Raw genomic sequence first — 72,089 nt, 5'->3', positions numbered from 1 at the left:
AATGCTGAGTGTGTACAGTCTCTTATCATGTAAAGTCTTATACTGAGGATTTGTAGCCTTTAGCATATACACAGAGTCTATCTGCATCTGCAGCATACCCTTCAGGTGCTTGAGCTCCTCCATCCTCCTCACCAGAGCAGGGATCTCCTCCGCCAGCTGTAGCTCTGGTGCCCGGGCGGTCTCTTTGCCCTGCTGGTGGGGTTTGGGCAGTCTCTGAGGCTCCTTGAATGTATCAGACCCATGAGCAGCTGTATCAAGGTCTCTGGCCTGGGATCTGGTGCGGCCTGAGCGGGTCATGCTGGAGACCACATCTTGTTTCTGCAGGTTCTCTTGCAGTGTTTGTCTCTCCTGAGATGTCCTCCTGTGCCTCTGTGCTGGAGAGTGGAGCTGCACACCTGCTGCATATGATCCACTCTGCCCCAGCTCCTGTGCACCATCATGGCCTGGAATAGCAGACTCTGGGTCTCTTACAGAGGTTTCTTTCTTGGAGTCTCTTGGTTGTTCACCAAGCTGAGAGCCTTGGCCGGCTGACTGTATAATATCACACTCACATACACTTGCTGCTTCTTTCTTTACTTTACTCACATCCATGTCTGTACTTGCTTTCTTTGCACTGGCAGTGCTTCCATGCTGAGGACTTCTTTGTGGAAAATCCACTTTAGGATTTACCTCCATATCAGAAAGCGCATTGGAGTTTTCATCCAGTGTAGGCCGAGAAGCCTGGGCCTTGCTTGGGGAGCTTCCCCGCCCAGGGTGGCCCCGCCCTGGGCTTGCTCCAGACATCAGGAGAACCACAGACACACAACCTCACAGCTAGGAGGTAGTATTATAGTAGTTATATTCTTGTATATAGGAGCAGTATTATAGTAGTTATATTCTTGTATATAGGAGCAGTATTATAGTAGTTATATTCTTGTATATAGGAGCAGTATTATAGTAGTTATATTCTTGTATATAGGGGGCAGTATTATAGTAGTTATATTCTTGTACATAGGAGGCAGTATTATAGTAGTTATATTCTTGTACATAGAAGCAGTATTATAGCAGTTATATTCTTGTAAATAGGAGCAGTATTATAGTAGTTATATTCTTGTATATAGGAGCAGTATTTTAGTAGTTATATTCTTGTATATAGGGGGCAATATTATAGTAGTTATATTCTTGTATATAGGGAGCAGTATTATTGTAGATATATTCTTGTATATAGGAGACAGTATTATAGCAGTTATAGTCTTATACATAGGAGGCAGTATTACAGTAGTGTATTCATGTACATAGGTACTGCATTATGGTAGTTATATTACTATTCATAGTTGGAAGTATTTTAGTAGTTATTTTCTTGAACATGGGACATTATTATAGAAGTTATATTCTTGCTACATAGGTGGCAGTATCATAGTAGTTATATTCTTGTATATAGGGGCAGTATAATAGGAGTTATATTCTTGCACATGGGACACTAATATAATAGTTGTATTCTTGTACATAGGAAACTGTATTATAGTAGTTATATTCTTGTATATAGGAGACAGTATTATACTAGTTACATTCTTGTACACGAGGATAGTAGTAAAGTAGGTATATTTTTGTACCTGGGGCAGTATTTATAGTAGTTATTCACAAGACTTCACAACAGAAATTGAAGTGCTGGCACTGCTCTCCCTCTATATATATTCTCCCTTAAACAGTCTGTGTGCGTACTCTAGCAGCGTATCTTCATGTGGTGGTGCTCATGTACTGCCATAGTGGTAGGATGAATGCAAATCCAAATGATCAAGAAGAAAGTACAGGCAACTCACCACGTTGTAGTAACTTCGTGTTTATTACTGGGACATGCAGGTAAAGCGGCTCCACGCCACACCGGGATGCCGAACACTGGTGCGTTAACCGATGACAGCTGTTTCTTTCCTTTCAGGAACTTCAACAGATCCTGTTGAAGTTCCTGAAAGGAAAGAAACAGCTGTCATCGGTTAACGCACCAGTGTTCGGCATCCCGGTGTGGCGTGGAGCCGCTTTACCTGCATGTCCCAGTAATAAACACGAAGTTACTACAACGTGGTGAGTTGCCTGTACTTTCTTCTTGATCATTTGGATTTATAGTAGTTATATTCTTATACATGGGGCAGTATTATAGTAGTTATATTCTTTTATATAGGATCAGTATTATAGTAGCTATATTCTTGTACATAGGAGCAGTATTATAGTAGTTATATTCTTGTAGATAGGGGGTAGTATAATAGTAGTTATATTCTTGTACATAGAGAACATTATTATAGTAGTTATATTCTTGTACATAGAAGGCAGTATTATAGTAGTTATATTCTTGTACATAGAAGGCAGTATTATAGTAGTTATATTCTTGTATATAGGAGCAGTATTATAGTGATTATATTCTTGTATATAGGAGCAGTATTATAGTAGTTATATTCTTGTACATAGAAGGCAGTATTATAGTAGTTATATTCTTGTATATAGGAGCAGTATTATAGTGATTATATTCTTGTATATAGGAGCAGTATTATAGTAGTTATATTCTTGTACATAGAAGGCAGTATTATAGTAGTTATATTCTTGTATACAGGAGCAGTATTATAGTAGTTATATTCTTGTATACAGGAGCAGTATTATAGTAGTTATATTCTTGTACATAGGGGGTAATATTATAGTAGCTATATTCTACAGTAGCTATTATCCAGTATATTCTATAGTAGCTATTATCTATCTATATACACCTTTCACTGAAATGCTCCCCGCAGTAAACAGTGTCTGTATTTTCTCCTTCTAGACTGCCACATCTTAGGCGTTCCTATATTACTGTCTCATTCTGTAACAAAGGAAAGTCTTAGCATCTGTCTCTCAAATCCTGAGTACTTATTTCAAAGGCTACAGACAAGAACTTTCTTACACACACTTACACAGAAAGCCTTAGGCTGCTCTATGTCTAAATACTGGATTTCACTAAGAAAAGATACAAGGATCATTAAGAAATAATTCCATCCAGGATGTGTGCGCTAATGTCAAATAAAAAATATGAAACTTGAAACAGCTCGTTAATGCAGTTGTGTTTTATGGCCGACATCTCGCTTTAATCCCACTTATTAGCATTACTTAAAGGGATACTTACATTGTAACATGATTATCGTGAAGCTTGTTTGTTCTGGCCTCTTGTACAAAGAGAAGAGATTTTCAAGAGATTTTTATTTTACATTAATTATTCGTCAACACTTTTTCTCTGAATTTATTAACTAATTATATTTCGGCTCCTGTCCTCCCAGTCACAGCTTCCTTCACTCATTGTGGTTACAATGTTTGCCCCAGACCCATCAGAGACACATGGTAAATCCAGCTGAACAACTGGCGGTCTCTGTTGCATGAACACAACTTTCACACCTCCTGGGGTCATACAGACATTATAAGCATCCAAACCACCATAAACACGAATGTAAGCATCAATGTAAACATCCCTAAAACTTCAATTACATTGCATTTTATAACTGAGGGATTGATGCCAAGCTCTGTTGCATTACTTAAAGGGGAACTCCAGTACATAACATCTTATCTCCTCCTGACCTCTGGGACCCCAGCAATCTCCTGCCATTTCTATGCTCCGTGCAAGGAGACTGTCGACCACCGCACAAAGAGGGGGTCAACACGCCCTTCCATTGATCTCTATGAAAGAGCCAGAGATACACGAGCGCTGTCTCTGTGACTCTCCCATAGAGATGCATGGAGAGAAGAGCCAATGTATTGAACACAAAAGCGCCGGGCAGGAAATTACGTGGGGTTTCAGTGGTTGGATCGGAAGATGTTATGTACCGGAGTTCCCCTTTAATGATGGAGTTGTGGTGTCTGGGGTGTTGCAACGGTGTAGCATGGTCTGGTGGTATTAACCCTGTGGGGTAAGGTGTTATTAACCCCTGATTTGTCGTGACGCCAGGATGTGGTTGTTTTCTGTATAAGGCCCTGCCGACAACAAACCCAGAAACGGCAGGCAATAAAGGAATTTCCACAGCAGGAATTGTACGATAACTGAAACGTTTACTTAAACTTCTTATGAAACAGTCTTTACAGTTATGCAGTTTCTCTAGAGGCAACCGGGATGCAGGATACCTCGCAGGCTTGCTGGGACTTGTAGTATTGAGATTTATGCAGGCCACTGTGCTACTAATTGTATGCTTGAGTTGAGTAGTAGTCACTAGAATTGTAGATAGAGCTTGATAACTCACATTTTGAAGTGGCTGCAGGTTCCTTAGGCTTTGGCCTAGATGAGATGAATTTAGTTAGTATATGCTGAGATTGTGCTTGCTTTGTAGCCAGGAACTAAGAGAGAGAGTTTAGAGATTACAGCCCCTTATATACTAGGGGGGCTGGACTAAAGCCCATTGGTTGCAAAGCCTGTGTTTCCTGTGCCCATGGCACTCTGGGTACATCACATGACAGTAGATCACATGACCCAGGAAGGTCCTATACATTTGTACAACTTTATTTACACTGAACAATATGCACAATACATTTACAATGCATTTATATGAAGCAGTAACTGATGAGTAAGGGGGGGAAGCACTGCAGGAGAGCCCTATGGACTGCAGGGACTCTTCCTGTGGGGACTTAGGAAGGGTACAGGACCATGTCCTGTATCGGGACACCACAGAGTTCTCCACTATTGACCATTTTATATAGGACCCTTTACAATAAGCTGCTTGCGAGGTGTTCATCTCATGAGACCTCTGGCGATCAGCTGTAAGTGTTTACTTTCTCTTCAGAACCACCACAGGGCAAACTAAGCATTACATGGTGTATCTGGAAATCGATGGGCTGTCTGTGTAAAGCCAGACAGGACAGGTCTTCCAGACCAAGGGATGCTCTTTGTAGCCACTCTTCCCTCTTCATATAGTAGAATTAAAAGTACCTGTGGTGTCTCGGTACAGGACCTAGTCCTGTCCCTTTGTCTAAAGTCCCCTCAGTCAGAGTCCCTCCATGTCAATAGGGCTCCCCTGTAGGACTAACCCTTAGTCACCTCATATAAATGGTATTTAATGTAGTTATATATATATATATATATATTTATATATATATATATATATTTATTTAATATGCTTTATAGGAATACCTCTATATAGGACCTTTGAGGTCACGTGCCTTTAATTAAATTGTACTATGGTTTAAGGACCTTTAGGTAATGTGATACCCAGAGTTCACTGGTTCAGTGTTACGCCGAGCGCTCTGGGTTCCCGCTTCTCCCCGGAGCGCTCGCAGCGTTTTCCTGTTCGCAGCGCCCTGGTCAGACCTGCTGACCGGGAGCGCTGCGATAATGTCCCTAGCCGTGATGCGATCCGCGATGCGGGACGCGCCTGCTCGCGATTCGCATCCCGGCCCGCTTACCAGACTCGTTCCCCTTCTGTGCTGTCCCGGCGCGCGCGGCCCCGCTCCCTAGGGCGCGCGCGCGCCGGCTCTTTAGGATTTAAAGGGCCAGTGCACCAATGATTGGTGTCTGGCCCAATCTGTCTGAGTAGCCTCCACCTGCTTCCTGTCCATATAACCTCACTTCCCTTTCCTTTCCTTGCCGGATCTTGTTGCCATTGTGCCTTGAGAAAGTGTCCCTTGTGTATCCTAACCAGTGTTCCAGACCTCTTGCCGTTGCCCCTGACTACGATCCTTGCTGCCTGCCCTGACCTTCTGCTACGTCCGACCTTGCTCTTGCCTAATCCCTTGTACCGCGCCTATCTCAGCAGTCAGAGAGGTTGAGCCGTTGCCGGTGGATACGACCTGGTTGCTACCGCCGCTGCAAGACCATCCCACTTTGCGGCGGGCTCTGGTGAAAACCAGTAGCAACTTAGAACCGGTCCACCGACACGGTCCACGCCAATCCCTCTCTGGCACAGAGGATCCACCTCCAGCCTGCCGAATCCTGACAGTCAGGATTTACAGGTCTGATGACCAATGAGCCTTGTCCCACCCCCTTAATATATAAGGGGCTGCAGCCACTAAATTCTCTCTCTCTTGAGACCTGTACATGAAAGCAAGCACATCTCATCATCTCATCAGCATCAATTCGAATTAAGCTAGGCCTCAAGTCTAAAGTCCAGCAGCCACAAAACCGTGAGTTATCCAAGCTCAATCCTACAAATTCTGTGTGACTACTAAAAACTCAAATCTCCTAAAAATAGTAGCACAGTGGCTAGCACCAAAGCTCATTGATCCCAGAATCCCAGCAAATCTGTGAGGAACCTGTACCGCGGTTCTCTCTCGCAAAGACTGTTTTGTTCCATGCCGTTGCATAAAATATGCAGTAAAGTAACTTCAAGTTTATTTCATAAAATCTGCTGTGGACATTCCGTTATTTCTCCCTGCCGTTTGTGGGACGGTTGGCGGTAGGATTATTACATTGAGGAAACCTCCCCCTGGCGTCACGACAATTGAGGGTTAATGCCAATATACCCTACACTATCACCGCAACACCCCAGACACCATTACTCTCCCGGGTACCACATACCCTTTGAACCTGGGGCTGCTGAAGAATGGTGCCATCTAAGTGCTGTTATCCTCTATATGTGTTGAGGTGGATACTACATTGGGTATGCCCTCACTGATGCACCTGTAAAATAAAGAAGCCAAGAACCTGACCAACTAAAAGTGAGTGCCCCCTGTTATTTCTTTAGTTACTGTTGGATGGACTGCTTGTAATGTATGGGGATAGAGCACCACAGTGATCGGGAACAGTGCTCCCATGTATGTCTAGTTACCTGATCTGAGAGTGCTGCAATATAAGTGTCCGTGCCAACGTCTGTCTCTTATGTGATGACCACTTTGGGTATGCCCTCACTGAGGATCACTGAGATGTTTCTACACCTTGATTGGAGTCACCTGTGCTAAACTCAGCTGATTGAACATTATTTGGAAGGATAAAGTCCTGTCTATATAAGGTCTCACAGCTGACAATGTATATGAGAGCAAACCATTAGGGGAAAACAACTGCCTGTAGAGCTTAGAGACAGACCTGGAGACATTTGGAGATCTGTTGCATTAAAGTTCCCAGAGCACAGTGGCCTCCATAATTCTTAAATGGAAGAAGTATTGAACAACCAGGACACTTTGTTCAGCTGGCTGCCCCACCAAACTAGTTAATCAGCGTACAAGGGCCTTGGTAAGAGAGGTGACCAAGAACACAATGGTTGCTCTGGCTGAGCCCCAAAGATCCTTTGAGCAGATGGGAGAAACTTCCAGAAGGTCACCATCACTGCAGCACTACACTAATCTGGGCTGTCTTGGAGTGGCCAGAGAGAAGCCACTCATGTTCTTGAGTGGCCCAGCCAAAGCCCTGACTTAAACCCAATGGAACCCTAAAAATGGCTTCCATCGACAGTCCCCATCCAACCTGACTGAGCTTGAGAGGTTCTGCAGAGAGGAATGGCAGAAAATCCTCAAATCCAGGTGTAAAAACCTTGTGACCTCATCCCCAAGAAGACTGGAGGCTGTAATCTTTGCCAAAGGGGCTTCACCTAAGTCCTGAGTAAGGGTATAAATACTTATGTCCATGCACGATTTTAGTATTTGTATTATTCTGTTTACACTTTGCTTTTATGGGATATTGAGTGAAGAATGATGTCAAGATAAAAAAGTTTGAATGCATAAGAAAATGTCTGTAAAGTGTTCTGCAGCCATTTATACACCAATGGGGCTGACAATATATAAAAAAAGAGACGACTTCTACCTATCACCACCCATGCATCAAGAAGTCAAAAATAAAGGGTTCATAATATGGGGGTGCATCACAGGATGGTCATGGTGAAAGATAATGTCTCTCAGATTCCCTCCTAAAATATTCAGCAATAGATATATGACTACTAGGGTCAAAAGGGGGGGGGGGGGAGTCACTAGGAGCAATTCAGGGGATCTCACTATATACTGTATAAGAATGTCCAGCGTATACTTACACCCCTGGTTAGTGAATCAGGTCATCTTGCAGATAATGGCCTACTGCGTAATCTCCTCCATCTCCAGTGTCCGCTAATCTCTCCCACCTAATCTTTCCTGTGCACTCAAACACCACAGATCCCTCAAAGCACTTTAGCTAAGAACATCCTATTAATCTTCCTACTCCTCCTAAAAAATATCTACCACTGGAAACACCATTCCTAAGAAGACCTTATCTATCTCCCGCTAACGCTTCTCCTACCCAATGTTGGGAAACTATCCCTTCATTCTCCACCAGCAATAGACTTTGTGTTAAAGTAGCTAAATTTTTGACCCAATTTGGGTATGGAACTGAGAGGATGTGGTGTTAACCATCAGATGTGCCTATTAACCAAATCATGCTAAACAATGGCATAAACTAATTGCCAGCCAAAATTTGTTCAGCTGTGAGTTATATGATCACTTGTCCCCATTAGTGTTGAGCACGAATATTCGTAATGCAAATTTTTATCGCGAATATTGTCACTTCGCGATTCACAAATATTTAGAATATAGTGCTATATATTGGTAATGACGAATAGTTTTTTTTTTTTTTTTTCACATGTGATTTTTTAATGCAAATTTTATGCAAATTTTTCAGGCGAATTTTCGCATGGATAAAGGTGAGGGAACATAGCGAATATGTGAATTTCACGAACATGGGTCGAATAATCGTCAATATATTTGCGAAATATCTCGAATTCGAATATGGCCCCTCCCGCTCATCACAAACCACAATCCTTCGAGCACGCATGTATTCTGGGGGAAAAGAGCTGTTGCCAGACACCTCTGGTGGAAGCTCATCTCCCCAGGAAACAAAGGATCGGGTATAATTCTTCTTTCCCACAACCAAACCAATACAAGCAGGCATTGTTTTATATATATATATATATATATATATATATATATATATATATATATAGAAACACATATACATTGATCCCTCAACATACGATGGTAATTCGCTCCAAATCAACCATCGTTAGTTGAAACCATCGTATGTTGAGGGATCCGTGCAATGATAAGTGAAGGAAGTTACACTCACCTGTCCCCGCCGCTCCGGACCATCACTGCTGCGGGGATCGTCGCTCTTCATCGCCGTCATCACGTCGCTGTGCACGCCGCTCCTATTGGATGACGGGATTCGCGGCGACGTGATGACAACGAAGGAGAGCGGCGGCCATGCAGGGGATCCTGAAGAGGACGGTCCGCAGCGTCGGGGACAAGTGAGTGATTATCACCAGCTGAAGCAGTCTGCGCTGCCGGATAGCCGTTTTTGCGATGGCCCGACATACAAAAGCATCGTATATTGATGCTGCCTTCAACATGCGATGGCCTCTAAGAGGCCATCGTATGTTGAAATTATCGTATGTTGGGGGCCATCGTAGGTCGGGGGATCACTGTATATATATATATATATATATATATATATATATATATATGGATTTTCCACTGATTAAAAAACCCCAATAAATGAAAAAACACAAAACAAAAAACAAATTATTAGTCCATAGGAATAGCATCCCTCCCTCCTAATAATACCATCACTCACTGCAGTCGATCGTCCACCCCCTGTAGGTTTTATTATAATTATTAATTATTATTAATATACATTATATTAATATAAATTATTATTATCATCACTAATAATAATAATAATAATAGATTTATTTTTATTATTATTAATATTATTATCATTTACATTATTTATTTGTCACATTAAGAGAGTAGATTAAAAGAAGCAAAGAATGTCACATAATCTGTGTCCGAAACCAGGAAACCAGATAAATCATGTGAAATGCAAGTCATTTAAAAAACGACAGTGGCCCATGCCTATACAAGCTTAGCTGTATTGAAGTCTCAAATCCACATCCCGTCTCATTAATCACATTTTTTTCCCCCACCTTGATCTGTTCTGTAGCTCGGCTTCTTCAGACTGGCTTCTGTGCATAAGCTTAAGCCCACCACAAACTCATCAGGGAGCCAGTACAGACCCCATAAGTCAGTGTTTCTCAACCAGAGCGATCCAGCTGTTGCAAAACTACATCTCCCAGCATACCCGGACAGCCAAAAGATTGCCCTGGCATGCTGGGAGTTGCAGTTTTGCAAGTTTTGTAGTTTTACAACAGTTGGAGGCACCCTGGTTGGGAAACACTGCTACAGAGTACAGTGACCCCTCGACCTACGATGGCCCCGACATACGATAATTTCAGCATGCGATGGCCTCTCAGAGTCCATGACATGTTGAATGCTTTTTTATGTCAGGGCCATCGCATAAACGGCTATCCGGCAGCACAGACTGCTTCAGCTACCACCGGATAGTCATTTACGGTGCCCCGTGCCCTGTGCTGACGATCACTTACCTGTCCTCTGGGCTCCGGCGCGTCCTCCTCGGGATCCTCTTCATTGTCGGCGCTCTCCATCGACATCATCACGTCGCTGCGCACGCCGTCCCGTCATCCAATAGGAGCGGCGTGCGTAGCGACGTGATGGCGGCGACGGAGAGCGCGGATGCCGGGGAAGCAGAGACCTTGCCGGAGCGTCGGGGACGGGCGACAGCGATGGACGGCGACATCCCGGGCAGCGGTGACGGTCCGGAGCGGCGGGGACACGTGAGTACAACTTCCTCTAACAGTGGTCTACAACCTGCGGACCTCCAGATGTTGCAAAACTACAACACACAGCATGCTGGGTGTTGTAGTTTTGCAACATCTGGAGGTCCGCAGGTTGTAGACCACTGTCCAATACTCTACATTGCACGGATCCCTCAACATGCGATGGTTTCAACAAACGATGGTCCGCTTGGAACGGATTACCATCGTATGTTGAGGGACCACTGTATAAGGCTCGTTTCACACTAGCAAATTACTGAGTTTAGCTAGTTCTGTCCTAAAATCAGCTGTCACAGGCAGTAACCAAATCCTATACGTCCGTTAGAAAATGTATCCATTATAGTCTATGGGATTTTTCTAATATCCGTTTTAATCCATTATAGTTCCTTATTGATAACGGACATCATTTTCTGATGGAAGATAGTACAGAAGAAAATAGTTTCTTCCGTACTATCTTCCGTCACAAAATAATGTCCGTTATCAATAACGGACTATAATGGATTAAAACGGATATTAGAAAAATCCCATAGACTATAATGGGATTTTCTAACGGATGTATAGGATTTGGTTACTGCCGGTGACAGCTGATTTTAGGACCGAACTAGCGACGGAACTTGCTAAACGGAGTAATTTGCTAGTGTGAAAGGGGCCTAAAAGATAAAATTACAGTGCAAAACTACAACTCCCAGCATGCTGATCAATGTGCCTTCAGCTGTTACAAAACTACAACTCCCGGCATGCTGATCAATGTGCCTTCAGCTGTTACAAAACTACAACTCCCGGCATGCTGATCAATGTGCCTTCAGCTGTTACAAAACTACAACTCCCAGCATGCTGATCAATGTGCATCCAGCTGTTACAAAACTACAACTCCCGTCATGCTGATCAATGTGCCTTCAGCTGTTACAAAACTACAACTTCCGGCATGCTGATCAATGTGCCTTCAGCTGTAACAAAACTACAACTCCCGGCATGCTGATCAATGTGCCTTCAGCTGTTACAAAACTACAACTCCCGGCATGCTGATCAATGTGCCTTCAGCTGTTACAAAACTACAACTCCCGGCATGCTGATCAATGTGCCTTCAGCTGTTACAAAACTACAACTCCCAGCATGCTGATCAATGTGCCTTCAGCTGTTATAAAACTACAACTCCCGGCATGCCCGGACAGCCTCCGGCTGTCCGGGCATGCTGGGACTTGTAGTTTTGCAACAGCTGTAGGCACCCTCGTTGCGAAACATTACCATAGATAATAAGATTACAGTGCAAAACTGTAACTCCCAACATATCCGGACAGCCAAAGGCTGTCTGAGCATGCTGGGAGTTGTGGTTTTGCAACAGCTGAAGGCACACCGATTGAGAAACACCTATCTATAGATCATAACATTACAGCGTATCCTAGCAGTATGCCATATGATGAAGCTCGGTAAGATGAATTCTGGATCTGCAGTAACTACAATATATATTTTTCCCATAGTTTAGCCCGTTAATAGGGTGGTCCGGGATTAGAAATAAATCCTAATCCTTATGTAATCTAATTCAGCAATGTGTCCCGTTTGCGTTACATTTGTCTCTATTGAGCTAATCCGAATGAAATGAACTGCGACAATGTACATGCATGAATCAACACATACACATATTTACAATAAAAATAACAATAATTATAGTAAAATCAATAATATTAATCATAATATCAATCATAAAGCTTCTGATAGATTCATAATATTCAAATATAAAAGAATAATCACTGAATATTTAGTCATAAATATTTGTTATCATTACAGAACGAATAGTGAGAAAATACTAGATAAAGGAGACCTCCAACCCAAGGAGCCCTGCAATGTTATATCACTGTTTTTTGGGGGAATAGTTAATGTTTTAGGTATCTTCTAATGTTCCATTTGCGTTCACATGGCGTTATTGCTATGCGTTTTATAGGAAGAAAACGTGTCGGTTAATGGACGCTAAAAATGGATAGTGCTGTATACAGCACAGGGTAATCTGTTTCCCATTGACTTACATTATAAGAAAATAAAGCGTATACTTTTTTGTTGTGTGTACAAAATAGCATAGGTGACCACATTTTCCATACAGCAAAGTATAAACAAACTGCAACAGAAAGTGAAAGTGAAACCAAAATGCAGTGTGAGCGTAACCTAACTTTATAAATTAATGGACATAACACTAGATCGCTAATAAAAATTATAGACGGGCGCTCTTGGTGTATATTATTTGGTGCAATGGGATCAGGTAAATGTTCATAGCAGCAATAGACTTATAGATAGATTCATGTCTATGGAAAAAAAGTGTACAAAATGTATAATCTCTATTTAGATGGATATGATATGGATAGGTGTGAGATAGATAGATAGATAGATAGAAGGAGAGCAGCACCCTAGGCAAACAAGAATCGGTGCACGCAGAGTCCAGACCCGGGTCAGGGATCCATATGTAAGCAAAAAATGGAAATATCCGCAGCACACTGAGTAGTAAAATCCATAAAAGTTTTATTCCATCCCAGTGAGGGTGTCCAGAACAACGTTTCAACCAGCTCCCTGGTCTTTTTCAAGCTTGGAGCTTGAAAAAGACCAGGGAGCTGGTTGAAACGTTGTTCTGGACACCCTCACTGGGATGGAATAAAACTTTTTGGGATTTTACTACTCAGTGTGCTGCGGATATTTCCATTTTTTTTTTTTTTTAGATAGATAGATAGATAGATATGAGATAGATAGATAGTTAGATAGGAGATAGATAGATAGATATGGGATAGATAGATATGATATAGATAGATATTAGATAGATATGAGATAGATATGAGATAGATAGATAGATAGATAGATAGATAGATAGATAGATAGGAGATAGATAGATAGATAGATATGAGATAGATAGATATGAGATAGATAGATAGATAGTTAGATAGGAGATAGATAGATAGATAGATAGATATGAGATAGATAGATATGAGATAGATAGATATGAGATAGATAGGTATTAGATAGATATGAGATAGATATGAGATAGATAGATAGATAGATAGATAGGAGATAGATATGAGATAGTTAGATAGATATGAGATAGATAGATATGAGATAGATAGATAGATATGAGATAGATAGATAAATATAGATAGATATGAGATAGATAGATAAATGGATATAGATATGAGATAGATATGACATAAGATTAACATAGAGAGATAGATATGAGATAGATAAATATGAGATAGATAGATATGAGAGATAGCAAGATAGATAGAAGTTAGATAGATATAAGATAGATAGATAAATGTGAGATAGATAAATACATAGATATAAGATACATATAGAAATAGATTATATACAATAGATATTATAAATAGATAGTTAGATAGATAGATACTGAAGATAGTATGTTATAGATAAATAGATATATAAATAGATAGATATGAGATAGATAGATAGATATATAGGAGATAGATAGATAGATAGGAGATAGACAGATATGAGATAGATAAATAGATATAGATATGAGATAGATATGACATAAGATTTACATAGATAGATAGATATGAGATAGATAGATATGATAGATAGATAGTAAGATAGATAGAAGTTAGATAGATATAAGATAGATAGATAAATATGATATAGATAAATACATAGATATAAGATACATATAGAGATAGATTATGTACAATAGATATTATAAATAGATAGATAGATACTGTAGAAGGTATGTTATAGATAAATAGATACATAAATAGATAAACAAGATCCATTCAAACCATAATTTTGTTACATGATTTATTGCAAAACTCATACAAACAGTCTCTTGGGTAATATATAAAAATATGAAACTTGTTATAAATAAAAGCAGTAAAAAATATGCGCCCCTCCCCTCCCCCCCCCCCCCCCGTTCAGATTTATACACTGTGTGATGTCTACACAACTATTTACACGGTAGTTATCTGTGTGCTGTCATTTGTGGTTAGCACTTTAGAATAAACTTCTACAGATTAAAAAAAGGAAAAACAGCAGCGGTCTATTGCGACTACGAATTGTGTCACATTATGAAGATGTCCTGTTCATTTTTAAGTCTGTGTTTCGCATTTCTTAAAAAGTTTGCGCAATTGACAAAAAAAAAAAAAAAGAGTATCTGCCAACAGCGGCCGCCATAATATATGTCCCGGGATTACACTTCGCTGCCTTCCCTGGAGTAGATGAGGCTGTTGACGCTGAAATTGTTATAAAAATGGCTGTTGAATTGGCTGTTTTGATTGGAGCCGCTGAAAGAGTTGTAGTAGGGGCCTCTGTTTAGGTGCAAACTGTCCTGCAGGTCTGCAGATGGTTCTACCGCAGGGCCTGAGGTGAAACTGCTTAATCCAGTGATGTTCCTCTGAGAGAGTTCATTGACCAGCCCCAGAGACATCTGTCTGTTCACTGAGCTGGAGTCCAAGGAGGAGGTCATACTGCTAAAAAAGTTATTCAAACAAGGGGTAGAGGTGATTCCGGGGGGAGATGTGCTCTTCCGATCATCTGAGGAGGCTTCCATCTCTGGGGATGAAGGGGTCATCATAGATGGGCTATCACCCCCTTTCCTCCCTAGGGCCGTGCGACCTTCTTCACCTTTAGCTGTGACAGCGTCAGTGTTGTTGGGTTCTGTTCTGCGCTTTCTTTTCCGGCGAAAGTTTCCATTGTCAAACATCTTCTCACAGTTGGGATCCAGGGTCCAGTAATTGCCCTTGCCTAAACATTGAGAAAGAAATACAATGTAAATAAAATAGAACTATAAAAAAAAAAAAAAAAAAAAACAATAGCGTAGCAAACTTTTTGATGATAAATAAGTATGTAAAATAGTAAAAACTAAACAGAAACTAAACACTCAAAAAGACAAAACAGAAAAAAACTAAATCTAACAAAGTGCCCACAAATGTTAACATTAAAAAATTCCAAGTAGTACATTCTATTTTTAACCCTTTTTTTGAGTCAGAAGAATTCTATTTCCGATCATTCTGAAAGTTCACGCACTCTTTATGTTTTTTTTTTCTCTTTGCTACTTATAATAAAAAATATGCTTTCAATTACTTAAATGTTTCAACTTGTCATTTATCCCTTTTTATAACATTTCCTGGATCCATTACCTCTTAGACTACTTTTTACAAATTTCTTCTGACATACAATTTGTTATGCTTCGTTACACCCGGGCTATTTGAGGGTAAGAACTTCATCAGTAGAATTATACAGATTGGAAGGCACAAGGGTTAAAAGCATTCGTTATTTGACATGATTTTTTTGTTCTTTTTTTTTTGGAAATTACGACATAAAAATAAAAAATACAATACAAAAAGAAAAGTTGATGGAAAATAGAAAAAAATCATAATAACAATAAAGAATGATTTCAATGGTTTTAAGTAGGATAGTACCTGGGTCATCCTCATCTCTTGGCACTTTCTTGAAGCAGTCGTTCAAGGATAAATTGTGCCGGATAGAATTTTGCCATCCTGCTTTACTCTTCTTATAGAAGGGAAAGTTGTCCGCCACGTACTGGTATATCTGGCTCAGGGTTAGCTTCTTCTCCGGAGTGTTTTGTATGGCCATGGCAATGAGAGCTGAGTAAGAATATGGAGGCCTCACCAGCTTCAAAAGTTCCTCCTGAGAAGCTATGGACAACCAGCCAAGATCTGTCCCACTGAAACCTGACGAATTTGGCAGAAACTGTCTCTGAGATCCATAAGAAGGTGGCATATAGGAGTTTGGGTTATTTCCATGAAGGTAACTGGGCGTATTGTTGACTCCGGGCCCACCAAGCCATAAGTAAGGGTTAGTGGAAGGTGGATAGTCTCCAATTCCATAGTTGGCTGCTCTTTGAGATGAATGTAAGTTCTGCTGGTGGTACATACTGAAGTTGTCACAGTACACCGCCATCTCTGTGGCTTCCTGGGCACTTTTCGGATGAGTCTGATGAAGGTTTGTAGATCTCTGATGGGCTGCGAGATGAATTGAGTTCATACTCTTCTTCAGCACCTTCACACATTAAGGTGCTTCTGGCAACAGGTGCCTAATGGATTTGGAGTGCTGTCTTTATACCTCTCCGCAGAGTAGTGATCCTCCCCGCCTGGGGCCAGTGATGGGTGTGCTTTCACATGTTAGTCTTTTCTCAACAGCCAGTTGGATGCCTCAGTTGAAAGACAGGGGTGTGCAAAGTGAAGGACTGATCACCGAAGAGGCACCACGGAGAACAATCTGTCTTTTTTCTTCCCCCCCATTCATTGTTCTACTGATCTGTCTGCAACTGCAATTCAAGATTTCTTTTTTGCTGACTTGGATGTAATTTGGGAAATTTCATAAAAGAAAAAAAAAAAACAACAATCAGACTCAAAAAGGCAAGTTCACCGAAATGATGGATGAGAATCTCCCCAAAAAGTTTTATTACCTTTATTTACGTTCATTAGATTGTAAAATATTCTTATCTGTTAAACCGGTATTTAATTTTGCAGCTAATCTTTTAGGAATGATTAATAAAAACTGTAACTATTAAAGTATAATACAATTATAATAGTAATTGTAATAATTTAATACAACTAGGAGTAATAATAACAAATAATCGGAAAAAAATAACCACAGCAAATCATGATCATAATAAGTTGTCTCTAAAACAGGAGTTTATTAAGGTGATATAATTATGTGTATATATAATAATAATAATAATAATAATAATAATAATAATTTTTCCATTACAGTTATATCTTAAATGATGTTAAATGATAATTAAAATTATTATTATTATTATTATTATTATTAATAATAAAAAAATATATATTAGTTGTATGTAGTTTTGCTTGGTTCATGTATCATATGCCCATGTTTCAATGTTTTGTCAGTTTTAGAAACCATAATATGACTTGTTTAACAGTTTTAGTAAAAAAAAAAAAAAAAAAAGATTAACAAAAAAGTTTTCCTGTTTTCTTTTCTTTTTTGGTAAACAATTCGTTGAAGATATTACCGTAAATATGTTTTTGTTTTGTTCTTGCTATGTACATTAGTTGATTGAGAATTAATAATTATAGTCTTATGGTTTTTTATTGTTTTTTTTCTTTGTTGTTTGATTGTGATACACTGGTGGAAAAGATGTGTATGTCCATTATAATAGATAGGTAGATAGATAGAGAAATAAATAGATATAAGATAAATAGATAGATAGATATGAGATAGATAGATAAATAAATAAATAAATAAATAGATATAAGATAAATAAATAGATAGATATGAGATAGATAGATATGAGATAGATAGATAGATATGAGATAGATAGATAGATAGATATGAGATAGATAGATATGAGATAGATAGATAGATAAATAGATAGAAAGATATGAGATAGATAGATATTAGATAGATAGATAGATAAATAGATAGAAAGATATGAGATAGATAGATAAATAGAGATAGATATGAGATAGATAGATATATATGAGATAGATAGATAGATATGAGATAGATAGATATGAGATAGATAGATATGAGATAGATAGATAGATATGAGATAGATAGATATGAGATAGATGGATATGAGTAGATAGATAGATAGATAGATAGATATGAGATAGATAGATAGATAGATATGAGATAGATAGATAGATAGATAGATAGATATGAGATAGATAGATATGAGATAGATAGATATGAGATAGATAGATATGAGATAGATAGATAGATAGATATGAGATAGATAGATATGAGATAGATAGATATGAGATAGATATGTGATAGATAGATAGATAGATAGATAGATAGATATGAGATAGATAGATAGATAGATATGAGATAGATATGTGATAGATAGATATGAGATAGATATGTGATAGATAGATAGATAGATATGAGATAGATAGATAGATAGATATGAGATAGATATGTGATAGATAGATATGAGAAAGATAGATATGAGATAGATATGAGATAGATAGATAAGAGATAGATAGATATGAGATAGATATGAGATAGATAGAAAAATTTGATAAATAGATAGTTTTGGTCTTACATAATTTTTTAGCAGTGTAACATTTCGTGATATATTGATTTAGTCATAATATAAGGTACCTGCATAATGCTAATCGTAAACTGTTTATAGAAGATAGGTAGATACTCTAGATAGATAATTTATGGTCAAAAATAACTTTTGTACAGTGCAATAGTTGTGTTATAAAATGTACATACATTTTTACCAAATAATAATAATAAAATGTATAATCTGGTGTCATATAGGAAATAAACTATTCCCCCTAATATTTTATTAATGTACTGTACATTGTGTTCCTACCATTTCTCTCTCCTGCCTGTGTTACATTAATTCAATGATAAATCTTTACTTTAGTGATGGAATACTTGTCCTGTACAATACAATGTCAGTGAGATAATAGGGAGATTACAAGAAGAACGTTACTATTTGTACTTGTGACCACTAGAAATATAAATAATACTTCTGGCATTAGATACCATCAAAGAACCAGAGAACATTCCGGGAATCCAATCAGCCTCTTATCCAGGGATATCTAATGCTCATTTAATGAGGCCGGTCATTTGTAACTTTGTGGGGTTTTTGAGCATTTTTGGTTTCTTATAACATAAGTTGAAGTCAACGGATCTTATGAATATTACATGAGGGGACGTTGAAGACATTTGTGGTGATGACAGCTTCTGCCTGTGATATGAATAGTGTATGGAGATTATTTATGAATATTACATGACTATGAGAGGCTGCAATATTATAGGGATTTTTAGGGACTATATGAACCACCTGCTTAATGCTAGGAGTAGAATGATAAATAGATAAATAGGTCAATCAGATAGAAAAATATGAGATAGATAATTGGATATAAAATAGATACATTGGTAGAATAGATAGAAATATCTGAGATAGATAATAGATAGGTAGATATATGTATGTATGTATATATATATATATATATATATATATATATATAATAGATAAATGGGTAGAGCAGATAGATAGATAGGTAGATAGATAGATAGGAGGTAGGTAGGTAGGTAGGTAGATAGATATGAAGTAGATAGATTAATAATAAAAATAATAATAATTTGAATGGAGTGGACGCAGATAGATATTAGATAGATAGACGAATAGATACATATGAGATACATAGATAGATATGATGTAGATAGATAGATAGATATGAGATAGATAGATAGATAGATATGGGATAGATAGATATGATACAGAGATAGATAGATAGATAGATAGATAGATAGATAGATAGATGGATAGATAGGAGATAAATAGATAGATAGATAGATATGAGATAGATATGAGATAGATAGGTATGAGATAGATATGAGATAGATAGATAGATATAGATAGATAGATAGATAGATAGGAGATAGATATGAGATAGATAGATATGAGATAGATAGATAAATATGAATAGATAGATAGATATGAGATAGAGAGATAGATAATAGTGATGAGCGGCAGGGGCCATATTCGAATTATTGATATTTTGTGTATATATGCTTACGAAATTCGCATATTTTCTATGTTCGTTCACTTCTTTTTTTCCATGTGAAAATCGTTCACTATTTTTTACACAGTACACATCATTGTTGTGATGTATACTGTGAAGAAAAAATAAAAACAAATATTCGCCATTACGAATATATAGCGCTATATCAAAATTGCAAAGTGCCGATAATCGCGGTAAAAATTTGCATTTCCAATATTCACGCTCAACAATAGATAGATAGGAGATAGATATGAGATAGATAGATAGATAGATATGAGATAGATAGATATGAGATAGATAGATATGAGATAGATAGATAGATAGATATGAGATAGATAGATATGAGATAGATAGATATGAGATAGATATATAGATATGAGAAAGATTGATATGAGATAGATAGATAGATATGAGATAGATATATATGAGATAGATAGATAGATAGGAGAGAGATAGATAGATATGAGATAGATAGATATGAGATAGATAGATATGAGATAGATAGATAGATAGACATGATATAGATAGATAGATAGATATGAGATAGATAGATATGAGATAGATAGATATGAGATAGATAGATAGATAGATATGAGATAGATAGATATGAGATAGATAGATATGAGATAGATAGATAGATAGACATGATATAGATAGATAGATAGATATGAGATAGATAGATATGAGATAGATAGATATGAGATAGATAGATAGATATGAGATAGATAGATATGAGATAGATAGATATGATATAGATAGATAGATAGATAGATAGATAGATAGATAGACATGATATAGATAGATAGATAGATATGAGATAGATAGATATGAGATAGATAGATATGAGATAGATAGATAGATAGATATGAGATAGATAGATATGAGATAGATAGATATGAGATAGATAGATATGAGATAGATAGATAGATAGATAGATATGAGATAGATAGATAGATATGAGATAGATAGATAGATATGAGATAGATATGAGATAGATAGATATGAGATAGATAGATATGAGATAGATAGATATGAGATAGATAGATAGATAGATAGATAGATATGAGATAGATAGATATGAAATAGATCCAGTGGGCACTGTTAGGCTGGGTTCACACTACAGAATTTCCACCCGGAATTCCACTGCAGTCTGTGGCTGTTTTCGCCATGACATAGTGTTGGAAATTTATTAAAACCTGTGCAGAGGAAAAGTTGACCAGTGCCTCATAGTAACCAATCAGATCACTGCTTTCATTTTCCAGAGGCCAAAAAATGAAAGAAGCGATCTGATTGGTTGCTATGGGCAACTGGTCAACTTTTCCACTGCACAGGTTTTGATAAATCCCCCCCAGTGTACCTGAGCTTTGGCTCTCTTGTAGTAATGTCATGTGAAATCTGGAAATGGTGCATTATGGGAACCAAAATAAAACAAACAGGATTTAGGCATTTCTATTTTAGAGATATTGGGGGAGATTCATCAAAACATGTGCTAAGAAAAAGTTGAGCAGTTGCCCATAGCAACCAATCATATCATGCCACCCAACCTTTTCCAAAAAACTGGAATATGGTTGCTTTGCCAGCCAGATATTTTCTTCAGGAGACTAGGAAAGCTGGGTGACAGTGCAGAGCTCAGAGTACTTCACCAATAGAGTGTTTTCAAAACCTGTGCAGAAGAAGATGCTTAGATTGCTTATTTTATTCTTCAGAAGTCTTGTTAAAAATGAAAGAAGCGATCTGATTGGTTGCTATGGGCAACTGGTCAACTTTTCCTCTACACAGGTTTTGATAAATCCCCCCCCCCCCCCATAGTCTGGGTTTTAGGATCATGTGTGGTCATGTATGGTTATATAAGTTTAGCTGTAACTTCATGCGAGATGTTATTATAATCTCTGCAGCAGGGTCATTATAGCCACACACATTGTCAGTAGGTGGCGCTCACACGTCACTCCACTCAATGTCACATCAGACGAGTAGATTTCTACAAGTCACTTCTAGTAATGTCTAGGTGAGCATATGGAGCCATCTAGGGGTGAACTGGGGAACTACAGGAAGATTTCAGTTAGAAAGTGATGGCTGCCTGGACACAGGAAGGAATAATCAATAGTAAAGATTTGTTCTTGGAAACATCCATGTTTCATTATCCATGACTGACGGTATCATTTATCTTACCTTCTACATATACAGACTCATCATTAGCAAGATTGTAATAGTAAAGAGCGATTAAAGTTCAATCATCCCGCACTGATGTTCATTCATCTTTCTTAATCACTTGTCCTGTAATGTCCCTGGGACTGTGGGTACAGGAATCTCTATGCAAGTTTGTATAGTGTGGTGGCCCAGTACGGGATGGTGTTTCCTCGTACCTTTCCTGCCCTGTCAGGCAGTGTCCCTCAGTGTCCCCAGGGCCCCCTGCAGTTGTTTCCCCCATGTAAATATGTTGCGTATTATATTACGTGTTGTATCTTTAATAAATGTACCATGTAATTGTTACCCAGGAGGTACTAGTAACCAGCTGACTCCAAAGGTGACCCCAAAGTCTCCCCCATATAAACCCTCGGTAGAGCTAGCTTCCCTCTCTTGTTCCTGAGGTCCACTGCAGTCATGTTGTCTTAGTGTGTGTGTCCAGAATATTGGAGGCCTTAAGTCAAGTCCTGCAGCCACAAGCCAAGTGCAAAGTAAGCTAAAGTTACAGTCCTGTCAGTCAAGTCAAGTCTTCTGTCTATCCAGTGTGGCCTGCACTAAATTCTCCTGTCTACTACAAGTCCCAGCAAACCTGTGAGGTCTCTGTGTCACTGGTCACCTCCTTGGGCCCTAGCTGTACTGCATAGACTGTACCTTCTGTCTACCCTCAGTAAAGCTACCATTGTCTGTAACTTGGCGTTGGTGTCATCATTGCCCCTGTGCCTAGCCCAGGATCCAGCGGTATACCTTTGGGTGGTTAAGCCTAAACCATGCCCTGGCTTCATGAACACAAGGGGTTAAAACGATCTGCCCCTAGGGCAACAAAATCTGCCCTGCACCACACACCCCGCCATTATCACAACTTTTGGCGTCACAAACAGGATACGGTTGTGTGCCTTCTTCCACAAGTCCTCCCCCCCAGTCTGAACTGTGTCCAATATTGTCAACAAGAAAATTGCATGCCGATGCATCAGAAAGTGTACGGGACTTTGTTTATGAAAAGTGTTTTACTCGTGGCGCTTGTAAAATAGAGGGGGAGGTGAAGAAAAGACTGTCACTGAAGTAATGTTATGTCCCAAGATGTCTGCCACCATACCTGAAAGGGTTAATCTGTTGGAAGAAAAGAGCGTGAATGGATCCTGCCATGGCTAGCGTCCTGCCCCCGAGCGTGGAAGCCAAGTCGTAGTTCCTAGTCCCAAGTGGAACTTGAAAGGTTCGCCCCTTGTTGCCAGGGGGGCTGAAGAAGAGGACGCACCGCTGAGTCACTTTGGGTCCCGGGCCCTGCTGATGAAGAAGTTCTGTCCGGTGGCCATTTTGCTGGAGACCGATATAAGAAGCGGAGTTCAACCTCTTCAATCTTGCGGAAGTTCCACTATATGTCTCCTCATGCTGCTGCCACCTCTACGCTGGGGCATTCAGCCACTATATTGTCTCCTCATGCTGCCGCCAACTCCAGGCTGTGTCATTCAGCCACTATACATTCTCCTCATGCTGCCGCCACTTCCACGCTGTGTCATTCAGCCACTATATGGTCTCTTCATGATGCCGTCACCTCCACGCTGTGACATTCATCACTATATGGTGTCCTCATACTGATGCCACCTCCACGCTCTGTCATTGTGCCGCTCTCCACGGCAGTGATTCTAAAAGCGATGCCGGTAATCTGCATGTTATTCTGAATAATTCTGAATAACAGTATTATTTCACTACCCCAGCATACTCCATATGCATCTTAGAACACAGCAAAGTGTTCTATACCCCTATTGAAGCTCTCTGTAGGCCAGAAATAGCTGTTTTTAGTACTGTTTTGCCGCAAATAAATTCGGACCAAACAATTTTTGGGGGAAAAGTCAGCAAATCGGCCGAATCAAATTTTTGCAAAAAAATTTGCTCATCTTTAATTAAAACCCACATTTTTTTTTTTCATTTTTTTAAATGCATCTAAGGAGTGTAAAATAACAGGACATTTTTTTGGTGGTGTGAAAACATAAGGCCACGTTTACACTGCTTAAAATGTGCTGAATGTCTGCCCGTAAAACACGTGGACATTCTGTAAGTTAGAATAATCTGGCTGCACTAGAACCGCTCAGGAATGCACCGTCTCATAGACGTCAATGCATTTCCGGGCAAAATCAGCAAAAAATAAAATAGACAAGTCTTTTCTTTTTGTGGACGCCGGAATTGGGATTTCCTGTGAAGAGTGCAGCAGAATCTTATTGACAACAATGGGATTCTGCTGCAGCGGAATGTCCGTGGAGAATATTGAGACAGAATTCTGCACGTACATTCCTCTGTGTGAACATACCCTAAAAGGGGAATTTGTGCATAGGTGTGCCTAATTGATTTGTTGGGGAGGGGGATGTGTATGCATAATTAACAAATTTAAAAAAAATGCAAAAAAAATGCTTGCTTTAAATTCAAAGCAATAGAGGAAAAGTAACATGAGCCAAATTCACTAAGAGAAATTAAAATTGCCCAGGCAAAACTAATGCCAGGAATGGACTGTTACTTCTTGTGAACCTTTGTTTCAATCAGGATGGGCGAAGTCCGTTTGCAATGGGCCCTTGTATTTGCATTTTTTACTTCCTTTGTTTATTTAGGTTTACAAAATGTAGAACAATCGAATATTTACAAAAGAAAGAGATCCACCTGAACGACGTGCGAAAGAGAGGAGCGTGAAAAATCTTATTGGACTTAAAGGGGTATTCCAGGCAAAACCTTTTTTTTATATATATCAACTGGCTACGGAAAGTTAAACAGATTTGTAAATTACTTCTATTAAAAAATCTTAATCCTTTCAATAGTTATTAGCTTCTGAAGTTTTCTGTCTAACTGCTCAATGATGATGTCACGTCCCGGGAGCTGTGCATGATGGGAGAACATCCCCATAGGAGCTGAGTCATCAGGACGTGAGTCATCAGAGAGCAGTTAAACAGAAAACAACAACTCAACTTCAGAAGCTGATAACTATTGGAAGGATTAAGATTTTTTAATAGAAGTAATTTACAAATCTGTTTAACTTTCCGGAGCCAGTTGATATATAAAAGAAAAGTTTTGGCCTGGAATACCCCTTTAATAAATGCATCAATAAAGGGTTTTTCATAGGAACCAGCTCCCTTCTTAGGCTATGTTCACACAGCGGAATTTCAGCAGATTTTTGTGGATTTTCTGTGTTTATAAACACAGAGTCCCCATAACTTTAATGGGGCTCTGAATGGAATGCCACACAATAAAAATAAAAAAAAGTCCTTAATTTAGCGGAATCCGGAATGTGACAATTCCATGGCGGAATGTCAGCCAGAGAAATTTCACTGTGTTAATCGGAAAGTGGAATCCCCATTGAAGTTAGTGTACAGGGAATTTAGCAGAATTTTCAAGAAGAATTTTTGCACGGAAATTACGCCGTGTGATCATAGACTTATACTTGGCTTGTTCCCTCCTTATCAGATATTTATTGTAAAGTCTACACCAGCAGTCTCTAAACTGTGGACCTCCAGCTGATGCAAAACTACAACTCCCAGCATGGCCGGACACGGATTTATGTGACTTTTTTTCCGTAACTTTGGCGCAATTCTTTAGCGCATTGTTTTTTTGTGCCAAAGTTTGGCGCATTTTCTCCACTGTCCATTTTTTAAACTTTCTCATAATCACACGGTCCTGTGTGTGATTTTTTACTTTGGTCAGTAATTCATCATTTGCGCCAATAGATCTTTGGTGCAATTTTGCGTCTTTAGGTTTTTTTTCGGCGCAATTCACCGCCAAGAAATTTTGTACATGGAAAACACACATAGCAATGTCAGAAAATGTAAAGGCGTCAAAATACAAAAAAAAAAAAAAATTTGTGAAAGCAGCGACACCTCCGGGGCTGCGCAATACTATCCTGCGACATAGTTGTCTCAGAGGGACTTTCACCCTCCGATGAGCCAACTTTGGACATGGCCACACAGGTTCAGGAAAGGTAAGTACTAAAAGTAACCAAAAAAATTATAATAATAAAATCCATGTCACATGGTGGCTATAAACCCCACAAAAGAAAATAACTCACGTCACTTGCTGATATACTGCAGGAGGGACTCCGAAATGGCTGCTCTACAGGGTAAAATACGCTCTACAGGGCAAAAGGCTGATTTCAACATTTGAGCTAAAATTACTAACAATGTGCACCAAATGATAAATTTGGTGCACGTCCACAAAAACCAAAGTGAAAAAAAAAAAAGGCTAAAAAGAAACTGTCAACAGGCAAAATGTATAAATACCCCCCATGGACCACACATGGTTCTTCTGAATTGCACTTAGATCCCCATAGCATGGACACACACTGACAACAGGGGGCACCGCTGCCAATGGGGTGCCAGACCTAATGTGCCTACAGAAATAGTGAGTAGAGATCACAATTGGTTATTCACACAGCAGTGGACCCTTGACTAGGGGAGAGTAGAGTTACGCTACTCTTGCACCTTGACTACCCCCTTTTACTTACCACTATCCCCATATATAACCACAGACTCGTCGTATGGGGCAAAGGCCACAGCGGACCAACCGTTTTATTAACAAAATAACAATTATATACCATTTTACTCTTTAACCCCTTAAGGACTCAGCCCATTTTGGCCTTAAGGACTCAGACAATTTAATTTTTACGTTTTCATTTTTTCCTCCTCGCCTTCTAAAAATCATAACTCTTTTATATTTTCATCCACAGACTAGTATGAGGGCTTGTTTTTTGCGCGACCAGTTGTCCTTTGTAATGACATCACTCATTATATCATAAAATGTATGGCGCAACCAAAAAACACTATTTTTGTGGGGAAATTAAAACGAAAAACGCAATTTTGCTAATTTTGGAAGGTTTTGTTTTCACGCCGTACAATTTCTGGTAAAAATGACATGTGTTCTTTATTCTGAGGGTCAATACAATTAAAATAATACCCATTATTACGTACTTTTATATTATTGTTGCACTTAAAAAAAATCACAAACTTTTTAACCAAATTAGTACGTTTATAATCCCTTTATTTTGATGACCTATAACTTTTTTATTTTTCCGTATAAGCGGCGGTATGGGGGCTCATTTTTTGCGCCATGATCTTTACTTTTTTTTGATACCACATTTGCATATAAAAAACTTTTAATACATTTTTTATATTTTTTTTTTTTAATAAAATGTATTAAAAAAGTAGGAATTTTGTACTTTTTAAATTTTTTTTCGTTCACGCCGTTCACCGTACGGGATCATTAACATTTTATTTTAATAGTTCGGACATTTACGCACGCGGCGATACCAAATATGTCTATAAAAAATGTTTTTTACGCTTTTTGGGGGTAAAATAGGAAAAAACGGACGTTTTACTTTTTTATTGGGGGAGGGGATTTTTCACTTTTTTTTTACTTTTACTTTTACATTTTTTTACATTTTTTTTTACACTTGAATAGTCCCCATAGGGGACTATTCATAGCAATACCATGATTGCTAATACTGATCTGTTCTATGTATAGGACATAGAACGGATCAGTGTTTTCGGCTATCTTCTGCTCTGGTCTGCTCGATCTCAGACCAGAGCAGGAGACGCCGGGAGCCGCACGGAGGAAGGAGAGGGGACCTCCGTGCGGCGTTATGAATGATCGGATCCCCGCAGCAGCGCTGCGGGCGATCTGATCGTTCATTTTAATCGCGAACTGCCGCAGATGCCGGGATCTGTATTGATCCCGGCACCTGAGGGGTTAATGGCAGACGCCCGCGAGATCGCGGGCGTCGGCCATTGCCGGCGGGTCCCTGGCTGCGATCAGCAGCCGGGATCAGCCGCGCATGACACGGGCATCGCTCCGATGCCCGCGGTTATGCTTAGGACGTAAATGTACGTCCTGGTGCGTTAAGTACCACCTCACCAGGACGTACATTTACGTCCTGCGTCCTTAAGGGGTTAATACACAACAACAACTTAAATAACAAATAAACAACAAATAAATAGAATTTCCAACACCTGATCCAGGGTTAACATAACCTCCCAACCAAAAATATTTAACCCTCCCCATTCTGGAAGGGGACCTGAAGGCAGCTTCTCGTCCAAGCACTGTCTCCTACTTTGCCCTTGGTCGACCATCACCTGACCCAAGGGCACCACCTTCGGAGACCCACTCTGTCCGTTCCGCTAGGGACCCCCATGATTAGCTGGCTCCCAACCCAGCTCCCCCCGGCCATTAGGACCAGGGCCTCCACCATCCTTCCAGCATACCTCCAAATCCCCTTCCAGCTCACACCGCCGTAACAGAACAAAAACCCAGTCTCCGTACGAAAAACCAAAACCCTCCCAACCATCGGTACCAGCTCAAAAGGGGCGGGCGGGCGGGACACGGCTTCTCTCCCTGGAATGACTCCTCCCCTTCCTGTTCCTGCAACCCCTAGTCCCTTGCCTGCCTAGCTCCACCCACCTTAACCCCTCATCCCCCCCAGCCTAGCTCACCTTACCAATATCCTAAGTCCGCTACCTACACCCCCTGTCATGTGCCCCCTCCTCTCCCATTCTGTACTTTCCGGGGGCTTTCTTTGCTGTATCCACACAAGAAGAAAGCATCTCCCTGATGCAGGTAAAACTTTGGTTCTTTATTTTAGGAATACAGATAGAAGTTCACACACACACATAACGCTAACTTGTTTTGGGTTAGTGTTGCCCTAAGTCATTGCCTTGACTCCTGAAATGCGTCAGTGTTAGGAGTCATGCCCATGACTAAGAGCGTTACCCACCTAAAACAAGTTGACGCATTAGAAGTCCTGTCTGTATTCCTAAAATAAATAAATGTTTAGAGTACCCACACATGTTACACATATGAGAAACTGGCCACACACTATCAGACGGCTTATGGCTAAGTGGGCTTTTGACAACAGCTATGTCTTCTGATCCCACCGTACACGTGCATGCTCAGCTCAGCCGAGTGTACATGTTAGACATCTTCGATGGTAACGACCAACTGACCATTCCTTATCTCCTCCACTATCTGCAACTACGAGGGAAGTCAGAAGGCCTCCATACACATAAGGATGGTTGGCCATACCTTGGAAACATTTATCTAATCATCTAATGTGTAAAGACAGTTCAAAGGGGTACTGTGGTAGAAAACAATATATTTTAAATCAACTGGTGCCAGAAAGTTAAACAGATTTGTAAATGATATTTAAAAAAATATTTACCCTTCCAGTACTTTTTAGCAGCTGTATGCTACAGAGGAAATTCTTTTCTTTTTTAAATTGTTTTTTTGTCTTGTCCACAGTGCTCTCTACTGACACCTGATGCCCGTGTCAGGAACTGTCCAGAGAAGGAGAAAATCCCCATTGCAAACCTATGCTGCTCTGGACAGTTCCTGACACGGACAGAGGTGTCAGCAGAGAGCAGTGTGGACAAGACAAAAAAGAAATTAAAAAAGAATAGAATTTCCTCTGTAGCATACAGCTGCTAAAAAGTACTGGAAGGGTAAAGATTTTTTTAATAGAAGTCATTTACAAATCTGTTTAACTTTCTGGCACCAGTTGATTTAAAAAAACAAATGTTTTCCACCGGAGTACCCCTTCAATTACCACATTTCAGACAACCCTGATTATAATCAGTATGATTTATCTATAAATAAAACTCAATGTGCGTGTGTGTATGTATATATGTGTGTGTGTATGTATGTATGTATGTGTGTATATTTCAGCATCACGTCCAAACGGCTGAAGATATTAACATGAAACTTGGCACACATGTTACTTATATGTCAACAACAAACATAGGATAGGTGATTTAACCCTTACTCACCCCCATTTGCCAGGGGTGGGGTTTTTGTTTAAAGTCCCATACAAGTCTATGGGAAATACTGCATAACTTCCAAATGGCTGGAGATATTTCAGTAATACTTGGTCACATGTTACTTATATGTCCACTTAAAATACAGGATAGTTAATTTAACTCTTAACAACCCCTATTTGTGAGGGTCAAATTTTTTGTTTAACCCCTTAAGGACTCAGGACATTTGAGTACGTCCTGTCAAATCCCGGCCCCCCGCCGCTAGCCGGAGGGGAGCCGGTGCCCGATGCCTGCTGAAATCGTTCAGCAGGCATCGGGGCATATCGCCCAGGGGGGTCATTATGCCCCCCCATGTCGGCGATGGCCACAGATCGCTGGACAATTCAGTCCAGCGATCTGCGGCAAATTTCGGGTCAATTCCGGGTCAATCCGGGTCTCCGACGGCCCCGAACAGCCAGAGCCAGCAGGGGTGAGGTGGCACTGGTGCCACCTCACGATCGCCCTGATTCGTCGGCCGGATTACCGGCCGACCAATCAGGGCGCCTGCTGCGGGTGTCACTCCCGCAACCCGCTCCGCCCCTCTTCCGGAGGACGTGAGCGGGTGCGGGACGTGCACCCCAGGTGCTGGGGACCCCGATCCCCGGCGTCAATGTTGGGATCGGGGCCCCAGGAGCGACGGCCGCGGCGGAGACGACGAGGGACTGACCTGTGCGGCGAGGATCGTTGGAGGTGAGTGACAGCCTCCTGCTGTTGCTTAGCAACAGCTCCCAGCATGCAAAAAGGGCATGCTGGGAGCTGTAGTTATGCAACAGCAGGAGGCAGACCACCACAACTCCCAGCATGCCCTTATGGGCATGCTGGGACTTGTAGTTTTGCAACAGCTGGAGGCACATTTTTTCTATGGAAAAGTGTACCTTCAGCTGTTGTGTAACTACAACTCCCAGCTTGCACCAACAGCTAAAGTGCATGCTGGGAGTTGTAGTAGTGCATCTGCTGGTTGCATAACTACAACTCCCAGCATGCCCGTTGGCTGTCGGTGACTGCTGGGAGTTGTAGTTTTGCAACAGCTGAAGGCACACTGAGTTATGTAGCAAACCAGTGTGTCTCCAGCTGTTGCATAACTACAGTCCCCAGCATCCCCAGCCAAAGTAGTATGCCTCCAGCTGTTGCATAACTACAAGACCCAGCATGCCCTTCCGCTGTCCGTACATGCTGGGGGTTGTAGCTTTTGCAACAGCTAAAGGAACACTGGTTGCAAAACACTGAGTTTGTTACCAAACTCTGTGTTTCACAACCAGTGTGCCTCCAGCTGTTGCAAAACTACAACTCCCAGCATGCACTGATAGACCGTACATGCTGGGAGTTGTAGTTTTGCAACAGCTGGATGTTTCCCCCCCCCCCCCCCCAATGTGAACGTACAGGGTACACTCACATGGGCGGAGGATTACAGTAAGTATCCGGCTGTAAGTTTGAGCTGCAGCAAATTTTCTGTCGCAGCTCAAACTGCCAGCGAGAAACTACTGTGAACCCCCCGCCCGTGCGACTGTACCCTGAAAACACTACACTAACACACAATAAAAAGTAAAAAACACTACGTATACACATACCCCTACACAGCCCCCCTCCCCTCCCCAATAAAAATGAAAAACGTCTGGTACGCCACTGTTTCCAAAACGGAGCCTCCAGCGGTTGCAAAACTACAACTCCCAGCATGCACTGATAGACCGTACATGCTGGGAGTTGTAGTTTTGCAACAGCTGGATGTTCCCCCCCCCAATGTGAACGTACAGGGTACACTCACATGGGCGGAGGATTACAGTAAGTATCCGGCTGCAAGTTTGAGCTGCGGCTCAAACTGCCAGCGTGAAACTACTGTGAACCCCCGCCTGTGTGACTGTACCCTAAAAACACTACACTACACTAACACAAAATAAAATAAAAAGTAAAAAACACTACGTATACACATACCCCTACACAGCCCCCCTCCCCAATAAAAATGAAAAACGTCTGGTACGCCACTGTTTCCAAAACGGAGCCTCCAGCTGTTGCAAAACAACTACTCCCAGTATTGCCAGATAGCCACTGACTGTCCAGGCATGCTGGGAGTTTTAAAACAGCTGGAGGCACCCTGTTTGGGAATCACTGGCGTAGAATACCCCTATATCCACCCCTATGTAAGTCCCTAATTTAGGCCTCAAATGCGCATGGCGCTCTCACTTTGGAGCCCTGTCGTATTTCAAGGCAACAGTTTAGGGTCACATATGGGGTATCGCCGTACTCGGGAGAAATTGTGTTACAAATTTTGGGGGGTATTTTCTGCTTTTACCATTTTTTAAAATGTAAAATTTTTGGGAAAAGAGGCATTTTAGGTAAAAAAATAATTATTTTTTTTACATATGCAAAAGTCGTGAAACACCTGTGGGGTATTAAAGTTCACTTAACCCTTTGTTACGTTCCCCGAGGGGTCTAGTTTCCAAAATAGTATGCCATGTGTTTTTTTTTTGCTGTCCTGGCACCATAGGGGCTTCCTAAATGCGGCATGCCCCCAGAGCAAAATTTGCTTTCAAAAAGCCAAATGTGACTCCTTCTCTTCTGAGACCTGTAGTGCGCCAGCAGAGCACTTTTCACCCCCATATGGGGCGTTTTCTGAATCGGGAGAAATTGGGCTTCAAATTTTGGGGGGTATTTTCTGCTTTAACCCTTTGTAAAAATGTAAATTTTTTTGGGAAACCAAGCATTTTAGGTAAATTTTTTTTTTTTTACATATGCAAAAGTTGTGAAACCCCTGTGGGGTATTAAGGTTCACTTTACCCCTTGTTACGTTCCCCAAGGGGTCTAGTTTCCAAAATGGTATGCCATGTGTTTTTTTTTGCTGTCCTGGCACCATAGGGGCTTCCTAAATGCGGCATGCCCCCAGAGCAAAATTTCCTTCAAAAAAGCCAAATGTGACTCCTTCTCTTCTGAGACCTGTAGTGCGCCAGCAGAGCACTTTTCACCCCCATATGGGGTGTTTTCTGAATTGGGAGAAATTGGGCTTCAAATTTTGGGGGGTATTTTCTGCTATTACCCTTTTTAAAAATGTAAAACTTTTGGGAAACCAAGCATTTTAGGGATTTTTTTTTTTTTTTTTTACGTATGCAAAAGTTGTGAATCACCTGTGGGGTATTAAGGTTTACTTTACCCCTTGTTATGTACCCTGAGGGGTCTAGTTTCCAAAATGGTATGCCATGTGTTTTTTTTGCTGTTCTGGCACCATAGGGGCTTCCTAAATGTGACATGCCCCCCAAAAACCATTTGTCGCTCCTTCCCTTCTGAGCCCTCTACTGCGCCCGCCGAACAATTAACATAGACATATGAGGTATGTGCTTACTCGAGAGAAATTGGGTTTCAAATACAAGTAAAAATTTTCTCCTTTTTACCCCTTGCAAAAATTCAAAAATTGGGTCTACAAAAACATGCGAGTGTAAAAAATGAAGATTGTGAATTTTCTCCTTCACTTTGCTGCTATTCCTGTGAAACACCTAAAGGGTTAAAACGCTGACTGAATGTCATTTTGAATACTTTGGGGGGTGCAGTTTTTATAATGGGGTCTTTTATGAGGTATTTCTAATATGAAGACCGTTCAAATCCACTTCAAACCTGAACTGGTCCCTGAAAAAAAGCGAGTTTCAAAATTTTGTGAAAAATTGGAAAATTGCTGCGGAACTTTGAAGCCCTCTGGTGTCTTCCAAAAGTAAAAACTCATCAATTTTATGATGTAAACATAAAGTAGACATATTGTATATGTGAATAAAAAATTTTTTATTTTGAATATCCATTTTCCTTACAAGCAGAGAGCTTCAAAGTTAGAAAAATGCAAAATTTTCAAATTTTTCATCAAATTTTGGGATTTTTCACCAAGAAAGGATGCAAGTTACCACAAAATTTTACCACTAAGTTAAAGTAGAATATGTCCCAAAAAAACGATCTCGGAATCAGATTGATAACTAAAAGCATTCCAGAGTTATAAATGTTTAAAGTGACAGTGGTCAGAATTGCAAAAAATGGCTGAGTCCTTAAGGTGAAAAAGGGCTCAGTCCTTAAGGGGTTAAAGACCCATGCAAATCAATGGGAAATGTATGTTCTCACATAACTTCCGTACGGCTGAAGATATTTCAATACCTGGTACACATATTACAGGTCGGGACAGGAGATAGAGATAGGAGGACGGAATAGGAGGTCAAGATAGGAGGTCGAGATAGGAGGTCGGGATAGGAGGACGGGATATGAGGACGGGATAGGATGACGGGATAGGAGGTCAGCATAGAAGGACGGGATAGGAGGACGGGATAGGAGGGTGGGATAGGAGGTCGGGATAGGAGGTCGAGATAGGAGGATGGGATAGGAGGACAGGATAGGAGGTCAGGATAGGAGGTCAAGATAGGAGGACGGGATAGGAGGTCCGGATAGGAGGTCGGGATAGGAGGTTGAGATAGGAGGACGGGATAGGAGGACGGGATAGGAGGACTGGGTAGGAGTACAGGATAGGAGGTCAGGATAGGAGGACAGGATAGGAGGACAGGATAGGAGGTCGGGATAGGAGGTCGAGATGGGAGGCGGGATAGGATGTCAAGATAGGAGGATGGGGTATGAAGTCAAAAGCTTCCTCCTTTGTTGATTTTCCTCCCCAACAAGGATTAAGAAGGAAAAACCGGGCAACGCCGGCTACTCAGCTAGTCTATATATATATATATGTGTGTGTGTGTGAATGTATATATATATATATATATATATATATTTTTTTTTTTTTTTGACCAAAAGATGCCATATTACAAACATCCAAAATCAAAGGTCCATGGCTGATGTTACAGGAACTTATCTGTATATGTCTACATCCAGGCCCTTTAGACTCCCTGTACTGATGCTGCAGCTCAGAGAATGGCTGGAGAATATTACTCTTTCTATGCCTATTATTCATTGCATTGAGCTTTTTTAGTAATAGTTAACACTATTTTCCACTATAGGGTCAATACAGAGTTAGATACATTCCTAGAACACAAGGACATTAATTCACAAAATATAGAATCACTATCATCATAATGGACACTTTAAGGAGAATTTTGTAGGTTTCTGTGATCACATGCTTAAAGGGGCTGTTACGCCTAGCGCTCCGGGTCCCCGCTCCTCCCCGGAGCGCTCACGGCGTCTCTCTCCCCGCAGCGCCCCGGTCAGTCCCGCTGACCGGGAGCGCTGCACTGTCATGGCCGTCGGGGATGCGATTCGCACAGCGGGACGCGCCCGCTCGCGAATCGCATCCCAGGTCACTTACCCGTCCCGGTCCCCTGCTGTCATGTGCTGGCGCGCGCGTCTCCGCTCTCTAGGGCGCGCGCGCGCCAGCTCTCTGAGACTTAAAGGGCCAGTGCACCAATGATTGGTGCCTGGCCCAATTAGCTTAATTGGCTCCCACCTGCTCCCAGACTATATCTGCTCACTGCCCCTGCACTCCCTTGCCGGATCTTGTTGCCTTGTGCCAGTGAAAGCGTTTAGTGTGTCCAAAGCCTGTGTTACCTGAACTTCTGCTATCCATCTTGACTACGAACCTTGCCGCCTGCCCCGACCTTCTGCTACGTCTGACCTTGCCTCTGCCTAATCCTTCTGTCCCACGCCTTCTCAGCAGTCAGCGAGGTTGAGCCGTTGCTAGTGGATACGACCTGGTTGCTACTGCCGCAGCAAGACCATCACGCTTTGCGGCGGGCTCTGGTGAACACCAGTAGCCTCTTAGAACCGGTCCACTAGCACGGTCCACGCCAATCCCTCGCTGACACAGAGGATCCACTACCCGGAAGCCGAATCGTGACAGTAGATCCGGCCATGGATCCCGCTGAGGTGCCGCTGCCAAGTCTCGCTGATCTTCCCACGGTGGTCGCTCAGCAATCGCAGCAGATTGCCCAACAAGGACAGCAGCTGTCGCAGTTGACCGCCATGTTACAGCAACTTCTGCCTCTGCTACAGCAGCAACCATCTCCTCCGCCAGCTCCTGCACCTCCTCCGCAGTGAGTGGCCGCTCCTAGCCTCCGCTTGTCCCTGCCGGACAAATTTGATGGGGACTCTAAACTCTGCCGTGGATTTTTGTCTCAGTGTTCCCTGCATATGGAGATGTTGTCGGACTTGTTTCCTACAGAACGGTCTAAGGTGGCGTTCGTAGTAAGCCTTCTTTCAGGAAAGGCCTTGTCTTGGGCCACACCGCTCTGGGACCGCAATGATCCTGCCACAGCCACAGTCCAGTCCTTCTTCGCTGAAGTCCGGAGTGTCTTCGAGGAGCCAGCCCGAGCTTCTTCTGCCGAGACTGCCCTGTTGAACCTGGTCCAGGGTAATTCTTCAGTGGGCGAGTACGCCATCCAATTTCGTACTCTTGCTTCCGAGTTATCATGGAATAACGAGGCTCTCTGCGCGATCTTTAAAAAAGGCCTATCCAGTCGCATCAAGGATGTGCTGGCCGCACGAGAGATTCCTGCCAACCTCCAAGAACTCATCCATTTGGCTACCCGCATTGACATGCGTTTTTCTGAGCGACACCAAGAGCTCCGCCAGGAAAAAGACTTAGATCTCTGGGCACCTCTCCCACAGCATCCTTTGCAGTCTACGCCTGGGCCTCCCGCCGAGGAGGCCATGCAAGTGGATCGGTCTCGCCTGACCCAGGAAGAGAGGAATCGCCGTAGAGAAGAAAATCTCTGTCTGTACTGTGCCAGTACCGAGCATTTCTTGGTGGATTGCCCTATCCGTCCTCCACGTCTGGGAAACGCACGCACGCACCCAGCTCACGTGGGTGTGGCATCTCTTGGCTCTAAGTCTGCTTCTCCACGTCTCACGGTGCCCGTGCGGATTTCTCCTTCAGCCAACTCCTCCCTCTCAGCCATGGCCTGCTTGGACTCTGGTGCCTCTGGGAATTTTATTTTGGAGTCGTTTGTGAATAAATTCCGCATCCCGGTGACCCGTCTCGTCAAGCCGCTCTACATTTCCGCGGTCAACGGAGTCAGATTGGATTGCACCGTGCGTTACCGCACAGAACCCCTCCTGATGTGTATTGGACCCCACCACGAAAGGATTGAGTTATTCATCCTTCCCAACTGTACCTCTGAGGTCCTCCTCGGTCTGCCATGGCTCCGGCTTCATTCTCCCACCCTTGATTGGACCACCGGGGAGATCAAGAACTGGGACTCTGCCTGCCATAGGAAGTGCCTCTCCCCCCCTCCCAGTCCCGTCAGGCAAACCTCAGTGCCTCCTCATGGCCCCCGTCCTGGTGTCACACTGCCCCGTGCCAGGCTTCGCCCTCTGCCCTCCCTCCCCATTCCCACTCCTGCTGTACTGCCTGCCGTTGAGGAAACCCTCCATTCTTTCCCGGTGTCCTCATCCCAGGGGAGGCAGTTACCGGACAAAGAAAAGGGGAGACCTAAGGGGGGGGTACTGTTACGCCTAGCGCTCCGGGTCCCCGCTCCTCCCCGGAGCGCTCATGGCGTCTCTCTCCCCGCAGCGCCCCGGTCAGTCCCGCTGACCGGGAGCGCTGCACTGTCATGGCCGTCGGGGATGCGATTCGCACAGCGGGACGCGCCCGCTCGCGAATCGCATCCCAGGTCACTTACCCGTCCCGGTCCCCTGCTGTCATGTGCTGGCGCGTGCGTCTCCGCTCTCTAGGGCGCACGCGCGCCAGCTCTCTGAGACTTAAAGGGCCAGTGCACCAATGATTGGTGCCTGGCCCAATTAGCTTAATTGGCTCCCACCTGCTCCCAGACTATATCTGCTCACTGCCCCTGCACTCCCTTGCCGGATCTTGTTGCCTTGTGCCAGTGAAAGCGTTTAGTGTGTCCAAAGCCTGTGTTACCTGAACTTCTGCTATCCATCTTGAGTACGAACCTTGCCGCCTGCCCCGACCTTCTGCTACGTCTGACCTTGCCTCTGCCTAGTCCTTCTGTCCCACGCCTTCTCAGCAGTCAGCGAGGTTGAGCCGTTGCTAGTGGATACGACCTGGTTGCTACTGCCGCAGCAAGACCATCCCGCTTTGCGGCGGGCTCTGGTGAACACCAGTAGCCTCTTAGAACCGGTCCACTAGCACGGTCCACGCCAATCCCTCGCTGACACAGAGGATCCACTACCCGGAAGCCGAATCGTGACAGGGGCTTTGAGTACTTGACAATAGGGAAGTCAAAAGTGCCCCCCCCCCCAGTAATCAATTCCCACCAGTGGAGAAACAACAAGTGTTTAATTTCTCTGCAGCGCCACCACAGGGGAAATGAAGCATTACACAGTGGGTTGTCTGCATACTGCATTACAGGACAGGTCATTGAGAAAGAGACACTCTATGGAACGCCTTTAGAGTACATCAAAATGATGAGGTGTCTTGAAGCGTCTTCGTACCTTCACCCACTCAGCTCTATGAGGTAAAGGGGTTGTCAAGAGGGATCGCTATCAGGGGAACAAGTGTTCAGCCATCAGCTATCTAAAGTGATTTGGTATTGTAATGCTAGGTGACTTCCAATATGGCTGTCCTGGTCCAATTTCACAGTCCAGCGTAATCTTAGGATATCACGTGTTCCAGGCCAGGTTGGCATCACGGAACACTTAGTTGAAGAGGACGTCCAAAAATAGTGATGAGCGGCACATGCCATATTCGAATTCGCGATATGTTGCGAATATATGGCCGAATATTCGTCCTATAGTTGCAAAATTTGCATATTCAATATATTTGCGTTTATTTTCGCTATGCGTAGATGCGCATGCACATACGCGCATGCGCATTTATGCAAAGCGAAAATAACTGCTAATATATTGAATATGCGAATTTCGTGAACATAGGACTAATATTCGCCCATATATTCGCAAAATGCATATGTGCATGAGGATAACTATCTACCAATCAATCTATATTTTCTATCTATCAATATTATCTATCCATCTATCTATCTATCTATCTATCCATCTCTCTATCCATCTATCTATCTATCCATCCATCTATCCATCTATCTATCTCATATCTATCTATCTATCTATCCATCCATCTATCCATCATATATCCATCCATCTATCCACCCATCTATCCATTATCCATCTATCCATCTATTTATCCATCTATCCATCTATCTATCCATCATCTATCTATCTATCCATCTATCTATCTATCCATCATCTATCCATCCATCTATCTATCCATCCATCTATCCATTATCCATCTATCCATCTATCTATCCATCTATCTATCCATCATCCATCTATCTATCTATCCATCCATCCATCTATCCATCTATCTATCCATCTATGGGTATGTTCACACTGAGGAATTGGGGCGGAAATCAAGCAGAAATTTTCTGCCTCAAAATATTGTTACTTTTCCACAAGAACTCACAGAGATTTAGCGAGGAATTTTGCTCGGAATTGGAGCGGAATTGGCGCGGAATTCGAGCGGAATTCCACACGCGCAAATGAAAATTTCAAGCGGAGGAGGAGAAGAGTATAATATATATATATATTATCCTCTTTTTTTTCATGCGGAAATTCCGCCCCAATTCTGCGCCAATTCTGCCCAAATCCCGCGCCATTTCCGCGCCAAATGATTCTGACTGACAAAAAAAATTAACATTGATCTCTATGGGAGTAAGACACTGATTCCGCCTGAAAGAAAGAACATGTTCTTTCTTCAAGCGGAACAGACTTCCTCATCAGAATTCTGCTTGAGGAAATTCCTCAGTGTGAACTGAGGGGCAGAAATTCTGCACAGCTCTATGGGGGATTTCACTGCTGAATGATTGGAGAGGAAAAAGCAACAGAATTATTCGTGGAAATTCCTCTCCAATTCCTCAGTGTGAACATACCCTATCTATCTATCATCTATCCATCATCTATCCATCCATCTATCCATCTATCCATCCATCCATCCATCCATCTATATTATCTATCTATCCATCATCTATCCATCCATCTATCCATCTATCCATCCATCCATCCATCTATATTATCTATCTGTCCATCTATCTATCCATCTATCTATCTCCTAATATTCTTGGTCTATACAGAAGTGATTATGGGTCTGTGACATTTTCATTTTGAATATTGTCGTGTCATATTCGCGAATATCGTCATATCTATCTACCTATCTAATTTTAGTGACGATATTCGTGAATATTCGCTCTCCAGTCTAATACAGTAAATAGTATAGAACCTTCTTTAGAACACAAGCTGGAAGCAGGGAGGGAAGAGATCACTGGGATGTGTTCTGTGGGGGAAAATAAGACGAATATTCATAATTGCGAATATATGGCGCTATATTCGCCATATTCGCGAATATGCGAAATTCACGATAAATATTGAAATTGAGAATATTCACGCTCAACACTATCCAAGAATGGAGGTCAGATGGTAAGCTGGCTATATTCTTTCTGTATGGCTGTCCTAACCGTGTATGGTCTAATGGGGGCAAAGACCGAAATGATTGCATTAGGCCAATGATCCATAAGTCTATGATCAGGTTAATCCTTACATAGACAGCAGACCCAGCCTTTCTATTGATGCCAACCCTTCTGCCCCTTGGGGTGTATGCGGATGCCTCACTGGTGCAGACAGGGGCGGAGGCTGAGTCTTCCCCGCCGGTGGCAGCACTTATTCATAGTGGCTGCATTGATGTGCAGAGTAGCATAAAGCCCCAATTTAGAGTCTTATTTCTATGTACACAATACATTAAAGGAGCCCTAACTCCTATCTCACCCTTCTGTGGACTTTCACCTCCCTGGTCTAATGGGGAGAGTTGAATGCTCAATAATGGGGCAAGTCACTTAGCGATTTAGTATAGGTTTTCTCAGGTCTTCTTCTAAAATAGTGGACTTAAAGGGGTACTCCAGTGGAAAATTATTATTATTTTTTTTTTTAAATCAACTGGTGCCAGAAAGTTAAACAGATTTGTAAATTACTTCTATTAAAAAATCTTAATCCTTTCAGTACTTATTAGCTGCTGAATACTACAGAGGAAATTCTTTTCTTTTTGGAACACAGAGCTCTCTGCTCACCTCATGACCACTGTGCTCTCTGCGGACATCTCCATTTTAAGTACCGTCCAGAGTAGGAGAAACTCCCCATAGAAAACATATGCTGCTCTGGGCAGTTCCTAAAATGGACAGAGATGTCAGCAGAGAGCTCTGTGTTCCAAAAAGAAAAGAATTTCCTCTGTAGTATTCAGCAGCTAATAAGTACTGGAAGGATTAAGATTTTTTAATAGAAGTAATTTACAAATCTGTTTAACTTTCTGGCACCAGTGGATTTAAAATAAAAAATAAAAGTTTTCCACCGGAGTACCCCTTTAAGGTGCCCATACACCTTAGACTACTTCAACCAATGGCCGAAATGGATTAAAATGTATACCGCAAGATGATTATTCATTGGACAATTGTTTGTTCAAGGCAGCATTTCCCAACCAGGGTGCCTCCAGCTGTTGCAAAACTACAACTCCCAGCATGCCTGGACAGCCTTTGGCTGTCCGGGCATGCTGGTAGTTGTAGTTTTGCAACAACTGGAGGCACCCTGGTTGGGAAACACTGGTTTAAAGGTGAAGTCCACTGGAAAAAAAAATTTTTATCAACTGGTTCCGGAACGTTAAACAGATTTTTAAATTACTTTTATTTAAAAATCTAAATCCTTCCAGTACTTATCAGCTGCTGTATACTCTAGAGGAAGTTTTTTTCTTTTTGAATTTCTTTTCTGTCTGACCACAGTGCTCTCTGCTGACACCTCTGTCAATGTCAGGAACTGTCCAGAGTAGAAGCAAATCCCCATAGCAAACCTCTCCTGACATAGACAGAGGTGTCGGTAGAGAGCACTGTGGTCAGACAGAAAATAAATTCAAAAAGGAAAGAACTTCCTGTGGAGCATAAAGCAGCTGATAAGTACTGGAAGGATTAAGATTGTTTAATAGAAATAATTTACAAATCTGTTTAACTTTCTGGCACCAGTTGATAAAAAAATAAAAAAATAAACATTTTCCAGTGGAGTACCCCTTTAAGGTTTGCTCAACCATCAACCTTCTTACTTATCTAACGTGTATGGCCACCTGTAGATGCCTAATCGGACAACCAACAACCACAAATAAATATTCGTGGGCTCAACCAATGAATAAACAAGAAATGGGTGCTACCAATGCTTTATAGTAAGCACAATAATTATAAAGAAGAAAAGGCAAAAGCACACAGAGGCGCACACTAGAGATAAGCGAACTTACAGTAAATTTGATTCGTCACGAACTTCTCGGCTCGGCAGTTGATGACTTTTCCTGCATAAATTAGTTCAGCCTTCAGGTGCTCCGGTGGGCTGGAAAAGGTGGATACAGTCCTAGGAAAGAGTCTCCTAGGACTGTATCCACCTTTTCCAGCCCACCGGAGCACCGGAAAGCTGAACTAATTTATGCAGGAAAAGTCATCAACTGCCGAGCCGAGAAGTTCGTGACGAATCGAAGTTCGCTCATCTCTAGCGCACACCAAGGAAAAAAAATCACATTATACACTTTATTTAAATCTCATAACAAACAGTGTATATACACTGTTTGTTATGAGATTTAAATAAAGTATATCATGTGATTTATTCCTTGGTGTGCGCCTCTGTGTGCTTTTGCCTTTTCTTCTTTATAATTAATCTGACAATCAGGCTAATGTTAACCCCTTAAAGGGGTATTCCAGGAAAAAACTTTTTTTTATATATCAACTGGTTCCAGAAAGTTAAACAGATTTGTAAATTACTTCTATTAAAAAATCTTAATCCTTTCAGTACGTATGAGCTTCTGAAGTTAAGGTTGTTCTTTTCTGTCTAAGTAATCTCTGATGACACGTGTCTCGGGAAACGCCCAGTTTAGAAGCAAATTCCCATAGCAAACCTCTTCTAAACTGGGCGGTTCCCGAGACACGTGTCATCAGAGATTACTTAGACAGAAAACAACAACCTAAACTTCAGAAGCTCATAAGTACTGAAAGGATTAAGATTTTTTAATAGAAGTAATTTACAAATCTGTTTAACTTTCTGAAGCCAGTTGATATATATATATATATATAAAAAAAAATTTTCCTGGATAACCCCTTTAAGGACCCGGGTGTTTTCAGGTTTTGCAATTTCGTTTTTTCCTCCTCACCTTTAAAAAATCATAACTCTTTCAATTTTGCACCTAAAAATCCATATGATGGCTTCTTTTTTGCGCCACCAATTCTACTTTGTAATGACATCAGTCCTTATACCCAAAAATCTACGGCAAAACGGAAAAAAAATAATTGTGAGACAAAATTGAAAAAAAAAAACGCCATTTTGTTACTTTTAAGGGCTTCTGTTTCTACATAGTACATTTTTCGGTAAAACTGACACCTTATCTTTATTCTGTAGGTCCATACGATTAAAATGATCCCCTACTTATATAGGTTTGATTTTGTCGTAATCATAACTACATGCATGAAAATTTATACGTTTATAATTGTCATGTTCTGACCCCTATAACTTTTTAATTTTTCCACGTATGGGGCGGTATGAGGGCTCATTTTTTGCGCCGTGTTCTGAAGTTTTTAGCGGTACTATTTTTGTATTGATCGGACTAATTAATCGCTTTTTATTCATTTTTTTTCATGATATAAAAAGTGACCAAAAATGCACTATTTTGGACTTTGGAATTTTTTTGCGCGTACGCCATTGACCGTGCGGTTTAATTAATTATATAGTTTTATAATTCGGACATTTCCGCCCGCGGCGATACCACATATGTTTATTTTTATTCACACTGGTTTTTTTTTATGGGAAAAGTTTTTAATAGGGAAGGGGTTAAATGATCTTTATTCACTTTTTTTTCCACTTTTTTTTTGCAGTGTTATAGCTCCCATAGGGACCTATAACACTGCACACACTGATCTTTTAGAATTGATCAGTGGTTTCTCATAAGAAACCACTGATCGATGATTCTGCCGCTTGACTGCTCATGCCTGGATCTCAGGCACTGAGCAGTCATTCGGCGATCGGACAGCGAGGAGGCAGGTAGGGGCCCTCCAGCTGTCCTGTAAGCTCCCTGAGCTAACCGGCATGGTTTCACTTTCACTTTAGACGCGGCGTTCAACTTTGAACGCCGCGTCTAAAGGGTTAATAGCGCGGCACCGCGATCAATGCCACGCCGTGGCCCCGCGTTATAGATCGGGAGCGGACTCATGATGTACGTGTACATCATGGGTCCTTAACAGGTTACCGTACTTCTATAAAAAAAAATCTTAATCCTTTCAATAATTATCAGCTGCTGAAGTTGAGTTGTTCTTTTCTGTCTGGCAACAGTGCTCTCTGCTGACATCTCTGCTTGTCTCGGGAACTGCACACAGTAGAAGAGGTTTGCTATGGGGATTTGCTTCTAAACTGGTCGGTTCCCGAGACATGTGTCATCAGAGAGCACTTAGACAGAAAAGAACAACTCAACTTTAGCAGCTCATCAATACTGAAAGTATTAAGATTTTTTTATAGATGTAATTTACAAATCTGTTTAATTTTCTGGAGCCAGTTGATATATAAAAAAAGGTTTTTCCCTGGATAACCCCTTTAAGGGCTTTTGGGAAGAAAGATGGAATTCTGTAGATATCCCCAAAAACAGAAAAATCGATCAGTTGAAATGTAACATGCCTGATCAACATCATGAGTCCGGGGAGAGTAAGGAGTCCCCCATTCACATGACTTATCACACCGAAAAAAAGGGGGTTCTAATATGTATGACCAGCTTTAGAACTTGTCTGGATCAAGACAGGTGCTAGAGAAGTAACACATGAGATTGGCCTAATCACAAATAAAGATTAGAACTCTTGTCTTATTGGGTCTATATCTTTGCACCTATGTCACGCTTACATATTCAGATTATAATTGTCCCCATGTGCCGCCCTGATCGCCCCTCGTAAAGCCATTCTGCAGCCCCCTCCAGGCCACGCACCAGTCACTTAGTGGAGAATTCATCATTGCCATCTGACAGCCCATCTCGCTGATATGAATTGCGGCAATATCCCATGTGATGAGTGACAATAAAGGCATCAGGTCCCAACAACCTGCCTATAGCTGGGGGCAGGAAGGGGACAGGCAGTAGCCGCTGCTGATAAGGCGGCCATCGATCACAGTACACCATCACTGCTCAGGTGATTGTGAGACTGGTGACAAGACGCCTGCTATCTATGGGAACCATCATCTCTTTATTTAACCAACTAATGGGATAACATCTCATTGACACTGCTGCACCGTTTACTCCCAACACTGTGAGGAGCCCAAGTATATGAAAGAGGAGAAGACCGATGAATAGTAGTCCTCGGCATGGGGTCCTTCGCAAGTCTTTCGTAGTTGTCACAGTATAAGGACCTTATTATAGGGGAGATTATTGGCTCATCAGGCCAATATTGCCATGTGTAATAGAGCCAGAGATCAGCTGATCAGGTTGTTAAAAAATCATTACCCATCTGCCGTAGATCACCCCTATAGTAGGGGATGTATGGCCGACAGCCACGTAAAGGCCCATAAACAAGCAATGATCTACTTTTTTTGGGTTCAGTCCGTCTAATAGGGCCCAAAAGGTCTTTTTTCATTATGTAAGACTTTAAAGGAATAATTGCCACCCAACATGAAAACCTATAGTAGAACAATTTGTAAAGGTGGCCATATGCATGAGGTAGCTGCTAGCCGAATGCTTGTACAGCGCTCTCTCTGATCCCCCCCCCCCCCCCATACCTATAAATGCTTGGAGAGTGTGCAAGTGTAGGGAATGAAAGAGAGGGGCTGTGAAGCCGCTACCAGAATCATTATGTTTACAGGGAGCGGATCGGGCAGTTGAATATCCACATGTTCAGTCATCTGTATGGGTAGAGTTAAAGGGGTACTCCGCCCCCAGACATCTTATCCAAAGGATAGGGGATAAGATGTCCGATCGCGGGGGTCCCGCTGCTGGGGACCCTCGCGATCTCAGCTGCGGCACCTCAGACATCTGGTGCATGGAGCAAACTTTGCTCCGTGCCGGATGACTAGCGATGCAGGATGGAGCCTCGTGACGTCATGGTCATGCTCTGCTCGTGATATCACAGCCATGTCCCCTCAATGCAAGTCTATTGGAGGGGGCGTGACAGCCATCACGCCCCCTCCCATAGACTTGCATTGAGGGGGGCGTGGCCTTGATGTTACGAGGCTCCGGTTTTGCACCCAACGCTCTAAACGAACGCTGGGTGCAGCAGGGAGATCACGGGGGTCCCCAGCGGTGGGCCCCCCCATGATCAGACATCTTATCCCATATCCTTTGCATAGGATATAAGATGTCTAGGGGCGGAGTACCCCATTAAGAGACCGCCATACACACACATTAGATGGTTGGTGGATTCTATGGCAGGTTTGGACAACACATGTTTAAGGTATGTGGGGGCCATAAGTAATCCTCAATCATTTAAGCAGGCAATACCCTTTAGGCCGCTATCTCTCTCCAATATATCTGGACACCAAGCGTGCAAGTATTCTGAACGGGGAGAGGAGAAAGCCACTGCCTAACACTTCAGCTGACAGCTTATCTTACCTTACCACTTAAAAACGAAAGAATACGGCATATTAGGATCCAACATCGCTTTCCGATATCTGCCATTGCTCAGTCAAGAGGTTGACATTCACATTAGATGATTGGCAGAACCTGCCATTTATTAAATATGTGTGGCAAGCTTTATAGTTTTAATAAAACTGAGGGGTATAAAACCAGTCTAACCAGTTCTAACAGACATTTTGTAATTAAGTTTTTAATATAATATTTGCACAATTCTAAAACGGCCATTGTGGCTCAGGGGTTGGCCATAGTGATTGGGTTTGAAGCTGACCAAGGACAACATCTGCATGGGGATTGTATGTTCTCCAATTGTGTTGTGGGATTTTCTTCAGGCACTCAACTTCCTCCCACACCCTTAAAAACGTACTGGTGAGTTATTGACTTGCGACAAAATTGGCCCTAGAGTGTGTGTGAGGAAATAAGACCGATTGGGGACAGATAAGAATGATGGTAATCTCTGTACAGGTGGGAGCAGACTGGGAAAGGGTTGATTTAGGGCGGTGATCGGAGGACCCTACGTGGGATTTATCCGTATGATCAGATCTGGTTACATCTCATCCGGATGAAGATTACTGCATTTTATGTTTCCAGTCTCTATGATTTAGATGTCCCCCTGGATCGTTTTCCCATCTCAATGTTCTCTCTAAAGCAGTTAGCAAAAAGATCTTTTGGAGTCTCCCTTTTTGTAGTGACCTGGACAACATGATCATGTCCGAGAGCCGAATCGGAGATCTTCAAGGCATTAGGGATATCAGGTGAACAGTACATAAAGTGCAGAAAACGTTTAATAGTCAAGAAATGAAGATTGCCAAAATTCACAAAGCAAAATGACCCCAGGTGGTCTGGGGGGTATTGTTTATGATTTGTGAGCTTTGTACAACAGAGCTAACAAATAGTATTATCAGTTTACCTTTCTTACCATATCTATCCTCTTCGTAGAGGCACTTTTGTATCTACTTGACGTTTTTCTTTGTGAATTTTGGCAATCTGTTGTCATTTCTTGACTATTAAACCTTAAAGGGGTAATCCAGTGGTGAAAAACGTATCCCCTATCCTAAGGATAGGGGATAAGTTTGAGATTGCGGGGGGTCCGACCGCTGGGGGCCCCCGCGATCTCTCTGTACGGGGGTCTCTCTGTACAGGCTCTCCGGCCAGATAGCGGGTGTCGACCAACGCACGAAGCGGTGTCAGACACGCCCCCTCAATACATCGCTATGGCAGAGCCGGATATTGCCGAAGGCAGCGCTCCGGCTCTGTCAAAGAGTTGTATTGAGGGGGCGTGTCGGACGCCGCTTCGTGTGGTAGTCGACACGCCCACTTTGCACGGGCTGTCGGGCCCCGTACAGGAGATCGCCGGGGGCCCCAGCGGTCGGACCCCCCGCGATCTGCAACTTATCCCCTATCCTTAGGGGATAAGTTGTGGAGTTTTAAATGGATCCAGCATGTCACCCAGTCAGAGGCTATATGCCCAGCAGAGGTGAGTGGATAGTTGAGTGTTAGGCTCAGAATTTGTGCTAGGTTCCCATCCTAAATGAGGCCACCTCCCCGTGGTGGATGGGGGACACGTTTTGATCAAAAAGTGCGCTAAGAGCCTCAATTTTTTTGACCAATGTGTGCTGCTGCAATCCTCTTTTTTTGTATACTCTGTATATGCCATAGCAGTGTGCACCCGTGTATTAGGCTGTTGTGCTGGCTATCTTTCTTTTTTCTTGTATATATATATATATATATATATATATATTTATATATATATATATACACACACACTATACTGGCATTATTTAGCACTGTCAAGCTTTGTACAGTTGTATGTTGGGATGGCGGCAGATTTCACTCTTTTCACACAAATTTCACACCAGGATTGTGATGATATATCAAAGCAGGATTTACATGTCACCATTTTCCTTTTATTACTATTGTAATCTTTCTGTTAATCTAAAGTTAATTTTTATAATCAGCCTCCTTGCTGTATTCATCACCCCCCAGCATTTGCATTATCTATGCTATGTTAATGGAAGCTATACCAGACAACTCCATTCAGGCTAATCACCCTAGGGGCATATCTATAGGGAGGGTCAGAGACAGAACTCACATCCAGACCCTGGTGCTGGAAAGAAGTAGAACCCATCAACTCTGTTGCCACCTAAGAAGAAAGCTATGTTTATTGGCTGTATAACATATGGGGTGGTTGCCCTGTGATTTTTAGCATTGGGGCCCAGGAGTCATGACTCGGTGGGGATTATTACATCTTAACAGGAAAAATAATGTAACAATTTCCAGGATCCATAGATTTAAAATCATGGGGACCAAGTCATAAGGGCCCTTCTGTGATCACCATTATCAAATAAACGAAAAAATACTAACCTTTAGGGTCTATTCACATGGGTGGAACTTCTGCCAGCAAATTCCACCTGAAACGAAAGCCCAATACACTTCTATGGGATTCCGCACTCCCGTTGACACTTTGGAAATCCCGCAAGCGGGATTTCCGAAGTGTCAATAGGAGTGCGGAATCCCATAGAAGTGTATTGGGCTTCCCTTTCAGGCGAAATTCCGCCGGTGCATTCCGCCCGTGTGAAAATACCCTTAGCCCCACTATGGAATTTCCGCTTGGAAATTTTGTTTTAAAATTCTGCTTTAATTTCCATTGCAGCAGGGTCCCATTGCTGGTAATGGGATTCCACTGCACAGTGCACACTATGGAGTTTTCGAGACAAAACTTTCCGTCCAATAAATTCGGCTAGAACATTGAATTTGTTCAAGCCCAATACACTTCTATGGGATTCCGCACTCCCGTTGACATTTCGGAAATCCCGCTATTCCGCAAGCGGGATTTCCGAAGTGTCAATGGGAGTGCGGAATCCCATAGAAGTGCATTGGGCTTCCCTATCAGGTGGAATTCTGCCGGCAGATTCCGCCACCAGAAATTCCGCCCGTGTAAATATACCCTTAGGCTAAGTTGAATTTGTTCAATGTTCTGAGGGATCTCCACTGCACAGACAATGCCGTTTATAGGGGAGGCAATGTCCGCACGGTCCTAGCGCCGACTGATTCAGTGCTGGCCGCACTCGAAATTCTGAAGTGTATTACCGGCTTTATGATTAAACTGAAGTTTTTTCCCCCTTCCTTAAAGGGGTAGTCCAGTGGTGAAAAACCTATCCCCTATCCTAAGGATAGGGGATAAGTTTGAGATCGCGGGGGGTCCGACCGCTGGGGGCCCCCTGCGATCTCTCTGTACGGGGGCCAGGCTCTCCGGACAGATAGCGCGTGTCAACCTCCACACGAATCGGCAGTCGACACGCCCCCTCAATACATCTTTATGGCAGAGCCGGAGATTGCCGAAGGCAGCGCTTCGGCTCTGCCATAGAGTTGTATTGAGGGGGCGTGTTGGCCGCCGCTTCGTGCGGAGGTTGACACGCCCCCTTCCCGCGGGCTGTCGGGGCTCCGTACAGGAGATCGCAGGGGGCCCCAGCGGTCGGACCCCCCGCGATCTCAAACTTATCCCCTATCCTTAGGTTAGGGGATAAGTTGTTCACCACTGGGTTCACCACTGGACTACTCCTTTAACCTCTCAGCATTTTCCAGTAGCCATTGCTTCCCTTCATTATCCTCTATATGTCTTTCACCTTTGCATCATCACTAAATGTCTTTCACTAATAAAGTGTGGCAGCTACTTCCCATTGACTCATTGCACTGATTACAGATCCTAAGCTGGCCATACACATTAGATTTTGGCACGACTGGTCAACCATGTAATGTATACATGTAATGATATTATCCTGATCAAGCCAGGCATGTATATATATGTGTGTATATATATATATATATATATATATATATATATATATATTTATATATATATGTGGATCAATCAAAACAAAGATGGTTGTTGTCTGATAAAGTAGTCAGCTTTCTTACATGTATGATCCAGCTTAAGGGTACGTTCACATGCGCAGAATTTTTAGCGGGTTTTCCGCTGCGTATTTGAAAGTGGGTGGGCTCTTCTCGGCTGTCCGCAGCAGATTTTCCGCGGCGGAATGTACACTGCAGAAAATCCGCCGCAAGCCCCATTGAAGTCAGTAGGGACTGTGGCAGATTTTCCGCAGCGTAAATTCCGCCGTGGAAAATCTGCTGTGGACAGCCGAGAAGAGCCCACCCCTTTCAAATACGCAGCGGAAAACCCACTAAAAAATCTGCGCGTGCGAACGTATCCTAACACTGAGTGGGTAAAGATGTAGATATACTTATCGGTATCTACACTTGTGCCCCCACAAAGCCTGCAATTGACGCATAGAAGGTTGTAGCAATGCTACATAGTTACATAATATTTTACTGCTGCTTTGGCAACCTGGAAAAAGTATTAGACTATTTTATATTTTTACATTAATTGTGGCACTGAGTTACTTGACTGTAAATAAGGAATAAATGTTCTATATAACATTTACTGTAATAGCTAAATTTAGTATAACGTAAGATATAACATGCTACTAGCTGTATATAGAACCAATTACAGTATATCAAGATCTTGTGAAAACATGGGGTCATATTTAACTGCAACTTGTTCCAATGAATTAGCATAAGAAATGAAGAAATAATGTCCTGCTGGGGCAGACAGATGAGGAGAACAATCGATGAAAAGGATCCATTGTTCTAGCTGGTGCCTCTCTGAAGGTGCGATCTGTCTGTACCCACCTATAACTTGTCTCCAGAGCCATCCAACTGGTTGCTCAGAGAAGGACACACCTATTCTTAGCCCCAGGCAGGAAGGTCTTGGGTGGTATAAAGACAGGTCCTCCAGAGGTTTGACACTAAAGAAGCACCAAGAGATTTACAGGTGCTGTGAAGAGTATGAACTCCATCCAACTACCAGCTCACCAAAGACTTCCAACTTCTAACCCACAGCAACTTCAACCCAAAAGTGCCCAGGAAGCTCCAGAGATGGCGGTGTATTGTGAGAACTTCAGCATGTACCACCAGCAGAACCTCCATGCATCTCAGAGGGCTTCTAACTATGGACTAGGGGACTATGCTCCACCAACAAACCCCTACTTGTGGCTTGGAGCACCTGGAGTCAACAACTCATCAAGTTACCTTCATGGCAATAGCCCATCCCCATACATGCACTCAGCTTATGGATCCCAGCGCCAATTCCTGCCAAATTCATCTGGTTTTGGTGGGGCAGATCTTAGCTGGTTGTCAGTTGCATCTCAAGAAGAATTGATGAAGATGGTGAGACCTCCATATTCCTATTCAGCACTCATTGCCATGGCCATACAGAACGCTCCAGAGAGAAAACTAACTCTAAGTCAGATTTATCAGTACGTGGCGGACAACTTCCCCTTCTATAAGAAGAGTAAAGCAGGATGGCAAAACTCTATCCGGCATAACCTATCTCTGAATGACTGCTTCAAGAAAGTCGCAAGGGATGAAAGTGATCCAGGTAAGAAACTTTCAATACATTGGCCCGTTTCGACACAAAAGTATTTACCATCACATGGATTTTTCCAGCTAACACAGTACAGCACTATCTATAAAATTTACTTAAAAAAACGTTTCATATCCAATAGATTACAAATGAATTGCCCGATACTGTAGATACATGTTTATTCTTTTGTATTTTTGGTATTATTAGTTATAAATCTATCAATATAATGTATTGATACAATTACGCTGCTTACTACTTAGGCTAAGTTTCCAAAATTGATTTTTTTTTCTGGCAGTTTTTGGAAAACTGTTACTGCAGTTTTTGAGCCAAAGCCAGAAGTGTATTCAAATGGAATAGGACATAAAAAAGAAAGGACTTACACTTCTCCTCCCTTATGGATCCACTTTTGCAGTAGCAGTTTTCCAAAAACTGCCATAAAAAAAAACTGGTGGAAACTTAGCCTTACACTTACTGTTAAAAAGTATAATAAAATAGAATTAAGAGAAAATATTTTTTCAAAGTAGTTTTTAAAACATTTCTTATTTTATTAGAAATATCTTTTATTTTTTATTTTAATATATTTACATTTTTTATTCTTTTTATTTTAAGTGTTGTTTTACTACATATTTTTTTAAAACTAGTTCTTAAAAAAAGGATTCTATCCTCTTCTTAGACCTCTTGGTATCTTTCTTTCCGCTTACCTCTCCGTTACTATTTTTTCAGGTAAAGGAAACTACTGGACCCTCGACTCCAATTGCGAAAAGATGTTCGACAACGGCAATTTCCGCAGGAAGCGAAAGAGCAAATCTGACGGCAACTCTGCCAAGTTGGCTAAGGTTGAAGAAGACAGAAAAGACAAAGAGAGCCCGGTGTCTACCCCATCCCCATCATCTGTGGAGGCTTCACCGCCACACGATATTAAATCGCCATCACCGCCTGCCGTTACCTATACGCCGTGCCTCAATAACTTCCTGAACACTGTTGCAAATATTGAAACAAACTCGGTAAGCAAACAGATGCCATTGGGCCTTGTCAATGAACTGTCTCAGAGGAACATCACAGGTCTGAACAGCTTCAGCTCCATCCCCCCTGCAGAACCAACCGGAGATATACAGGACAACAATCTGTTCTATAGTAGAACCTCATATTACAACTCCTTCCCTGCAGCCAACCAGAAGCCACAGTTCCTACAGCAGCTCCAGTCCCAGCACCCTCACATATACGGGAGATACTGAACTAAATGCCATATTCCCATAGAATCCAATATTGGGCAAGGACTTCATACTATCTCATACTGTTATCATGCCAGACATGTACATTACTGTCACTGCCACTCGTCTTATATTGCGGAATAGCATGTATATGTAGATTTATAGCCTTCTAATGTAAAATAAGATTCTGATTTATTTTTTTTTATATTTTTTGTGTTTTTGTTTTATTTATAATGAATAAAGATTTGTAAATAGTTTGCTGACAATAGGCTTGTTTGGGGTTTTCTTTAAAGAGTAGCTCCCACCATCCTATTTTTTTTTTCTTCTGTCCCTGCCTATTGCCCTTCTATCCCTCACTACCAGGCAGACTTCCCCAGCAGGCACCACGTCACTGATGCCTGCTGGGGGGGACTTCCGCCCTTAGTTCATCTACAAAGGGTGCCTCCAGCTGTTTCACCACTACAACTCCCAGCTTGCCCTGACATCTATTGGCTGTCAGGGCATGCTGGGAGTTGTAGTATTGAAACAGCTGGAGGCACCCTGTATAGATAAACTATTAGTTAGTTACATGCTGCGCTGCGGCGCTACGGCGCTAGCCCGTTCCCTCTGTTCCCCCCCCCCGCGCGCCATACCCCGTTCCCTCCATCACAACCCCCCCCCCCGCATACCCCGTTCCCTCCATCACAAACCCCCCTCCCACATACCCCGTTCCCTCATTACACTTACTGCAGAGTCCGGCAACGGGCGTGCAGGGACAGCGGCGGCGACGAGGCAGCAGCGATGTGCCGGAGGAGTGGCCTCCCAGCCAGTGGCCGGGGAGCCAATGCGCTCGCTCCCTGCCTGTCTGATTGACAGGCAGGGAGCGAGTGCAGCCTAACTGAAAAAGGACTGATTGCCCGGCCAAAATCAGTCCTTTTTCAGACGTGACGTCACACCAGGTTGCAGCCGGCCACTAGGAGGGAGACCCCTAGTGGCCGGTTTTCAAATGTAAATTAAACCATTTTAATAAAATAAATAAATAATAAAAGTATATTAGAGATGTGTTGTAGTACACAATTATTACAACATATCAAAAAATAAAGTTGGTGACAGTGACCATTTAAATACAATTATAACTTATAAATAAGGCTTTGTTCACACTTGGGTTCTTCAAGCTCTGTCATGTTTCTGTTGCTTTTTTGCAGCATTAATAGCTTAGGCTGTTAATCTGTTCAATAGAAACTTGACGGAAACGTGAAGGACTCCATTACAAGTTAATGGGATCCATTAGGATTAGGTATAGCTGACATGGCTTCTTTCGGAATAGAAATTGTAATGCTAGTGTTAACAGAGCCTTAAAGTGGCCATAGACTTAAAGGGGTATTCTGGTAATAACAAGCCATCACACATCTAAAGCATATGGGGGGGGGGGTGACTGCTCGGACCCCCACTTATCATTAGAATGGGTGCCCAGTGTCCCCCATTTAAAACCAGTGGAGGACTACTAAGTCTATGGGGCTACTGGAAAAAAAAAACAGTCCCAAAGAGTTTGAACGGAGTGGCATGCTCAAATGCTGCCCCATTCTAGTGATCTATAGGGGTCCCAGTAGGTCAGACCCCCACCTAAACCCTCACTTTAGTGTATGGAGATATCTTTTTATTACAGACATATCTCCTTAACCAACATTTATTTCTCCCAACTTCACTACGACCATGTATGCTCATATCAGTTGAGCGTGCATATATATTTTCAATTTATATCAGTGAGATGAGTGAAATATATAAGCTGCTGCCAGGTTATGGTAAGATTGCAGGCAAGACAAGTAGCTAGCAATCTATGAACATAAAGGGGCAGCAGCAATGCATCCCTCTAAGTCAGCGTTTCCCAACCAGGATGCCTCCAGCTGTTGCAAAACTACAACTCCATGTCAGGAACTGTCCAGAGTAGGAGCAAATCCCCATAACGAATCTCTCCTGCTCTGGACAGTTCCTGACGCGGACAGAGGTGTCAGCAGAGAGCACTGTTCTCAGACTGGAAAGAACTACACAACTTCCTCTAGAGCATACAGCAGCTGATAAGTACTGGAAGCATTAGGATTTTTTTATAGAAGCAATTTACAAATCTGTATATTTTCTGGCACCAGTTGATTTAACCCCCCCCCCCCTCCGGAGTACCCCTTAAACCTGGCAGTGTATGGCTCAGTATTTAAAACCATAACATAAAAAAAGGTGCAAATCTTTACATTGCGTTTTTTTCTCTCGCTGTAGGCTCAACTTCTAATTTAGCTAAAATATACCGATGCAAAATACTGAGCCACATACTGCTGTGTGACGCCAACCATACTGATAAAAGCCGCCGGTTGACAATTTTTGCTCTGCTACATCTGTTTATGACTATTTATCATATTGAAAGCAGAATTCACACCAATATAAGAATAAACAACAAACCCTGATCATTGTCCATTATACATCATTGTGATGCAAACGATAATTTAATTCTATTCTGTATCACACATCCAAGGCACATGCCTGTCATTCATACCTGCACTCATATGTAAACTAAGGTCTGGAGGAGATCTGCAACCTCAGCAGGGGCTCTGGGTCTAGAACAGTGGTCGCAAACTGGTGGCCCTCCAGATGTTGCAAAACTTCAACTCCCAGCATTCCCGACAGCCGTTAGCTGCAGCAAATGGCTGTCTGGGCATGTCCAGGCATGCTGGGAGTTGAAGTTTTGCAACATCTGGAGGACCACCAGTTTGAGACCCCTCCCATATCGGAGGTACAAATGACATGGTAAATATGCTAGGGTTGGACTCGGTAGGGTTAATGGGGTATTCCAGGGGAAAAAAAAACTTTTCTTTTTATATCAACTGGTTCCAGAAAGTTAAACAGATTTGTAAATTACTTCTATTAAAAAATCTTAATCCTTTCAATAATCATCAGCTGCTGAAGTTGAGTGGTTTTCTGTCTGGAAACAGTGCTCTCTGCTTGTCTTGGGAACTGCACAGAGTAGAAGAGGTTTGTTATAGGGATTTGCTTCTAAACTGGGAAGTTCCCGAGACACGTGTCATCAGAGAGAACTTAGACAGAAAAGAACAACTCAACTTCAGAAGCTCATAAGTACTGAAAGGATGAAGATTTTTTTAATAGAAGTATCTGTTTAACTTTCTGGAGGCAGTTGATATATATAAAAAAAAGTTTTTTCCTGGATAACCCCTTTAAGTATTTTCCCCATTATATATCTCCTTTAAGACCCATAACTTTTTATCTTTCCACTGACAAAGTTGTATTAGGGCTTATTTTTTTGTGGGACAATGTGTACTTTCCATTGGTTTACTTTATTTTATCATATAATGTATAAGGAAGCCAGAAAAAAAAAATTATAAGTAGGGCAGAATTTAAATAGGTTATCGAGGAAAAAACTTTTTTTTTTAAATCAACTGGCTCCAGAAAGTTAAACAGATTTGTAAATTACTTCTATTAAAGAAAATCTTAATCCTTTCAGTACTTATGAGCTTCTGAAGTTGCGTTGTTCTTTTCTGTCTAAGTGCTCTCTGATGACACGTGTCTCGGCAACCGCCCAGTTTAGAAGAGGTTTGCTATGGGGATTTGCTTCTAAACTGATCGGTTCCCGAGACAGGTGTCATCAGAGAGCACTTAGAAAGAAAAGAACAACTCAACTTCAGAAGCTCATTAGTAAAGAAAGGACTAAGATTTTTTAATAGAAGTAATTTACAAATCTGTTTAACTTTCTGGAGCCAGTTGATATATAAAAAAAGTTTTTTTCCTGGATAACCCCTTTAAATGGAATATGGAATTGTGCCATCTTGTGGGGCCATAATTTTTGATGTTTATATTGTTGGAAAACTGACACGTAAACTTTATTTTGTGGGTCAGTTTAGGCTGCTTTCACACTATAAAATTCATCCGTTTTAAAGATCCGTTTGATGTTCCGTTATGAAAATCCTGAAAATCGTCCATTAAACGTCCGTTAGAAAATCCCATTATAGTCTATGGGATTTTTACATCATCCGTTTTAATCCGTTATAGTCCGTTATTAATAACGGACGTTATTTTGTGACGGGAGAATGAACGGAAGAAGTAGTGCATGCACTATTACTCCCATTACTATCTTCCGTCACAAAATAACGTCCATTATTAATAACGGACTATAACGGATTAAAACTAAAAATGTAAAAATCCCATAGACTATAATGGGATTTTCTAACGGACGTTTAATGGCCGATTTTCAGAATTTTCATAACGAAACATCAAACGGATCTTTAAAACGGATGAATTTTATAGTGTGAAAGCAGCCTTAATTCCAATAATACCAAGGATAATGTTTGTTTTGTTCCATAGTTAAATAAATAGTTTGGACAATTATGCATGCCATGATACCAAATATGTGTGTGTGTATATATATATTTATTTATATTATATATTTATATTATAGTGATTTACAAGAAAATTGGAAAAAGGAGGGTGATTTGAATTTTTATTGGGGGGAGAGGGGTGGTTATGTTTTAAAAACATTTTTTGTACTTTTTTTCTCCCCCTCTCCTCCCATTTTTGGCACTCCTATGAGTCTATTATAACCCGTCAGTAGATTGCTTTCATAGATTTATGTTAAGCTATTGCATTACATTGGTCGATGTTATCAATTGCTTACACGGGTACCTTGCTGCTCAGCGTTTGGAACAAAATGTTCCAAACGCTTAGAGCCGGCAGCTCGTGACACGCCCCCTCCCATAGACTTGCATTGAGGGGGCGGGGTGTGACATCATGAGGGGTGGGGCTATGATGTAACGAGCTCCCGGCACGGCTCTAAGCATTCGGAACATTTTGCTACAAACGCTGAGCAACGGAGTACGCCTTTAAACCTGCAGGCTTTACCAATTGCCGACCCAGGGAAGACAACATTTTTCCCCATTCGTATAGATGCTGGTGTCGTCAATAAGACGTCAATTACATTACAGTGACAACAATGATGCTAATTTTGTGCAGTTCATTTGTAACGTCTTAAATTTTGTGTTGACTCATAATTTGTTTCAGTCTTACAGCAGGTGGTAATGCTATGGGGACCCATGTGGCCCAAATTTTTGTTTATCTATTTTTTTGTGTAGCGCAATACCAAATATGTTTGTCATACATCTAATACATTTGTTATATGTATAGGCCATATCTCCGATACATAGATGATGTATTTATGGTGTAGGCAGTTCTAGATGTACCAATATTTGTACCAAAAATGATGACAACAGGAGATTCACAAGCATTGTCTAAATGCATTGTTAAGGCCTGGATTTGTTCTATGGTAGAACAATTGGAGCCATAGCAGACTGAGGTTGATGATAATAGAGGACTATAGGAGCTACATATTGGTGTATGTGCAGGTAGTGACAATCTTATTCTGATCTCTGTGTGTGGTTGACACATAAGACATAGGTCACCTAAACATATGGATTCCAGCGGTACATGGAAATAGGTTGTATTTTAATATGTCTGATCTTCTGGTCCCCAGATAATACATCTTCTGAGGTGTCTGAAGAATACATGTATGCTTGGCAGAAATAAGCGTGCCTGCGCATGGGGAATAGTTGTCGGCTGAACTAGTGTTTAGATGATAGCTATTTAAAGTGCGTTAGCAGTGTTGCAATACCAGACAGCATGGTGCAGTTTTAGGAAACATCTGCCTTTTTTTCCCCCTCTAATCTTCTATGACAACCCTTTTAAACTATTGAATACCATGCTGGCGGACATTCCTCCACTTCCTCATGGCCGCCTGTCCATCTAGTATTACATGCTATGTACATATATTTGTATTTGTTCTAATTCTCCCTGAGCTGTAATGTCATTAATCCCTACTTATGAGGAAGAAGCCTTGGATTGGAAAGTTCTGTAAACAACCTAAAGAGGTTTATTGTCCGGCATTGAGTCACAATTAGGAATATTCTCTCTCTCCACCTTCCAGACCAGAAACAAAGGCAAAGGTCTGGGGGGGTCTGATGGCAAAACAAACAGTGTAAATGGTGGAGCGTGTGGTGATAGACTGAGCTGTCCTATGGGGAGGTTACAGCACAGGGTTACTGTACTACAAAATGTGTGAAGGTTACGGTCTACAATGCAAAATAAATGCACGCGGTATTCAACCCAACAATCCAAGGCGTTCATCTAAGCCCGAGACAAAGGGAAAACTTTCAGGCTTAGCTGAATGTGTTCTATGGTCTGTACACACACATATATATCTATCTATCTATCTATATATATATATATATATATATATATATATATACATATATATATATATATATATATATATATATATATATATATATAATTCTGGGCGAACATTCTGTATACAGCAGTACCCTAATGAATTGACGCTATGACCGGGTAGATGTGCACAGTCCCCATTGAGGAGAATGCAGTTCCGCACTGTATTGAGTCGAAAAAAATTAACCTTTTTATTCTTTCAGCAGAGTCCGAATTAGAATTTCCGCTGTTGAAATTGCACCAGACAAAAATCCTAATCTTTCTCTGGCAGACCCAATATGTACATGCATTACATGGTCAGCATATTCATTTCAATATTTGTTCCAGGAAAGTCTTCAGTTGTGCGGGACAACCAGTTAACCCCATCCAACACTTAAAGGGGTTGTCTGGTAAAAATTTACTTATCCCTTATCAACAGGATAGTGGATAAGTATCTGATGTCCGGAACAGGACCCCGGGCTTTCAGTGAGTGAGTTTGCTGTAAACGGCACAGGCTCCATTTTGCTGTATGGGAGTGCCAGAGATGCCCAAGTCCAGCATACAAATCAATGGACCAATCTGTCCACATCATGCGCTCTGAATGAAACCTGGGGTCCAATTTCAGAGATCACGGGTGGTCAGACCCCCTGCCATCAGATCCTTATCCCCTACCTTGTGGATAGAGGATAAGATCATTTTCAGTTGACAATCCCTTTAAGTGGTTTTACCACCATCAATATTTATCTCCTAATTGGTGGTTTCAACTGCTGGGACCCCCTCAATCTCGAAAAATCAGACTTCCACATGGAACTCTGAAAGGTTATCAGTGTGCAGGAGCGAACGTCACTCCATTCATTGTGTGTAGGAGCGCTGAAGATAGCCAAGTACCGATGGGACTCTCTACGATCTCGAGAACAGGACTCGCTGTAGATAGGGGATTCGTTTTAGCAACTCTGTGTGGATAGGGAATAGTAAAACCCCTCTAAAGAAAAGTCAGAGAAATCTGCTCATTTCAAAGGGACTGTTCACTTGTCTAATGTGCAATGGTGCTTTCCTAAAAAATAATAATATCAGGACACTTAGCTGAACTGAGCAATTTTTTGGGGGGGATGAAATAGATTATTTCGGCCAACAACCATTAATGGTGTATGGCATCCCTTATAGAGATCCACTGTTGTTCTGGTGCCAAACTAGAATGTCACAAAACAATCCCCTGAATTTTGAATGTAGGGGATCTGGTTGGAGTGATGGAGGACCCTAATGACCATGCCAACCTCCAAGACCTCCAGAATGGACCACTATAGGGGCACCACAACATGAAGAAGGATGACATATCATGGAAGACAGATATATGCAAGTGGAATCATAAAAAACAATCCATGTTAAGCTGACTATAAGGTGCGAACAACACAGAAGTGTGTGCTCAAAGAAGTGTAAAGAATGTGCAAATATGCTGTCAGTCAGAGTGATATTTCAGGAACCCCAGGGACACCCCTCCTGGGGCATATCCTTAACTTAGGCTTTTAAACTAGCCAACTTTTTGCTTCTGGTCATCTATGGGAAAAGGGGAGGGGGGATTTAAGCAGCCAGCATACACCTAGCACTTATAACATACCACAATGTGTAGATCCATTACACTCAATGACCTTTCGACCACCAATACTGCTTTGAATGGACATCACACTTGTTCTTAACCAAAGGCGGTTAAGTGATTAACTTCAAAAAGCAATATGTAATTCACAGCTCGCCCACTTGTAGTGCTGCAGTAAAATTAAAGGGGTATTCTCGGCAAACAAAAACATTTTACCCTCTATCCAAAGGATAGGGGATAAGATGTCTGATCGTGGGGGGCCCCCTGCTGAGACCCCCCGCAATCTCCCTGCAGCACCCCGAATTCTATGCGGGTGCTGAATCTCCAGTTTTGGGAACCTCCGGGTTTCAGGGACTGGGAACATGACGTCACGCCACGTCCCCCCCATTCATGTCTATGGGAGGGGGCGTGACATCCGTCATGCCCCCTCCCATAGACATGAATGGAGGGGGCTGGCGTGACATCACGTCCCCAGTCCCGGAAACCCGGAGGTTCCCAAAACTAGAGATTCAGCACCCGCATAGAATGCGGGTGCTGCAGGGATATCGTGGGGGGTCTCAGCATCTTATTCCCTCAGTTCTCCCACAGATTGCAGGTGATCAGGAGGTGTTTAGCTTTTTATTGAGGGACCTTTCTCAAACAAAGGGTTTATAACGTGTAAAAAAAACACAATCTGAGAACAGTTGTGGCGCCATTTTGGAAGATATTAGCTTCCATCTATAACCCCTTTAATATATCTATAAAGTATACTGAGCTGTGTTGACAAGTACATTTTGTACACAGGTAAATGTATTTACAGTACACATACATTGCCTTGTAGTGACGACTCGCAATGTTTTCCACTTTTTGCTGAGACTTCCAGCACATCAGTCTCGGTGTTTGGAATTTCTCAGAAGCGCCCATTGTTTTTACATTTAGGGTCCAATTACAATATGAAAAAGACGGTCCTGGGCAGCAGGCCCCCTGTGTTTATACACAATATTGACATTCATTCACCGGAGTACGCCACCATCATGATAACAAAACCACCGAATTAGTCACAAAACAGTAAAAATATCAAGGCCGACTGTATAGCGGCCTCATTTACTGAATAGCACCCTTTATTTTTTCTTTTTTTTCTTTTTTTTACCTCTTTTGTTACATACAGTCCAGCTCTGTATAAAAGCGAAGTCCAGGAATACATCAGGGCAGGTAATTAAAGGAGAATAAAATCATTAGCACAAAGGTAAAGAAATGACCCAGAGGTAAATAAAAAAAAGCCTAGTTAGAATTCATGCCACGCCTGACTGCTCTGCCTAGCCGGCCCTGGTCCTTCAATTATCTCATGTTGGATTGCAGGCCACGAATATGTATGTGAGAAGCCGAGTACGGAGCCATCTCAATTAAAGGGATGATGAATTTATTTAAAAGCGTCACTGGAAAGTAATGGTTAAATTGCTGTAATGAGGTGATGAAAAGGAGAGCATAAAACTAAACAATAAATAATTAAAACAGTAAATTAACCCCTTAAGGACCAGGCCAATTTTATTTTTGCATTTTCGTTTTTTCCTCCTCGCCTTCTAAAAATCATAACTCTCTTATATTTCCATTCACAGACCCATATGAGGGCTTGTTGTTTGCATCACAAATTTTACTTTGTAATGACGTCACCTATTTTACCATAAAATGTACCGCGCAACCAAACAAATATTATTTATGTGGGAAAATTGAAAAGAAAACCGCAATTTAGCAAATTTTGGAAGGTTTTGTTTTCACGCTGTACACTTTCCGGTAAAAATGACATGTTTTCTTTATTCTGTGGGTCAATACGATTAAAATGATCCCCATATTATATGCTTTTCTATAATTGTACCGCTTAAAAAAAAATCTCAAACCATTTTAACAAAATTAGTATGTTCAAAATTGCCCTATTTTGACTGCCTATAACTTTCAAATTTTTCCATATATGGGGCGATATGAGGGCTCATTTTTTGCGCCATGATCTGTAGTTTTTATCAGTACCACTTTTGCTTAGGTTTTACTTTTTATTCATTTTTTATAAAAATTTTTTCGAATTTTGACATTTTTTATTACGTTTACGCCGTTCACCGTACGGGATAATTAACAATATATTTTAATAGTTCAGACTTTTATGCATGTGGTGATACCAAATATGTGTAGTCATTATTTTTTACGCTTTTTTGGGGGTAAAATGGGAAAAACGGACGTTTTACTTTTTTATTGGGGGAGGGGATTTTTCCAATTTTTTATTTTACTTTTTTTTAACTTTTTTTTTTTTTTTAACTTTTTATGTCCCCATAGGGGACTATTCATAGCAATCAGTTGATTGCTAATAGTGTTCATTGCTATGTCTAGGACATAGCACTGCTCAGTAGTCGGTGATCTTCTGCTCTGGTCTGCTCGATCTCAGACCAGAGCAGAAGACCCCGGGAGACGGCCGGAGCCAGGTGAGGGGACTTCCGGACGGCATGCTGGATGATCGGATCCCCGCGGCAGCGCTGCGGGCGATCCGATCATCCATTCAAAGTATCGCAATGCTGCAGATGCCGTGATCTGAATTGATCACGGCATCTGAGGGATTAATGGCTGACATCCGCGCGATCGCGGATGTCCGCCATTACCGGCGGGTCCCTGGCTGCTGATAGATCATGGCGTTGCGTAAATGTACGTCATGGTGCGCTAAGTACCACGTCACCATGACGTACATTTACGTCCATTGTCGTTAAGGGGTTAATATGAGACATGATTACAAAATTTAAAAAAATAAGAATAAAAATAAATAAATAAAAAGAAATAGTAATTAATATCAAGAAAAACAGATGTCCACACAGCAAGAAATAGTGGTCTCAAACTGAAAAATGTTTTTAATTTGATGGAATTAGAGACAATATTAAGAAATATTAAGCAAACAGCAATGTTTTTTGAGCGAAAGACACAAATAATATTCATAAAAACTTAAATAAGTATTTTTTTTAATTGCATGCAATTTTTTTGTTGCCTGATTGCCTCTGTAAAATCGTTTGCTGCCTCTTAATTATTTATGCTCATAAAATGCATAGCTTATAATAATATAAGTTTAGTGTAAAAAGTAGTCATAACAATAATAATAATCACCATAATTATTGCGAGCATAAAATTTATCACAATAATAATAATAAATAATAATAATAATCACATTAATAATTATATCATTTGTATCATAAATACAGATTTTTTTTATAATATTAAGAATTGTAGTGATATTAAAAACTACATAAGGGAAAAAAACATACTACTACTACTAATAATAATAATAATAACAATAATAATAATAATAATAATAATAATAGTTATCATCTTATTATTTTTCATCACAATAATCATAATGATAATCACCATAATATTAATACTAAATTTATAGAGGAAAATACAATCAAATTAATTTAAAATAATAATAATATCAATGATAATTGATTAAACAATTGATGCAATGCAAAACAAAAGAAGTGTTATATGCAATAAGATGCCCATGCAGGAAGATATATATTGGAAGAACAAAAAGGTTGCTCTCCAAAAGAATCGGAGAGCATTTATATAACTCTAATCGTGGATACAAGGGACATCCCCTCTCAAACCACTTCAAGGAGAAACACAATACCTGTATGAGAGGGTCAGAATTTTTTGCAACAGAAAAAATTGATTCACACTGGAGGGATGGCGACTACATTGCCCAAATGTCCAGGGCTGAGGCAAAATGGATATTTAACCTGGACACTTTGGCATCAAATGGATTAAACATGGAGATGGAACTTTTTTGCTTTTCATAGACAAAGAAATTGCATTTGCACACTTATTCCCATATAAAATTTTTTTTTCAAGAAAATGAAGTATTTCTCACAGAAAAGGATTGCAGTAACACATGTTTTGCTATACACATGTTTATTCCCTTTGTGTGTATTGGAACTAAACCAAAAAAGGGAGGAAAAAAAGCAAATGGGACATAATGTCACCAAACTCCAAAAATGGACTGGACAAAATTATTGGCACCCTTTCAAAATTGTGAAAAAAAAAAAAGATTGTTTCAAGCATGTGATGCTCCTTTAAACTCACCTAGGGCAAGTAACAGGTGTGGGCAATTTAGAACACACACCTGAAAGCAGATAAAAAGGAGAGAAGTTCACTTAGTCTTTGCATTGTGTGTCTGTGTGTGCCACACTAAGCATGGACAACAGAAAGAGGAGAACTGTCTGAGGACTTAAAGGGGTAGTCCAGTGGTGAAAAACTTATCCCCTATCCTAAGGATAGGGGATAAGTTTGAGATCGCGGGGGTCCGACCGCTGGGGCCCCCTGCGATCTCTCTGTACGGGGCCCCGGCTCTCCGCCGAGATAGCGGGTGTCGACCCCCGCACGAGGCGGCGGCCGACACGCCCCCTCAATACATCTCTATGGCAGAGCCGGAGATTGCCGAAGGCAGCGCTTCGGCTCTGCCATAGAGTTGTATTGAGGGGGCGTGTTGGCCGCCGCTTCGTGCGGAGGTCGACACGCACCCTTCCCGCGGGCTGTCGGGGCCCCGTACAGGAGATCGCGGGGGGCCCCAGCGGTCGGACCCCCCGCGATCTGCAACTTATCCCCTATCCTTAGGATAGGGGATAAGTTGCTCACCACTGAATCACCACTGGACTACTCCTTTAAGAACCAAAATTGTGAAAAAATATCAACAATCTCAAGGTTACAAGTCCATCTCCAGAGATCTAGATTTGCCTTTATCCACAGTGCACAACATTTTCAAGAAGTTTGCAACCTATGGAACTGTAGCTAATCTCCCTGGGTGTGGATGGAAGAGAAAAATGTATGAAAGGTGTCAACGCAGGATAGTCCGGATGGTGGATAAGCAGCCCCAAAAAAGTTCCAAAGATATTCAAGCTGTCCTGCAGGCTCAGGGAGTATCAGTGTCATTGCAAACTATCCGTCAACATATAAATGAAATGAAACGCTATGGCAGGAGACCCATGAGGACCCCACTATGGAGGAGACCCATGAGGACCCCACTACTGACACAGAGGCACAAAAAAGCAAGACTACATTTTGCCAAAATGAACTTGAGTAAGCCAAAATTCTTCTGGGAAAACATCTTGTGGACAGATGAGATCAAGATAGAGCTTTTTGGTAAAGCAAATCATTCTACTGTTTACCGAAAATGGAATGAGGCCTAAAAGGAAAGAACACAGTACCTACAGTGAAATATGGCGGAGGTTCAATGATGTTTTGGGGTTGTTTTGCTGCCTCTGGCACTGGGTGCCTTGAATGTGTGCAAGGGATCATGAAATCTGAGGATTACCAATGGATTTTGGGTCGCACTGTACAGCCCAGTGTCAGAAAGCTGGGTTTGCGTCCGAGATCTAGGGTCTTCCAGCAGGACAATGACCCCAAACATAAGTCAAAAAGCCCCAGAAATGGATGGCAACAAAGTGCTGAAGAGTTCTGAAGTGGCAGCAATGAGTCCAGATCTAAATCCCATTGATCACCTGTGGAGAGATCTTATAATTACTGTTGGGAAAAGGCGCCTTCCAATAAGAGAGACCTGGAGCAGTTTGCAAAGGAAGAGTGGTCCAACATTCCGGCTGAGAGGTGTAAGAAGCTTATTGATGGTTATAGGAAGTGACTGATTTCAGTAATTTTTTCCAAAGGGTGTGCAACCAAATATTAAGTTAAGGGTGCCAATCATTTTGTCCAGACCATTTTTGGAGTTTGGTGTGACATTATGTCCAATTTGCTTTTTTTCCTCCCTTTTTTGGTTTAGTTCTGATACACACAAAGGTAATAAACATGTGTATAGCAAAACATGTGTTACTGCTATATATATATTTTTATTACTTTTTATTATATATATATATATATATATATATATATATTAATGAGTTTCCTCTAGAAATATATATATATATATATATATATATATATATATATATATTTATATATATGCAAATCAAAAAATGTAGCAGTATCTTGTAATACCTTTTTAATCGGACTAAGAATCTTGCAGAGAAGCTTTCGGGATTCCTCCCTTTATCAAATCCAAAGCAAATCTAAGCTCACAAGCAGAAGACACAGGTTACATCTCACAAATATGCAGGGGTTGAGACAATAGATGTCGAGAATTCACACTAAGATAAGTCCTTTCTTGTGATCTTCAAGATTTTCTTTGTTAGGTGGCTATATGCGGTATATCTTCCATAATGTAGTAAATTTGAGTAGCCGTATTAGTCCAGTGATGCAGATGCAAATCAAAAAATGTTGCAGTATCTTGTAATCTGCTTGTGAGCTTAGATTTGCTTTGGACTTGATAAAGGGAGGAATCCCGAAAGCTTCTCTACAAAATTCGGTTAGTCCAATAATAAAAGGTATTACAAGATACTGCAACATTTTTTGATCACTGGACTAATACGGCTGTAAATATGTACATATATTCACCCCTTTAACATCTGACACATAGGAGCAAATAGTCATGTATCAAGACACCAACAAATACAATATGAAGCACCAATGTCCCGATCCTTAAAGGGGTATTCCGCCACTAGACATTTTATCCCCTATCCAAAGGATAGGGGATAAGATGTCTGATCGCCGGGGTCCCGCTGCTGGGGACCCGGGGATCGTTGCTGCAGCACCCCGCTATCATTACTGCGCAGAGCGAGTTTGCTCTACACGTAATGACGGGCAATCGTTACGTCACGGCTCCGCCCCTCGTGACATCATGGCCCGCCCCCGTCAATACAGGTCTATGGGAAGGGGGCGTGGCTATCGTCACGCCCCCTGCCATAGACTTGCATTAAGGGGACGGGCTGTGATGTCATGAGGGACGGAGCCATGACGTCACGCTGCTCCGACCCCTGTATCGCCCGTCATTACGCACAGTGCGAACTCGCTCTGTGCAGTAATAATGGCGGGGTGCCGCAGCGGCGATCCTTGGGGTCCCCAGCAGCGGCACCGCGGCGATCTGACATCTTATCCCCTATCCTTTGGATAGGGGATAAGATGCCAGGGGCGGAATACCCCTTTAAGTAAAACTGCTGCTGGTATTTAAAGTGGGCATCTGTGGACCATGCATACTCCCAGACGAAGTAAACAGTCAGTTTATGAAACACGTTGGAGATTTTTGGCCAAATTGCCTGACCACTCAACGAATACCAACAGCAGGAACAAGCACTGGTAGAGACGCCACCGGCCAGAGTAGTCTCCCAGGCTCAACTGCGAATAGGACACCGGGACCCTACACGGGACACACAAACAGGAAGAAAGCAGGTATTCTTTTTTGCCGATACGGAAGATACTAGTGAATAGCGGAGCAGCACACGCAGCTTGCCCCATTAACGAAACAGATAACTAATGCAGAGCATTGCACTTGAATAGAACTTGTTGGAGGATATAAATACCATTTATAAGTTGTATCTAAACTGTATACCTGTTCTTTTACCATTAAAGCATACAACTAGGGGAATAGCGGCAGCACATTGCGCCCCTGGGAGAAAACCAAACGTTACCGAGGAAACCACTTACTGACTGATATTCCATATAGGACAGAAAGGATATTCATCTAATACTCACCATATGTGTATTTTAGTAGAAATCTCTCGTTAGATATATGAATATATATGTTCCTGCTCATTTAAAGCAATTTCCATATTATCTGCAGACAAAAGCAAACTGCAGAACATCGCAACCTCCACCACTGGGAGAGAAAAAAACTTACCTCTTGTTGTTTTATCCTCAATATAATAATAGGTACAAGCTTGAGAATTGTGTGTACTGTAGTAATTATCTGCATAGCTCTATGACTGGATTGAGACACTGCTGTATATTTATGTCTATCTATGTATTGTAGGTTTTAACCCCTGCTCATCTATACCTGCACAAACACTATCTTGACTAGGGACAGCAGCAGACACACATTTCCTGCCGCCTGAAGGGTATGTAACCACACATTATGTTACAACACTCTCTTATTTCTTGAGGATTAATAGTCTTATACATATTTCCTCTCTTTCATTTTGGCCAGTGATACTCACTTGAAGTACTTGAACAACCATTCATCTATTGGTCCGATATTGTCTCTTATTTATATTAATACACTCTCTTAACAAATTAATTACTTTTAACAAAGACCCAATCAGCGCCGGTATTTATTTATTCACTTATAGCTTGGAATAGCATTTTTATGGTTAACAGGGACCCATAAAAATACCTGGCAGCATTATTTTTGGGCATTGAAATCCATTATTATCAGGAAGCGCTAGTATGTTCATTTATTTGCATATTAGGAATTTAAAATAATAATATAAATAATAATATTAATATAAAAAAACATATTAAGACTATAAAATAATATCAATAATAATACTCATAAAAAGTCATATTAAGACATTTTTATACTCATAAAAACAATCATATTAAACATTTTAAGTAATAATAACAATAATAATACTCATAGAAACAACATTATAAAAGGCGTAGGTAAGTTTGACTTTTTCTGTCTTAAACATTATATTTTCTAAAACAACATGCATCTTCATGAATCTAGACTATTTTTACTTGTTAAAATTGGAAAAGTTTGGGCAGAATGTGCGTTTTTATTGGCGTGCTTGCCAAAAAAAAAAAAAAACAAGTGAAAACCTAGCCTTATGAAGGACAAAATGATTTACTCTAGAATATAATCCCAGCATTACAGGCTTTCACCTATTCAAGTATTTTTTATCCTTGTATGTATAGTTGTAATTGACCAATAAGTTTTATCCCTTGGTTTCCATTTTTGTTAACACAAATTTCCTATAATAATTAGTTTTACATAACCCCAAAGAATTTTAATATTTTTAGTTTCTATTATATATTTTTTTGTACTTTCAACTATATGGTCAAAATAAAAGTAAAAAATGTTTTGTTGCTATGGATGGAACACCATTTTGAGGCGTGTGTTCAACTACAATGTTTATTGTTAAAGCTTTACCCATCCATGACTAAGAATCAGAACTGTGCCCCCAACCGATCTTAACTTTGGCATGTCTGTGTTACTTACCAAAGTTTAATTTAAAGTGTTCACTTTTGATGCAAATTTCTAGTTTTTAAATGTGGGCAAAAATTCATAAAATATATAAACATTCTTTATTGGATTTGATTGGATTTGATAAATAATGATCGTAATAATAATAATAATAAATATAACTATCAATAATAAGTAGTTGCTCACGATAAACAGACAGCATTATGGGCATTTGGGCTTCCCATCCCAATGAGCACTTCATTCACCCAAGGATTTACTTGTGGGTTCTTAGAATAATCTAATGTTTCAATGACAGATTTGCACAAAAGTCTACTGAACCTTGGGGTCTACACGGGGAAAAGTGGAAAGTGGGCCTGTGGGTCCCATTAGGTATTTTCCAGATGAATAATGCCCCCATCATTACACATACGTCAGTTCATTCAAAAACAAATAGCTTCTGTCTATTTTTGTAATATCCTTATAACACTTGCCACAATTCTAATAGTATGTTCTCCGAATACAACTGACTTGTGTGGTGGTGTTGACCATGAGTAGGTGGATAGTCAACCACCCACCAAGCTCAACAAATGTACATTCAGAAAACTACAATTACTTGAATGAACCTTAGGTGCTTATGTAAACTTTTACAGACTCCGGTTAAAAGACCACCTGGGAGATGACCACTGGTCTACAGTAAAAAGTCATGTCTTCTTCTGAGTCCTGGGCTACAAGCTGCAACAAATTGGATAGTAGCCGGCTAGTAGTTGGAGCCAGTATCCCTGGGCCAGGCACCGGGAACAAAAGGCCAGAAAATGTTCCTCTGAATAAGATGTAGCCCTAGACAAAGAAGCTGCATCAGATCCAGGACTTACCCAGTGCCTTAAGGCTATGAATTCTCACTTTAAGTAGATAGAATTACAGATCTGTTAAAAAGAATTTGCATTAAGTCCTGTGACCTGTTGCCCTATTTAATACTTTAATTGTTAACCATTTCAAGGAAGAAACGCCCAGTATGTTCTCCCTGAAGTCAAATGTCTCGAGATCTTTTGCCAGTCCATTACAATGTATCTTTATCACTTATGGGATTGTGTGTGTCGACATGGACCTGTATGTATTGACCACCTTGCATATGAAATGTTTCTCCATCTGGGACCTTTATGTCACTTATGTCACGTCCCGTTCCAAACTAGACGGCTGGCATCAGCATCAAACATACCTGGGCAGATGCCTAGGCCAGCTTGGTTTGGGTGCCTAACAACCTGAGTTTGCTATGCACTTGCAAAGGTGAGGATGAGTTATACAAATAGAAATTTTCACCAATTCATATTTTATTTTTATTTATTTTTACTAATTTCCCAAACTGTTATAAGCTCCATAGAGAAGCCAAAAGCCATTTTCTGTAGGGTAAAGGTTAATTTTTTTCATTTTTGTTGAAAGAATTAAAGGGGTACTCCACCCCAAGACATCTTATCCCCTATCCAAAGGATAAGATGTCTAACCGTTGGGGACCCCCGCGATCTCGGCTGTGGCACCCCAGACATCCGATGCATGGAGCAAACTTCGCTCTGTGCCAGATGACTGGCAATGCGGGGCGGAGGCTTGTGACATAATGGTCATGCCCCACTCGTGACGTCACGGCCATGTCCCATAGACTTGCATTGATGGGGCATGGCTGTGATGTCACGAGCAGGGCGCGGTTATGATGTTACAAGCCTCTGGCGCTGCACATGACACTCTAAACAAATGCCCGGTGCAGCAGGAAGATCACAGGGGTCCTCAGCGGCGGGACCCCTGGGATAAGATGTCTAGGGGTGGAGTACCCCTTTAAGAGCAATTAAAGGGCATGCTGAATTTTTTTTTTTGCTCTGGTTTTACATCATTTGCCCAATCTAAATTCACAAGTATATAAAAAGACTCTTGTGTAAAGGTCAAGTAAGTTTTTAAACTTATTGGGTGTTAAGCTGGCCGCACACATGGCCAACCTCTTGCCAAGCATTCTTTGTAAATTA

At 41.4% G+C, this 72,089-nt stretch overlaps 2 protein-coding genes across 4 annotated transcripts; one reads left to right on the top strand and one right to left on the bottom strand.

The window, feature by feature from the left end:
- Positions 1-12,807: 12,807 nt before the first annotated feature.
- LOC130300493 (forkhead box protein I1c-like) lies at positions 12,808-53,358 on the top strand. Of its 2 annotated transcripts, XM_056551550.1 has the most exons (3): positions 12,808-12,816; positions 51,509-52,046; positions 52,755-53,358. In XM_056551550.1, exons 2-3 carry the CDS (start codon positions 51,545-51,547, stop codon positions 53,264-53,266), a joined length of 1,014 nt encoding a protein of 337 aa, XP_056407525.1. In that variant the 5' UTR covers positions 12,808-12,816; positions 51,509-51,544; the 3' UTR covers positions 53,267-53,358. The 2 variants fall into 2 exon arrangements, with proteins under 2 accessions (XP_056407525.1, XP_056407524.1); XM_056551549.1 differs by lacking the exon at positions 12,808-12,816 and having other exon boundaries at positions 51,227-52,046.
- On the bottom strand, positions 14,520-22,334 carry LOC130300468 (forkhead box protein I1c-like). 2 transcript variants are annotated; one of them, XM_056551545.1, is made up of 3 exons: positions 22,238-22,334; positions 15,971-16,867; positions 14,520-15,293 (listed from the first exon to the last, which is right to left on the bottom strand). In XM_056551545.1, the coding sequence occupies exons 2-3, from the start codon at positions 16,554-16,556 to the stop codon at positions 14,740-14,742; spliced, it is 1,140 nt and encodes a 379-aa protein (XP_056407520.1). In that variant the 5' UTR covers positions 16,557-16,867; positions 22,238-22,334; the 3' UTR covers positions 14,520-14,739. The 2 variants fall into 2 exon arrangements, with proteins under 2 accessions (XP_056407520.1, XP_056407522.1); XM_056551547.1 differs by lacking the exon at positions 22,238-22,334 and adding an exon at positions 21,986-22,007.
- Positions 53,359-72,089: the final 18,731 nt, after the last annotated feature.

The sequence above is a fragment of the Hyla sarda genome, chromosome 1 (genome assembly GCF_029499605.1).
Source record: "Hyla sarda isolate aHylSar1 chromosome 1, aHylSar1.hap1, whole genome shotgun sequence".
NCBI lineage: Eukaryota > Metazoa > Chordata > Amphibia > Anura > Hylidae > Hyla > Hyla sarda.
This window is presented reverse-complemented; position numbering and strand designations above follow the sequence as displayed.

What these genes read in the sequence shown, in the direction of transcription:
- LOC130300468 (XM_056551545.1), bottom strand. Translation starts at nt 16,556, where the DNA reads ATGAACTCAATTCATCTCGCAGCCCATCAGAGATCTACAAACCTTCAT. An exon ending in AAGAGATGAGGATGACCCAG is followed by an intron (nt 15,294 to 15,970) that starts GTACTATCCTAC and finishes CTCAATGTTTAG; the next exon opens with GCAAGGGCAATTACTGGACC.
- LOC130300493 (XM_056551549.1), top strand. Translation starts at nt 51,455, where the DNA reads ATGAACTCCATCCAACTACCAGCTCACCAAAGACTTCCAACTTCTAAC. An exon ending in AAGGGATGAAAGTGATCCAG is followed by an intron (nt 52,047 to 52,754) that starts GTAAGAAACTTT and finishes CTATTTTTTCAG; the next exon opens with GTAAAGGAAACTACTGGACC.